Here is a 70,782-nt window from a genome sequence, read left to right on the forward strand (position 1 = left end):
TTTCTTTAAAGAGTTTTAACCCCTCCCCCCCCCCCACCAGCCTTATTACTCAGAAAAGTCCTTTGGAGTACAAAGGGCAGCATTAGTGCAGCCACTCCCCTGGGATCCAAGTCCTGACCCGAGGAGGATTTTCCTGAACTTCCAAGCTGGCTGCCTCCGTCATTGCTGTGTCCAGACAGGTGGGACGGGAGCCGAGGAACAGGAAACCCAGGGAGGTGGCCCGCCTACCCTGGCCAGGCCAGGTGCTCAGGAGCAGCAGCCAGCTCTCTTCGGTGGCCTCTTGGGGGCCACCTCCACCAGTGAGCCCTTCAGGCGGTCTTCTTGCATCTTGAGTGACCTGCGTGAAGATGCCTGGGCATCAGTCCTCTCTCTCACCTCCCAGGGGCAGCAGGGAGGGGCCCAGGAGTGCAGCTGGGGGGCTGCCCACCCCCCGAGCTTCCTCTCTCCCAGCTGCTCTGCCCCTGTCCTGCGTTCCACGTGGCACCAGAAAAATGGGGCCACGGAGACTTCGGCTTCCTGTCTCTTTTCTGGCATTCTCTGTAGCCTCCTGCGTGCCAGGCGCAAGGGACTCTGATTATGACAATGAAGCTATCATGTCCTTGCCTTGAGTAGTGGGAGAGACAGAGAGGGGAAGGGGCGATCAGGACCCAGGAATGGGGAGGCACACAGAGGGACTTCACACCAGGTCCTGGAGGGATTTAGGGAACAAGGAGGCAGAGATGGAGCTGAGACTGAGCGGTGGGCAAGGGTTCACCAGCAGAAAAGAGGGAGAGGTGTGTTCTAGGCAGAGGGCAAAAGCTCAGTGTCAAGAGACAGCTTGCGTGTTGGGGAAGCAAAGCCCCTTCGTTCATTCATTTATTCACAATATATTTACTGTGTGCCTGGCGCTGTCCTAAATCACAGAGCCTAAGGACTAAATGGCCAGAAAGAAGCCTTGGAGGCAGCAAGCAGGGATTCAGGGCTCTGCCGGCCAGGAAGCCACATTCAGGAACTTGGGCTTTTATCCTAAAGCAAAGGGAAGCCACTGAGCAGTTTCCTGTTGGAGGGATCTGGCGTGATCAGGTTTGCAGTTTAGCAAGCTCACTCTAGCTGCTTTGTCAGAGAACGGGCCCAGAGATCATCTGGTCTAATACTCCTCCCACCTCACTTACTTCATTCATTTATTGAACACCTAGTATGTGCCAGGTCCCAGGAGGAGGGGCTGAACAAAACAGGCATGACCCTGCCCTCCAGGAGCTACAGCCTGGTAGGGAAGGCAGGCAGCAAAAAGAAAACAGACAAATGCATGTGCAGCTACAGTTTGTCAAGAGGGGCTTTTTTGTTTTTTTTTCAAGAAGGGCTTTGAAGGACACAAACAGAGAAGGTAATCCAGAATAGCGGTGGGAGGGGGTGTGGTCAGGGAGGGTCCCTCTGAGCGGCTGAAGCTTGTGGGGGGGGGTGGGCGGGGAGATGGCACTGGAGCCAATACAGGCCACTGAGAGGCATTTGGATTTTACTCTAAATGCACTGCATTATTATTACTTTTTTTTTTTTGCCGTACCGCTTGGCTTGTGGGATTTTAGTTCCCCAACCAGGGATCAAACCCAGCCCCTCGGCCACTGCACCAAGGCTCAGAGAGGGGACGGGAGACTTCCCAGAGGTGACGCAGCTAGCAGGCCTGGTAGAATTGGAGTCAGGAGACTCCGTGCAGCGTTCTCTCTCCTTCCCCAGACTTCTGAGCCCTGTGCTTTCACAGGTGCTTCCTCGGAATGGGCCTTCCCCTCCCACATGAGTCAGCTGAAGGCTGTCCAGAAGATTCTGGGTGGGGAGCAGCGGGGCGGCACTCACCGGGCCAGGTTCACCACAGGCTCCAGGATGTTGTGACCCAGGGCAGCGCTGCACTCTCCAAAGGAGACCCCCAGCTCCTGCAGCCAGACAGATAGGGGTACAGGTGCCGTGGGGGAGACCACTGAGAGTCTAGGTGGCAGTGCCCACCACCAAAGACCTGATCATCAGACAGAGTCCCACCCAGTACACCCCCAGGCAACCCCAACAGGTAAGGCAGCCCATCTCCGTCTCCTGTGGCCCATAGTGCCCAGCCTTGGCCCTCTGCCCACTGTCTCTCCACCCTGGCTGGACAAGGTATCAAAGATGCCACCTAGAAAACTCCACAGCATTCAGAGTGACGGTGGGAAGCCTGTGTCCCAACTTGGAGAATTGTCCTTGGGGACATTTTTAAGTCATTAGTTATATGTATTTTTAATTTCAAAAATATTTAATTGGGGGAAATATTTGAAAATGTAGCATAAAAAAGTAGAAATACAAAATATAAAACACTCCTGTTAGTGTTTGAGTATATAGTTCCATTCTGTTGTATATAACCCTTTTATTGGGGGGTGAGCGTGGTGGGCTAAACGTCGTTATACTTTAGGTTAAACCATATGAAAGTGCTGTTTTGATAGACACCAAACAGTCAAATATCAGCAATCTCATATGATTCAACCTAACTTATACCCAGAGATGCAGCTGCTTTTCTGACTTCACATTATATTGTAAGCATTTCCTCCACACCCTTAAATATTTTTTAGAACAGGATTCTTAATGGCAAATGCTAGCCTCTCACATGAAGCTCCACAAATTAACCACCAACTGTTGCCAAAGGTTTGTTCTTATAAATAACACTGTAAAGAATATCCTCATACAAATGTTCAATTATACATAATACACGGGTATCCAGTACATCATTAAGAATTATTATTTCTGACTCTTTCCTTAGGATAAATTGCTAGAGGAGGAATTACTGTGTCAAGGAGATGAGCTACTACTTTTAAGAGGAAAAAGTTCCCACCAACCAGGAGTCACAATGATGACCTCATGATCAGGAGAAATGAGAGAAGAAACAGGAAGGAAATACGATATGGAAATGCCAAGAGGGGTGGTGTCAGAGGTAGGGCAGGGAGCGAGTCTTTGTTCCACCTTTATTATTCTCCAGATTTTCTGGAATGTAGTTCAGTTCTATTCGTAAATAAATAGTATCCACTGTCCCCTGTCTGGTGACAGGGATTTTGATGCAATCTTCCCAGGGAAGATTTTGGGTCTTAAGATAGAATAAATTAGAAGGAATGTTATGTTAATTAGAGACCAGAGATAAAATTAAGATTTGATTGGGAATTTTAAGTGAAGCTTAAAAAGATTTTGACTCTGAAGATATTTTTATGTAGGTCGGGACACTGTGGGGATTTGCTAATTCAACAGTGAGGTTCAATGTCACGCCCACTGTTACCGTCTGGTGTTTAGGTCTTAGGCCCGGGTGGGTGGGAGGCTGTCGGTCTTTGATTGGGCAAGGGCAGGAACGGATCCTTCTCTGTGGTCTCGGCCAGGGTGACCTATTCATTACCCTCAGGGAGGGGTCTGCCCAACCCAGGCTGGGGGAGGGGCTGATGCCCAGGTACTCACCTGGGCCAGTTGCTGCCCAGCGTCGGTGGACACTTGCCGATCCTCCTCACAGTCTGTCTTGTTTCCCAAGAGAAGGATGACCACACTGTCAGACACTGCATCCTGTACACAGAACATGTTCCCTCAGCAACACATGTTGAGCACCTGCTGTGTGCCAGGCCCTGGGTAGATTTGGCCATGCTCTCCAGGAAGCTGACTGTGTGCCACTTCCCTCCACACATGCCCACATTTCCATATCACACCCACTCCACACTCTTCCCACCTCTGACACTTTCCCTTCCATCTGCAGTGAACCTACCCCCCTCTCTGCCTGCAAACATGTCACCCACTTTCCAAGGCCAACCTCAAAGTCACCTCCCCCAGGAAGTCTTCCTAGATTGCTCCTGCCCATGCCCCTCTTTCCTGCCTGTGTTGAACAGCCCAGCATTTGATTACGCAGGCTGCCTTGGCTCATCTCCTAATTGTTTCATGGATAATAATAATAATACCTTCTGTTTACTGTATACCAGGTGCTGTGCTGAAAGCAGTTATATCAGTTAATCCTCACAACTGCTCTATGAGAAAAGTTGGGAAATTGAAGTTCAGAGAGTTGAAGTCACTTGTCCAAGGTCACAAAGTTGGGATGGGATAGCTGGGATACCAACCCAGGTCTTATCAGAACCCAGAACCCAGCTCCCCTCATGTATCACCTTATCCTGCTTCTCTTGCATCTCTTCAACTAGACTAGAAATTTCTAGAGAGAAGACAACATGTCTTTCTTCATACCCCTCTTCTGTGCTAGCACATACTGCAGAACTTCAGCATGTATACATACAGCAAGTAAGTACGTAGGGGAAAGAACTAGAGATGTGTGAACAGAGGAATGATCCCCTAGAGTGGCACTAGACTTGCATTATCCCCAGGTGTTAAGAAGACATCACAGAGCTGTTGTATATAGGAAAAAAATGGTCACAGGATAAAGGAAAGAGTTTGTTTTGGAGGCCGTACTATGTGGTTGTAGTTTCTTTGTACTACTATGTTCCCAGCCCATCCAGCCACATACCCTCAGTAGATTATGTCACCCATATGTCTGCTGTGTCATTTGTAATCCTGGGAGAAAAGAGGGAGTGGGAAGGATACAAGTTCCCTCTTGACTCCACACACGGGGGCCAACCCCAGCAGTCATCGGCTCACCTGGAGATAGTCCAGCCAGTAGCGCACATGGGCAAAGCTCTCCTGGGAGGTGACGTCGTACATGAGCACCACTCCATCAGCCTTGCGGAGCAGCTGCCGCGTCACGCTGTGGTACCTGCCCAGAGAGTCCGCATCAGGCCATGCCAGGCGGCCTGACCCCAAGCCCTGACCTCTCTAGGCCTCAGCCACTCCATCTGCTTCCAATTGCTTCCCAAAGAGAGCGTGCATGTATTTTCCTTCTTACAGTGTGCTTATTGTTGAATAGGTAACAGTCTTCATGGCTCAAATTTCAGAAGGTACCAAAGGGCACCCCGTGAAAAGTCTCTCCCAGCCAACCCCACCCTCATCCTGCAGCCACCCCCAGAGGCAGCCAGAGTTACCCATTTCTTAAATAGTTTCCCAGAGGTATTTTATATCTATACTGATACATAAATGTATATGTACACACACACACATATACCCATATACACACTGTTTAAACAAATACGGTGTAAAACACTGTACCTATTAATATTCAGTATTCTGTACTTTGTTTTATCCACATTATAAAATGTCTTGAAGATATTTCCCTATTGGTACATAAAGAGGGTCCTCCATCTTTTGTGTGGCTTCATAATATTCTATTGTGTGGAGAGACTCTAATATATTTAACTGGTCCATTACTGATGGTGTTTAGGTTGTTTCCAATGTTTCATAATATAAAGAGTGTTGCTATGAACAGTCTTGGTCCCTTTGATATTACAGGCATGTATGAGTTTATCAATAGAATGAATTTCTAGAAGTAGAACTTCTGGGTCACAGAAGATGTGCCTTTTCAGTTTTGATCACTACGGCTTAACCAGAAAGTGGAAAGCCAGCGTTTTCAGAAGGACAGGCGATTGGGTGGCTGTCCCCTGTTGGGACGGCCATCACAGGTGCCCCGCCATGCTGAGGGGAACTCTGGGTCTGCTGTCCTGTCTCCTGCACGGGGACTGGACTCATCTCTCCATCCCTGACCTCCTGAATCATCAGGGGTAGAAGCTGCATTTGCACTTGGTTGCCTCTTAGCCCATGTTGGACTCCTCAGGGTCAGGGCTGCCCTCCACTCCTCTGCAGTCCAGGCTCAGCCACTAATGCCGACAATGCCCGTTACCTCTCCTGGCCAGCTGTGTCCCAGAGCTGCAGCACAAAGCACTTGTTGTCCACCAGCAGGTTTGTGACCCGAAAATCCACTCCTAGGACACACAGAGGAGAGTCAAGCTTACTTTCAAGTTACCATCCCGGACTTGCAGCTGAGACCTGCCTGAATACATACCTGTCCCCAGTACCAGCCAGGGTGGGATGGGAACCTCCAGCTGCTGGGTTTCCCTTTTGCTCTCCAAATCCCATCCATACTTGAGGGCCCACATCCTCCAAGAAGCCTTCCCTGACTACGCAGCTCCCACTGCACTGCCGCCCTGAGAGTTGGCCAGCGTGAGGCACCTTGCATTGTTTTTACCTCTACAAAAAAAAAAATCTGTCTTCTCAACTGCACGGCAGTGTTTATTCCTCAGGCTACTCAGGAAGATCAGTTTTGTTAATTTATTTTTTATAATACTTCTTGTTTCATTCCTAATTATTGCATGCATCTTCCCCCTTTACCCAGACAGCAGCCTAGGAGGGTGGAAGGAATGTTGGCTTCAAGGATGACCAGTTGGGCCGTGAGTTGTCCACCTTCTGCTGCTATGCGGGCTGTGTGACCTCAGGCAAGTCACTTCACCTCTCTGAGCCTTCCTTCCTCATCTGCAAGGTGGCAATTTAAAAACACCCACATCACTGGGTGGTTGGGAGGATTAAATGACTTATGTCCAAGGTTCAGCCTAATTTCTAGGGGGTGCTTAGGAGGTGGTAATTTTTATTATCACTATGAATTCTCATCTCCCTGAGCCCCAACTCCTCAAATTTCACAGACCCACCCTTCCCTGTGTCATGGTTCTAGACACCTCCTATGCCTGGAAATATGGAAGTAATAGTGAAGTCCCAGGGAGGTTTGGAATCTTTGGGGAGCACCTTCCAGCCAACCTCTACTTCCCAGGGACACCAGGCGGGGTGGGGCTGATAGAGAGGGGCTGCTTTATCCATGCTGAGCCCACTGCAGGGCCCAGACCAGCTCAGGAAAGGGGCATCTCCTCATATTATCCCTGAGCTGGTAAGACCTTCCTCAAGGTCTAGGTCTCTCATGACAGCCCCCAGAAGCACCTGCTGCTGTCCCTGGTGGTGACTGAAGCCACAGACCACCCCCCACACCCATGCTCTCCACAGGAAGCTGGCAGAAGTGGCAGCTGGGAGTCCTGACCTCAGCAAAATGCTGAAGCAAAAGTCTGTCTGTAGCATCCACTTCTCTTTTTTTTGGCCGCACCATGTGGCATACGGGATGCGGGATCTTAGTTCCCGACTAGGGATCGAACCCGTGTCCCCTGCAGTGAAAGCGCAGAGTCTTAACCACTGGATCGCCAGGGAAGTCCCTCCGTTTCTCTTTACTGCCCTCTTTCCTCAAGGTCTAAGGAAGCCCAGGGTCTGCAGAAACTTCTGAGGTTATCCAGTCCCACCCCCCGAGATGATATCCAGCCTCTGCTTAAATACCCACTGTGTGATCTACTGAACAACCCTAACCCTAACTAAACCCTTGCATTTAGTAACTTAACTCCCACTTTCCACCTCCCTGCCCATCACCCTCCTCAATCCACCCATGTAACCCCACACCCTCCCCCAAACATGTTACAACTTAACCACATAAACTGTTAGAAATATAATGTTTTCAGCTTCCCAAGTAATCTGCTATTTTACATGAACAACCCCAGGGAGAGGGCAAGGCTGAACCCATAAGAGGGTAAAACTTCTGGAGTGGAGGCGCATGCTTTGAAGGCAGGTGGACCCGGGTTTGAACTTTGGGGCCCAGGTAGGGCAAGAAATTTAACTGGGTATTCAATTCTCTGTTCTCCTCATCTGTAAAATGGGGGTAGATACGGAGAAGCCTCAAAAAAATGCACAATCAGCTATAATTTGATTGGCTCTGGCTCTGGTCCTCCACCAGCCCTGTTCTCAAATGGAGGCAGGTGAGAAAGGGGGGTGGGAATGGAGCAGGGTGATGCTGAGTGGGGAAATGTTTATGGCTGAGGAAGCAGGAATCGTCCCCAGTGATAGTTAAACCAGATGGATGACAGCCACCAAGGGCACCAAACCACAGCTAGCAGTGGGACAGATTTGGATCACGCACCTGGATCTCCGGTCCTCCCAGCTGGCTAGCAGTGCATGCAGAGTTGCCTTGTCTTTTTACAGTTATGCAATCTGTATTTTTCTCTACTGAATTTTGTGGAAACTTCTTACCACATAATAATGGGAGAGGCTCAATCACAGGGAGGGCTGATGTAAGGAATAAGGCATGTATGCCTGGTGCATTGTAGGTGGTCAGTAACCAGTAGCTTAGGTGATTAAGGATGGTGGCCTTGCAGACCCTGTGACCCTGTTCAACATCAGACCAGGCCTCCTATGGGTCCCCTTTTCCTGACAACACTGCATTTTTTTTAAAAAAGTATTTGTTTATTTATTTATTTATGGCTGTGTTGGGTCTTCGTTTCTGTGCGAGGGCTTTCTCTAGTTGTGGCAAGCGGGGGCCACTCTTCATCGCGGTGCGCGGGCCTCTCACTATCGCGGCCTCTCTTGTTGCGGAGCACAGGCTCCAGACGCGCAGGCTCAGTAATTGTGGCTCACGGGCCCAGTTGCTCCACGGCATGTGGGATCTTCCCAGACCAGGGCTCGAACCCGGGTCCCCTGCATTGGTAGGCAGATTCTCAACCACTGCGCCACCAGGGAAGCCCAACGCTGCATTTTTAACTATCTCCCCAGGTGAGGATCCTCAGGCAGAGAAAGTTTCAAGAACTTGTCCTGGGGGGCCTCTCTTACATAACGTTTGAGAACTTTATCCACTGGTCTAGCACTGATCCCCATCAGCACGCACCCTGATGGACACAAAGACATGAATCCTTCCAACTTTGCCCCTAAGCTGGCTGTTCCCACGAGCTCTTTTCTGTGGCTCTATGCAATGTTCAAGTGGCCACATATCCCAATATTTTTAAAGAGAGGAGGCTTTGTGCTATGGGACATTTCATTTGCAAAAGCCACTGAATTAGACATTATCAGAAGTTTACTTATAATAATAACCATAAAAATAACTAATATTGAGCACTTAATACATGCCAGATATTATTCCGAGAACTTGATATGTATTAACTGAACTAATTCTCACAGCCCCTCGATGAGGTCAGCACTACCGTTGATCCCATTATGCTCAGAGGGGTTACATAATTTGTTCAAGTTCATACCACTAGTAAGAGGCAGAGCTGGATTTTGAACTCAGGCACCTGTGTTCCTAACTTACCCCACTCTACAAACACATTCTGCGTAAAATATTCAACTTGCCAAAGGCCACTTCCTGCCAGAGTCTGGCTGACTGGCCTAGGGTTGGTCCTGAGCAAATTCAAGCAGCAGGGACCCTGTGCCTGCAAATTCAAGCAGCAGGGACCCTGTGCCTGCGGTGGCCTGCCCAGGGGCCACATGGGTGGAGACCTGCTTGTTTTCACCATCAGCCAGTGCTGGCAGCTAAATTGCAGGGTGCTTTATTGATGTGGTACATTATTAGCTAATCAGATCAATGCAGAAAAAGCAAATTACCTGTAATTAGAGATGATTAGTAAAATAGCCAGATTATGCCCATATAAAATAATGTCTAATGCAGGGCCTGTGGTGAGGGCAGAACCTACAGCTTCCTCAGGGATGGCTTGCTCTGGGCCTGCTCCAGCTCTTCAGCCTGGTCCCCCGGGTCTCCCCTCCCTCCCCTGCCGCCCTCCCCAGGTGGCCCTTACCCACAGTAGCTGTCAGCCCAGTGGCGAAGGTGTTCTGGTGCAGCAGGTGCAGGAAGGATGTTTTGCCCACATTCGAGTCTCCCAGGAAGATGACGTGGAAGGCGTAATCAGGATTGGCCAAAGACTCACTGGCCGTGCGGTCCCGTGGGGATGGGGTCAGCCCAATGCCTCCGGAGTCCATTCCTGGATCTTCAGGCCTGTTTTCTGCCCTTGGCTCCCTGGATTGAGGGGGCCCTGGTTCTTCTTCTGCATGAGTGGTTGTAGGTTGGGGCCTGGGCTGGGCTTCCAGCTCAGCCCTGGTGGGGAGGGTTTGTGTGGGCTCCTGGGGCCCTGCTGCATCCCCAGGCTGAGCCCCTGTTGGGGGAGAGCCCCTTGAAGGTGATGGTTTTTCAGGAGCTGGGGCTTGTGCCTCAGCCTGAGCCTGTGCTGTGTCAGGTGGGAGAGGAGCAGGTGGGGAATCGTGCTGGGGGAGTTCCGAGTGCCCAGTTTTCAGGCCATGAGCCTCAACGGACAGCTCTGACCTGAAATCCTGCCCTCCTTGGTCCCCTGCTTTCCTTTCGTCAGCCCTGGGCTCCTCTTCCAGACTCTGGTGGGGTAGGGCAGGCAGCCCTTCAGGCCCAAGGACCTGGCTGTGAACTTCCTGTAGTCCCCCAGGACGGCCCTCCTGTGCATCTGGGCTCAGCTTGCCCTGCTCCAATCCCTCTGTGGGAGCCTGACCCACAGGCTCCAGGCCCTGGGAGGGCTCATCCATCCCTGCTGTGAGGGCTCCAGCTCCTGAGGACCCCATCCCTGACTCAGAGCCAGTGGCATGGGGGTCCTGAGGGAGGGCCTCTCTCTGCCTGGGTGGCTTGGCTGGGACAGGCCCAGGCCCGGGGCCCTCATCATCTGGGTATGAGGCCTGGAACTGTTCACTGGGCCCAGCTGGGGCCTGGGGAGGGGGAGAGGTCACATGAGGAGGGGCCCCATCCTCCAAAGGAATGAGCACTTTGAGCGCAGCTGCCACCAGGCCCCCTGACTCCCCGGCTGGAGCCCCTGGAAGCCCCCAGCGGAAGTGGACCCCAGGGCTAGGCCCTGACTCCTCCTTAGGTTCCAGGCTGGGGGGCTCTCCAGTCTGCTCTGGGCTGATGTCCTGCCCCTCTGGGTCCACTCCTTTCTCTTCCTTGGTCCAGGAAGGCACCCCAGGGGTGCTTCCTGGGGACCCATCTGGATCTGAAGGTGGCTCCTGACCAAAGAGAAAAGCACGCGGCTCCGACGTGGAGATCTGCCTGACGGCTCGGGGTGTCTGGGGGCCTGAGGAGGCTCTCGGAGCTGGGGGTGGGCTCCTGGAGAGCTGCAGGGCACTGTGGCGGGTGCCGCTGAAGCTGCTGCAGAGCTGGTCCCAGTCATCACTGTCCCCAGTCAGTCCGGGCAGGGGAGCCTCCTCAGAGGAGACTGAGGCCTTCTCCTCACCTGCTCTGGGGACACTAGAAAGGGTGTGGGAAGCTAAGGTCAGGGGAGGGGCGGGTAGAGGTCACACCAACCCTGTCGGCATCCATCACCACTGGGTGTGCACCTCACCGCTAGCCCTTCCTCCCAGTCTTCCCTTTGGCAGCGCTTCTGTCCCGGCACACACTCCCTACCCTTCCCCACCTCCAATCCTGCTCATCCTTCCAGGCCTATATGGAGCCTCACCTCCTCCAGGAAGCCCTCCCTACCATTCTGGCCCATCCCACTCCTCTGACCTGTAACGAGTAGAGTGGGTGCTGTACCCGCCAAGGATCCAGCACTGCACTAGCCTGTGTGTGTGTGTGTGTGTGTGTGTGTGTGTGTGTGTGTGTGAGAGTGAATCCCAGTTGTGTGACTCATATGTCACATGTGTCTGGGCACATGACTTTCCCCTGTCTGTCTCCTTGTCTGAGAAATGGGCATGATAATCCCAGCCTGGCAGGGTTGTTGAGAGGTTTAAGGAGGGAGTCTGTGTGCTCTGGGCACTGAGCAGAGCCTCGGAGAACTCAGAGCCACCCTCCCCTCTTCCAGGAAGCCCCTGGTCTCCAGCCCAGCCCAGGGGTGGCAGCTACTTGCCTCGGTTCCTCCTCCATCTGCCAGGACACATGGCCCTTGGTGGTGTTGAGGTGTCCCCTGGTCACCTGCAGCTGCCCCCGCACCTCTTCCAGCCTCCCAGCCAGGTCACGCTGGGCCTCCCGAAGCTGCTGGTTCTCCGAGCTGGCCTCCTGGTGTGTGCTGCTGAGGCGGTGGAGCTGGTCCTCCAGCTGCAGGAGGTGGAGGGTGAGGAGGAGGGAAGCCCAGGTGCCCTTCAGGGGAACAGAGAGCCTCCCAAGGCCGCTGTGGGGCACAGACTCCAGGCTCCTGGAGACCCAGCTTAAAACATAGGATAGGGGCAGGTGGGGGCGGTTGTTACCCCCTCACTGGCCTAATTAGCTCCATTACCTCCCACCCGGGAGAGACATTGGAATTTTGGGGATGGGGAAGAGAGAGGGAACTGTTTAAGAAACACAAACTGCCAGCACCACAAGGGCCTGAAGCATACATGGGATCACACCCTCCTCTGCTCAACGCTCTGCAATGGCTGCTCATCTCTGAGCGCATCTGGTCTGCAAGGAGCTCCTGATCCAACAGCAGGTCACAAGACTGGGAGATGGAGAGCTTCTTGACCATACCGAACGGAAGGCAAAGTCCTCACAATAGCCTCCAAGGCCCTGAACAGTCTCCCCCTCAACCCCACCTCTGTTACATCTCTGACGTCCTCTCCCACTACCACCCCCCAACCTGCTCCCGCAGTCTGTTCCAGCCCACAGGTCTCTTTGCTGGTCCTTGGACATTCACAGCACATCATACCCGCCTCAGGGCCTTTGCACTTGCTATTCCCTCTGCCTGGACTGCTCTTCCCCCAGATAACACATGGTCCACTCCTAACCTCCTTCAGGTCTTTCCTCCAAAGTCATCATCTTAGTGAGGCCTTCCTTGACTCCCCTATCAAAACCCTTCTGTCCCCCTGCCCTGCTTTACTTTATTCTCCTTAACACTTTCACTCTCTAATATGTTATAGATTTTACTTGCTTATTTAGTTTATCATCTCTCTCTCTGACTAGACAATAACTCCACGGACAGGAGTTAGTTGTGTCTATTATGTTCCTCAGAACCTAGAACAGTGCCTGGCACATAGTGGGTGCACCATAAATAGTTGTTGGGTGAAGGAATGAATAGCCTTGCGGGGAGAGGCTTCACACCCACAGGGGACAGGACAAAATGGTCCCATGTGGAAAGTCTAACCTCTTCCCTTGGTAGAAGGGGCCCGCCTCAGTTTCCAAGGAGCAGCTACTGCAGAGGCACCTGGGAAATCAACCCATGTCAGGAGGGTGAGACCAGGTAGCAGGACCAGCCAAGGCAACAGTGGGGAAGACTCTGGGAACCTGGTCCAGTGCTGAAGGAATGCAGGTTGTCCTGGTTACAACAGATGGTGGTTTTACTAAGGTCAGTGGTCTGGAAGTTGAGGAGGGAAGAGACAATGGGGCAGGGTCTCAGACCCAAAGGCTTAGCACAATGCCAACTGGAAGTGACTATAGGTTACGAGACCTGAGGTGTTGGGGTAGCAGGTATTCTGACCAGGAAGCTAGGTCAGGTTCAGCGACAGTAACAACTGTGATATGTAAAGCACCTACTACCAGCCAGGCACCGTCTTAGGCCCTCAAATATAGTATCTCTAATAATCACAGCAGCCTTCTAAGGCAAAAGTTCTGATCTCCATTTCTCTGGTAAGGAAACCAGGGGTCAGAGAGGTTAAAAACCTGCCCAAGGTGACTCAGCTGACAATGGAGATGAAAGTTGAACACCATCCTATCACCAAGCTTCTCCAACGCTGAGACTTTGTGTTTGCCCAGTGCTTTCCTGTTTCAAAATGCTTTCCCATTTATTACCTCATTTGACACAACTAGCTGGGGAGATGCAGTAGATGTGGCTATTCCCATTTTACAAATGGAGACACTAAGGCCAAGACAAGCAAAATTATTTCCTCAGATTTGCATGGTTTTTAATTGGAACAGCAGGAATTTGAACTTGGACCTTCTGACTCATGTCCCAGTACTTCCACTGCACTACCCGGCCTCATCTCAGAAAAAGGCCAGAGACATCGCTTTCCTAGGGGCCAGCTCTGATGCAGGAGCCCAGCGAGCCCAGGGAACCCTCAGGAGATGGGTGTCAGGGTCTGTGAATCCTCAGAAATTGGGCTCCCGGGGAAACCCGTCACTCACCTCCTTCTGGCCCTCAGTCAGGCGCTGCACCGCACGTTCCTTGGCCTCCAGGACCTCCTGCATCTGGGAGCTGAGGGCCAGGCCCCGGGAGTCGCTCTGGGGAGCAGAAAGGTCTCAGCCCCTGTATTGTCGAATCTAAGACCCAGCTGGACTGGGCTGGCCCTCCCCACACTTCACCTCCACCCAGGCCTAGGGTGCAGGGTCCAGGATGTCTCAACAAGGAGGGGTCTCGGACAGCTGCCCTGGCTCAGGCAATAGGAGACAGAAACCCAGAGAGCAGAAGGAGTGGCTCCGGGAGACACGCGAGACCTGGCAGAGGTGAGCAGGGGGCCCAGGCTCAGCACTCCCCACCCCGCCTCTCTGAGGAATACGAGCTCAGGGATGTGAGAAGATCTACTCCCAGCAGCTTCCTGCTGCCCACACTGGCCAGTGGCCGGCCTGCTGCTTGGCCAGCAGGGGAGTTCAGGGAGGGAGGAGAGGTTGGCTGTCGCGGAGAGCCTACCTCAGCCTGCAGCTGCTGCTTCTCCTGCCGGATTTGCTGCTCCATCTCCTCGTAGAGCTGCTGGACCGCGCGATGGTGGTCAGAGTCCCGCCTGGAAGGGGTGGGGGGCGGGGCCAGGCAGCCCATCAGCACCCTGGGATCTTGCTGCTGGCAGAGGTGGTCTGGGCCTGGGTTTGCCGTCTATGCTGCTGTCCACCTCACTCTGCCAGCGGTCACTGACCCCTGTCGCCCTGAGAACAGTCACCCCAGTAACAGCTCCTGACATATATGCCCTTGATATAGATCATCGGATCCCATCATGCCGACTCCCATAACCATCATCAAGATGTTGGTTCCTGTGGCCCTGTCTCATAGTCCCCAAAGCCCCATCACTCTGTCCCCACTTCCCGCTGTTGCTGTCCTCCTACCCCCATAACTCAGACTCCCTGGCAAGGCTGTGCCCATGCCAACCCCAGGATCACCACATGCATTGTAATCTATGTGAGTGCTGCCCTGGAGTTAGGTGCCACAGTGGCCCTGCACCAAGACACACTGACCTTTCCCTCTTTGGCTGAAGGCCTAACTCTGTCCTCCCCAGTAGGTCCCCTTAGTCACCCCTTCTTCCAGTTCAGCTCTGCCCGTCCAGCTCCCAGGCCCTGCAGTGGACACCTGGCCTCCATTCTTTGGAGCTGAGAGAATTCAATTAAGATTCAACTAAAATGTAACGAGCACCCACTGTGTGCCAACACCGGGCAAGGCACCCTGGCCCCAACTCACTTCCTCAGGGTCAGCTCCAGAACCTCCTTGTCGGTCCGTGCTTCCTGCAGGCGACTGTTCATCTTGGCCAGAAAGCCCTCCAGGTTGCCTGCCAGCTGGGGCTCCTCCTGCTGCAGCTTCCTCCATAGCTGCCAGATTTCCGCCTGCCTGGAGGGGAGGATAGCCAGAGATTAGACACGAGGTGGACCAGGAGGCAGGGGGAGCCCCACTCCTCGTTTTAACGGCAACGCTCCAAGAGACTTGGGCACCTGGGCCACGAAAATCTATTTACACCCTACAAGGTGAAGCTCAAATGCCACCTCCCCAGGAACCTTTCCCAGTTGTGCCCTTTCCCTTCGTGAATCCCCACAACACTTTGTCTCTCTATGGTTTGGTGATTAATTGTGGGGTGGGGGAACTTGTGAGTCCGATGGCCCAGGGCTTCCATCTGTCTTCTTTCTTCTCCCACTCTAGCTGTGTGACCTTTAGCAAGTCCCATGCCCTCTCTGAACTTATTTGTAAAATGGCCACTGGAGAATGAGACACACCCAGTGAAAGCACCGGCTTGGGGTCTGGCACCCAGTTGGCACTCAATAAATGCTGCTTTCACATGGATTTAACTAGGTCATGAAGACAGATGCCTGAGGGCTGAGCCCAGGCCAAAGCTGCCAAGTGGGTAAATCACTCCCCACCACACCTGTCCCGCCAGGCTGCACCCCAATCCCACCCTGCCTGCCCCACAACAGCTGCCCCACCCTCTGAGAGCTTGTCCTCACAGAGACCTGCGGGGTGGGAGAAACTGGGAGAACCTGGGCAGACAGGTGAGGGCGATTCCCTTGTTGGTTCTAACAGACCCAGTGGGACCTGGGGGGTGTGAGAGGGGCATTTCTAGGCAGGAGCCCCTTCTCTAAGCATGAGTGAATGCCAAAAGCCCAGAGCCTGAGGCAGTCTCCAAGCTCTCCTGTCTCCAGTCCTGCCCAACTCAAAGCATCACCATGCCTGAAAAGCATCCCCCATCATACCCCTGGGGGACCCTCTTTTTGGCACCCTTGGGGAGCTTTGCATTTTTAAGAATTGAGTCCCCTTAGGGAGCTGACCCTTCAACTCGTTAATCCTTCTGAGGAGTGACCATGTAGGGCAGGACAGGGAGGGAGAGGTTGAGTGGGATGGACTCCTAGTGGGTAGGCTTTCTCCACACGTGGCTTCATTTAATCCCACAGCAGCTCTTATGCTCACTCTGTGGCCGGGGAAACAGAGGTCGGAGGTTAGGCTACTTGCCCGCAGTCGCACAGCTAACAAGTGGCTAAACCAGGATTTCTGCCCAGCTCTACCTGGTGGCTCCCACTCGACCTTGTGTCCAGGAGAGTCCTCACCCCCACTGACCAGCAGTGGCTCTCCCTGCACCCACAACCATGCTGGCCTTACTCGGGAAGTGAGTGGCTGGCTGCCGGTTGCTCCATGAAGGCAAAGAACGCCTCCTTCTCCTCAGTGTCGGCCTCCTCCTGCACTGGGAAGCTGGTGGCTACAGATCCTCGCTTGGAGGACTGTGGCCTCCTTCTGTGGAGCCTGTGGGTGCTCGGGCTGGAGCCAAAGATGTTCTCTGTGAGACAGAGGGGTGCAGAAGGGAGCAGAGTGAGGTTCAGCTCAATCCCTTGACCTCCCACCTTGCCTTGCTCCAGTCACTGGGGAAATCATTATATCTGTGTCAGTCACATTTTACTGGGCCAGGGTCATACATTCCTCACATCAACCTTTGGCGTCTACTCAAGGTAGACACTGTGTCCCTTTTACAGATGAACATCTGAGGTCCAGAGAGGCCAAAAGACTTGCTGGAAGTCACACAGCAGCTCCACGGTGGCCAACACAGTCTTTTCACTCAGTCAAGGGATATTTATTGAGCATCTACTATGTGCTAGGGACAAAATTGGCCAAAATCCCTGCCCTGGTGGAGCTGACAGTCTATGAATGCTGAAAAGGACACTTTTTTTTTTTTTTTTTTAAAGTAGATTTGCCAAGTGAGCTAAAGGAATGAACAGGGTAATTTCCACTGAGAGACTAGACAGAGTCTACTTTAGAGGGGGTGGTTAGGAGTGTCCTGAGGAAGTGACACTGGAACTGAGATGTGACTAACAAGAAGGAACAAGCGATGTGGATTTCTAGGGAAGCATATTCCAGGCTGAGAGAACAGCACATGCGAAGGCCCTGAGGTAAGAGCCAGGTTGGCATGCTGGAGGAGGCGAGTGGTATTGAATGAGCCCAAGAGGTTGGAAGGGTCTGGATGGTGCTGGCCTGTAGGTCCTGGGAAGGGGGTTGAATTTTGTTCCATAGACCTTGGGAAGTCCCCAGTATAGTGGGCACAATGGACACAGATGTGAAGATGGCCTTTTGGGGCTACATGGACAAAATGTTCCCTCTGTCCCACTCCCGATTCCAGACCCTCATTTCCCCTCCCTACTCCCAGCTTCTCAATCACCAGAACTGGAGCAACCACCTCCAGGGGCAGCCCCAACCTATAAATGCAGATTCCTGGCCTCCCTTCCTGTTGTTCCCCAAACTCTTGGACACTCAGCAGACTGGAGAACTCCAGATGGCTTTGCAGACATTAAAAGCTGAACAGTGCTTTTCAGGATCTCTGCAAGGACACCACTCCTTCCATTCCCTGGGCCAGAAGGTCTTCCCCCATCAAGCTCAGCAGGAATATTGTGCATCTCCGGCTTTGGTGTCTTTAGGTCCTTCTGGGAATGTCTTGAGAAGCCGGTGTTGGAGTAACCTTGGCCAGTGAGGGCTAAGGAAGGGCTTGGGAAGCCCCCACCCACTAAACATCACCCTCTGCTGCTCCCTGGGGCCTCGATTTCCTTTAACCAAAGCCAGAATGTGACCTTCTTCAGGCAGAAACAAGGCCTGCGGTCTCAAGAACAGGTGGTGCTTAACCTCTTGCTCAAGGGAAACCTTTTACTGGGGAGAAGACAAGGGAGGCATCAGAAAGCAAGCTTGGAGGCCTCTCTGGAGGAGGGGGATGCTCAGGGGAGCCACCAGCCAATAAACTGCTCTCTCTGGTGGAAAGGAAGTCAAGTCTCCTGGGCGAGAGTCTTCAGGCTCAGCTCTGCCTCGAACCAACTGCCTTCCCACTCAGGCTTAGTGTTCTCATCTCCACAGAAATCTGTATCATCATCCATGCTCAGAACTGCCCTTGGGCATGTTATGAAGGTCCTGTGATTGGTAGGGAGTCCTGGGGTCTTTCCTGTCTGCCCAGCCTTGCCTCATGCTGGGCACACTCCCCAGAGGCCCCCCCAGGACAGACATACTGAGCCCAGAGCTGAATTCTTCAAGGGAGAGGCGTCCCTTCCGCTCCACATCCACCCAGTCAAAGATCATCCCCGGCTCCTCCTTGCTGCCCAGGAAGCTGAACGTGGCCACCTGCAAGGAAGAGGTAAGTTGGGCGCTGTTCCCACTGGGGAGGGCTCTGGGCCACCCTCAGAAAAGGAGAAGGTGTTTGTCTTCAGCCATCCCCACCTCCCCTCTCCCCAGTTTTGGAGTCCCACCGCCAACCTGACCTCAAGGCCGACCCTTGAGGCTCTTGGACCCTATCCAAGGCCACCCTCTCAGCAGTGCCTTGAACTTTGTCCACACCTTTTCCCTTCCTCCATCCAACATCAAAACCTACCTGTTCTGAGTCTCATCCCTTTAGGACTCTAATAAAGGACAGTAGCCAATCCTCCCCAGAATGTGTTTATCAGTCTTCAAAAATTATCTAAGGGGACTTCCCTGGTGGCGCAGTGGTTAAGAATCTGCCTGCCAATGCAGGGGACACGGGTTCGAGCCCTGGTCTGGGAGGATCCCACATGCCGCGGAGCAGTTAAGCCCGCGAGCCACAACTACTGAGCCTGCGCTCTAGAGTCCGTGCTCCTCAGCAAGAGAAGCCACCGCAATGAGAAGCCCATGCATCGCAACGAAGAGTAGCCCCGCTCGCTGCAACCAGAGAAAGTCTGCGCGCAGCAACGAAGACCCAACGCAGCCAAAAATAAGTAAATAAATAAATAAGAAAACAGAATAAGGAAAAAAAATTATCTAAAACTATTCAATGATGCAGTATAACAGACTATGTTCTGAATTAAAATATTAATATCTAGTTTAAAATTTTAATTAGAACTTGGAGGACTTCCCTGGTGGTACAGTGGTTAGGAATCCGCCTGCCAATGCAGGGGACACGGGTTTGAGCCCTGGTCCAGGAGGATCCCACACGCCGCGGAACAACTAAGCCCATGCGCCACAACTACTGAGCCTGCGCCCTAGAGCCCATGAGCCACAACTACTGAGCCCACGTGCCACAACTACTGAAGCCCATGCGCCTAGAGCCCGTGCTCCACAACAAGAGAAGCCACCGCAGTGAGAAGCCCGCGCACCGCAATGAAGAGTAGCCCCCGCTCGCTGCAACTAGAGAAAGCCCGCACACAGCAACGAAGACCCAATGCAGCCAAGAATAAAATAAATAAATAAATAAATTTATTTTTTAAAAAAAAACTTGGAATTGCTTGTTCATGTTAAATATAGAATGAATCCTAGATTTTTTTTTATTACATATGGGTTAGGATTAGGCTCAGATGTATTCAGCAAAAACAAACTAACAAACAATAACAGAAAAACTCAAATAGCTGAGGCTTAAATAATAAAGCTGAGATAAGTATCTGAAGTATTCGGGCCAGGGCTGCTGTGGCAGCTCCACTATGTCTGCAGGGCCTCAGGCTTCAAGCTCGAGGCTTAACTGTCCCTCAGTGCCACCCTCCACATGAAGGTGAAAGAAGCCTCCGGAACTCAGAAATCTCTATTCCAGACAACAGGATGGAAGAAGCAAGAAATAAAGGTGTCCTCCTTTCCTCATATGAAAATAATTCCATCCCACCTTTCCCAGATGCATATATTTTACATAGCTGCAATATTATGATGTATATAATGCTGTACCTTTTTCTTATCCATAATTTCTTCACATCCATAACTCTCATTGAAATTGCTCCTTCATACTCTTGAATGGGTGTTCCAAAATTACTTAACTTTTCCCCTATTCTTGGACATTTTTTGGCTCTGTTTTCACTTCTATAAATAAAATGCAATGAATACCGAAAAGAAAATTATCTAAAACTTGAAAATAGGTACAAAGAGTGGACAGCACATCCTTTCAGTATTCTACAGGGGGGTCAAGGCCACCCAAGCATCTTCTAGATTCTGTGAATGTACTTAATTCAACACATGGTACTGATTAGGGGTCCCAGACTAAATGAAGTCACATGTTAACTTGTAGATTTTGTCCAGGAGAGATGTAAATAACTTTTGTCTGACAGAACAGATAACCCCAAAGATTTATGGCCTGTTGTACATTAACCAGCTTTAAAAAAAATCTATCTCAGCAATCCGATTCTAACATTTCTTTGTTAAATTGTCCAGCTTTTAAAGTGTTCTTTCAACCATTCATAACATCTCTCATTAATAAATGAGTTAAATAAAACCTCTGGTATAGACTCATTTTATTTTTGTCTAAGGGTCATGATTTTACCTTTTTGGAAATTCTACTTTGACAGTTTTGGAGGTTCATGGAGATGCCCCAGTGGACTCAGCTGTCAGAACCCAGTAAACTGCATTGCTGGAAAAAGAGCCCCAGATGGACTCTGGGAACCCAGGAACTTTTTTTCTTGGCTCTTGAAGGGAATCCCAAGTGTGGCAGAACTTTAAGTTTGCTGACTGTTTCTCTAGTTTTTACGTTTTTGTTTTTACTGATTTTCTGCTTCTGGTTTTGGTGGTAGCCATGATGGGGAATTCCGTTTTATGGACTGACCATTTGGAGATCTCCATGGGATACATGAAGGAGACCTAGTGTCTGTTGGTTGAGAGACAACAGAAAATCTGGTTTGCTAATCCTTTGTTGTTGGTGGTGGTGTGTTTGTTTTTCTAGGTGTGACCTCAAATCGGTAAGAATTTTGTGCCCGCTGGGGAGGAGAACAGCTCTTTGAAATCTGAACTGGAGAGTTTTTGTTTCTGTGTTTACTTTTGACCTGTGGCTAGGGTTGGAGAAAAGAAGCCCTGTCTGTGTGTCTACATGTCTGTAATTCAGAACGGCCCTTAACTCTCATTGTGAGTGTGAATATTTTTCTGTATCTGGGTATTAATGACTTAGACTACTACATCTCTCACAGGGGTTCTGTGTGGATTGGTTTGTAGAGACAAATAAATGTTTATATAAATCTAATGGCCCCCAAAGTCACAGAAAAAAAAAGAAACTGAACTTCTAATGCTTTAAATGTGCTGGACTTAAAAAAAAAAATCCCTCTTACAAGAAATTGCTAACTCAGAAAACTTTTAAGGAGCCAGGTTCAGATAATTAAGGTGAATCTTTGATAAATTAAATTAAATTGGTTTAGGACTTCCCTGGTGGTGCAGTGGTTAAGAATCCACCTGCCAATGCAGGGGACACGGGTTCGAGCCCTGGTCTGGAAGATCCCACATGCCACGGAGCAACTAAGCCCATGTGCCACAACTACTGAGCCTGTGCTCTAGAGCCCACGAGCCACAACAACTGAGCCCGTGTGCCACAGCTACAGAAGCCCAGGTACCTAGAGCCCGTGCTCCACAACAAGAGAAGCCACCGCAATGAGAAGCCTGCGCACTGCAACGAAGAGTAGACCCTGCTCACCACAACTAGAGAAAGCCTGTGCACAGCAACGAAGACCCAACGCAGCCAAAAATAAATAAATAAAATAAATTTATTTTAAAAATTAATTAATTACTTAAATTGGTTTAATAATTTTGGTTTACAAAAGACAAATAATAGCTATCTCTGTTTTCTCCATCTTATATTAAATATAATACAAGTATACATTCTATTTTTCATAAGATCTGGATTTGTTTTTCGTGAAGAAACTAGTTAATCTGAATTTCCTACACTTCTCATTTTGTTTTACTTATCAAATAAGCCAACATTATCTTTACATGATGTTTGAGATTATAAAAATGTGAATCTGGGGACTTCCCTGGTGGTGCAGTGGTTAAGAATCTGCCTGCCAATGCAGGATTCGATCCCTGGTCCGGGAAGATCCCACATGCCCTGGAGCAACTAAGCCCGTGCATTACAACTACTGAGCCTGCGCTCTAGAGCCCACGAGCCACAACTACTGAAGCTCGCGTGCCTAGAGCCCGTGCTCTGCAGCAAGAGAAGCCACAGCAATAAGAAGCCCACGCACCGCAACGAAGAGTAGCCCCTGCTCACCGCAACTAGAGAAAGCCCGTGCACAGCAATGAAGACCCAACGCAGCCAAAAATCAATCAATCAATAAATTTGTTTTTTAAAAATGTGAATTTGTGTTCAACTCAGTTGATTCATTATTGTAACAAATTTTATATCAACAGTACTTATATTTTTTTAGTGTGTCACCTTACACACAATTTCCGAGAGCCTTAGGTAACTTGAAACTGAACTAATAATAATTAAGTTAATTGATAAATAATTTTTGGCTACCTGGAAAATTTCTAAGAAAAATTTAATACTGAAACATTGATAGCTAAGCATAATTTTAAATATATACCTTTTTACTTATTTTTACATGCTAAAGAGCAGCTCTTCTTTGGGTCATGTTAGTGAGCGAATTCATTTTTTCCACTTTAAATAGTTATGCAAGGGAAAGCAGGGATTCAAGTAGATATGTGTCTACCCATATTCATATCAGCTATGTTAACAATAGCTAAAAGATGGAAGCAACTCAAATGTCCATCAAGGGATGAATGGATAGGCGAAATGTGGTACATACAAACAATGGAATATTATTCAGCCTTAAAAAGGAAGGGAATTCTGACACATGCTACAACGTGGATGAACCTTGAGGACATTATGTTAAGTGAAACAAGCCAATCACAAAAAGACAAATACTATATGATTCCATTTATATGAGGGACCTAGAGTGGTCAAATTCAAAGTAGAGTCAGGGTTTCCAGGGGATAGGGAGCTGGGAGAATGGGAGTTAGTATTCAATGGGTACAGAGTCTTCTTTATGGAAGATGAAGAAAATCTAGAGTTGGATGGTGGTAATGGTGATGGTTGCACAGCATAATGTCACTGAGCTCTGCACATAAAAATGGCTAAAATGGCAAATTTTCAGTTATGTATATTTTATCACAATTTTTTTCAAGTTGTGCAAGGGCTATGTGTGACTGTAGAAAGTCATGTTGTGTACTTGTGAGCTTTGCTAGTTTACTAAAATGCTGTCTAAGACAGTTCTCAATTATTTACCCATTAGTTTTTTCTGGGAAATAGAGTTTAATTACTTTGTTAAAAGTTATAATCACTCCGATGTTTGAGATGATACTAGGAACAAGAATGACAGAGAAAAACAACTGTGTCTGCAAGGAAAATGGGATGTGCTTTTGCTTTCCAAGGGATAAGGGAAGTGGTTTTGTCTTAAAGTGCTTGGTTGTTCCAGAACATGAAAAAGCAAAATCTGAATGGATATAGAGAGTAGTAGAGGATTTGTTGAAAAGGAATCTTATTTGTCTTGATTTATAATACCTGAGTCTGAAAATAGACTATGAAGTATATGTTAAGATTTTGCTAAATTTGGCTCAGTTTTGATGGGTTTAAAACTCAATCAATAGGGGGCTTCCCTGGTGGCACAGTGGTTGAGAATCCACCTGCCAATGCAGGGGACACAGGTTCGATCCCTGGTCCGGGAAGATCCCACATTCCGTGGAGCTACTGAGTCTGTGCTCTAGAGCCCTTGAGGCACAACTACTGAGCCCGTGTGCCACAACTACTGAAGCCCACGCGCCTAGAACTGAGAAGCCCGTGCACTGCAACGAAGAGTAGCCCCCGCTCACCACAACTAGAGAAAGCCCGTGCGCAGCAGCGAAGACCCGACACAGCCAAAAAAATAAATAAATAAATTTATTTTTTTAAAAAATCAATCTTGTGAAAGTTTTACTGCCACATGTTATATTAATGCAAAACTAGAATTTGGCTCCATCTCTATTAAAATGATAAATTGGTCTTAGAGCTCTAGGCAAGGGTTAAAAAGGGGTTACTATTAATCTTCTGTGTAAGTTGCCTGGAAAACTGATTCCATGTCTCAGCAGAATAATATTCTCTGCTTTATTTTGGCTTTATCATGTTCTAATTTTCTTTAAAACAAAAAGCAGAGCCACTTCCCCTATAAAAGAGCTAAATATCCTTGCAATAGTGTTGCCTTCTATGTTTATTTCAAAATGTTTTATTTTATTGTCACTTTGATTAAATAGGAAACCAAGTACTATTTCTCAGGATCCCATGATTCTATCTTAATCTAGTGCTCTATCTTCTCTGATAGCTCCTTTGGTTTTGCCTTCCCAACATCAGATCCTAAATTAAAAAAAAAAATTAAATTAAAATGTCAGGATAAAAAAAAAATGTCAGGATATCTTTCTCTTTATTTATTAAATACCTCAACACTATTACAAGAGCATCATGGGAAGAACTGTCAGATCAGAAAAGATATTCAGCCTTTCCTAGGCTAAGTTTACAAAAGTAAAACACTCTTAATATAAATATTTCAGAAACTGCATGCTTTAGGGGAAGGCCCTAGAGATTTCTCAATGTCTTTACTATGCAAAATATGTTCTTGTCTTCAGGGGAAACACTGATCAAACTCTTATGAAATAGTTATATACCGTATCCCAATAGAACATTTTACTCTCTTCCATTCTGATATTATTAGTTACTGTAATAACTACAGGCTTTCAGTCTCATTACTAAACACATTTCTGCTTTCCTACCCTTGCCTGAAGGCTTGGTTACAAGCTGCAGGGCAGTTTGTGTCTTCCACAAAGCACAGACTCAAAGTCTTGTGGAAAAGGACTGTACCAGGTTCTATGGACTATTGATGCTTTACTTGGGTACAGGATTCCAAGCTGGCATTACCCGACTTTCAGACTGAGCCAGTGGATCACAATTTCTAGGTATCTTTTCAGTCCAGAAGCAGCCAGCTCACCCAAGATCCAGTAGATCAAGAATTAATCACATGGAACTGAATGAATGGTTGAAGGAAATCGAGTTGTAGTTATTTGCTGGGAATATAGTTGATATTATTTTTTTATTGTTTTGTTTTTATGGATGTATGAGGAAATCTTCTCTCTGTCTTCTTGAGCTGTATCTAACCTTCAGTTTAGGAAATTATGCTTTCATAAACTGAAATTTAACATTTTAAATGGTATCTGAATCTCACTGAACCTCTCCTGATTCAGAAACCAATATTTTTCCTGAATCTCTTTCCTTTCTCTGGCAATATAGTTATTTACACAGTTTCAGTAAGAATCTGTCCTCCTTTTTACTGGGATATAGTTGAATAGATCAGTTGTGTAACTGGATGTTGTATTAAAAGATGATTCTCATTTAATGAAGTGTGACAAGCCTACTGCAAGGAGCACTTGTGGAAGCAATGCCTGAAAAGCTCTCGCAGGAAGCTGGCCTGGAAACAGGTGATAAGGAATGTTACTTCTGGGCAGCAGAGGGACCTTAGAAAAATTGGGAACCTCAAGAAAAGAGGAAGTCCCTCACATTTATAGGTGCTGCAGGTGAAAGATGCTAGAGAGAGTCTTATGCTTGGTTTCCATATTAGTAGGGAGGCCAGCTTGTTCCAGTTTGCCCAAGACTTTCCCAGTTTCAACACTGAAAGTCCCACATCCCAGGTACCCCTCCAGACCAGGCAAACTGGGACAGATGGTCACTCTAGGTAGAAGAGCGAATAACAGAGGTTTTAAAAGTCCAACTTAAGATTCCATATGAAAATTTCTGGAGAGAAGCTAAAATGGCTCAATACTTCAAAATTCTAGATTTGCAGAGCCCAGTCAAGGAGACCCACATGCTTTATTTGCACCCTCGCTGCATCTAAGGAAATGATCGAGCCAAACCAAATAAGATCAGACTTTTTTATGTCAAAAATAAAAAACTTTGGAGATTATTTATGATCACAGGAAATTATCTGAAACTTGGAAATAAGGCAAAAAGGTAGACAGCACATCCTTTCAATATTATATGGGGGTAAAGACTACTCAAGTGTTGTCTAGACGAGAGGAATGCACTTAGTTCATCTCATTGTTTACCTTTCATTAGAAGTCCCAGACTTATCGAAGTTACTTGTTAACTTGTAGATTTTGTCCAGGAGAGGTGAAAATAATTTTTGTCTAGTAGTACAGATAACCTCAAAGATTTATGGCCTGTTGGACATTAGCCATTTTTAAAACTGAACTCAGCAAACTTATCCTAACACTCCTCTGTCAAATTGCCTATAAATATTCCAGCTTCTCAAATGCTCCTTGAACCTGTCATAACATCTTACTGGTTCCCTCACTGATTGATAATAATAATGAATTAGATAGATCTTTGATAAGTATTGATTTTATATTTACTCAAAAGTCTTTTTTTTAAACCATTTTGAAAATTATATTTTAACATCAGCCATTTGTACTTTTCTGTGGCCCTGAGGGTGGAATATAGGCAGGGTCAGTTTTAATGGGGGAAGAACAAAGTCTGGAGCATAGAGCAGTATCAGGAGGAGACAGCAGGTCCAGTGAGACTCCAGTAACCCACGTAGGACCCATTGTAGAAAATGAAGAGAAACCAAAAAAAAAAAAAAAAATCCAGCCAATCTTGGTCTAGGTCACAGCCTAAGATTACTTCTTGGCATGTACAACCTTGGCTGATCTTCTGTTTCATTGAAGTTTGCAGTCATTGACATTGTTTGATTTCCAGGGCCCTGACTGCTCCCAAGATAAACTTCCCTGCTCAGTGGGCCTGAAATTATACCATTTGCAAGTTACTTCTTTGACCTAAAACCTTTCCTTTGTTAATATGCAAATGCTTCTGGAAGAGGGTAACACAAAAGGCCTTATCAATCATTTACACATTAGTATAAACAAATTCCTAGCCTTTCCTAAGAGCAAATTTGAGATGAGAGAAAGGGAAAACAGCAGACAAGCTCTACTTTCCTGGGATGGGAGAGTCTCAGAAGGCTGTGGAAAAGGGATTCAGGGGGATGGGGCCTTGGACTCACCGCCAGGTCCTCTCGCGTGACAAAGCCCCTCTCCTTGGCACCACAGTCCTGGAAGAAGCCCTGCAGTTCTGCAGCTGACTCGGAGGACCAGGACTCTGGCTCGGGGGCCACAGAGGTATCCTGGCCATCAGCTGGCTCTCGCATCTGCTGCCGGCGGCTGGAGCCTAGCTTCCGGCCCTTTCGGGGCACTCTCTGTCCACTCTCCATGGTGCTTTGGCCTGGGGACAGAGAGGTGAGGGGACACTGGGCTGCTGAACACAGTCACTCCCTGCTCAAAACTCTCCCATGACTCCCCATCACCCCTGGAGAAAACCCACGGTGGCTGACGAAGCCCTGCCTGATCTGACCTGCGCTGGCCTCTCTGACTCATCACCCACCCTCAGCTGACGGCCTCCCACACATCCCGCTCAGGGCCTTTGCCCTTTCTGTTCCCTCGCCTGGAATGCTCTTCCCTGAGGTATCCACATGCCCTCATCTCCTTCAATTCTCTGTTCAACTATCAAAAGTCTTCTCCGGGACTTCCCTGGTGGCGCAGTGGTTAAGAATCCACCTGCCAATGCAAGGGACACAGGTTTGATCCCTGGCCCTGGAAGATCCCACATGCCGTGGAGCAACTAAGCCCGTGCGCCACAACTGCTGAGCCTGCGATCTAGAGCCCACGAGCCACAACTACCGAGCCCACACACCACAACTACTGAAGCCTGCACGCTCTAGGGCCTGCATGCCGTAACTACTGAGTCCACGTGCTGCAACTAGTGAAGCCTGTGCACCTAGATGCCCATGCTCCACAACAAGAGAAGCCACCACAATGAGAAGCCCGCGTACCGCAACGAAGAGTAGCCCCAGCTTGTGGCAACTAGAGAAAGCCCACGGGCAGCAACGAAGACCCAACGCGGCCAAAAAAAAAAAATCTTCTCGAGACATCATAGGTTCTATTGCCTTACTTGGGGGTGGTTACACAGGATGGTCCAGGATCTCACTGTCTGAAAGACCAGAAAGAAGCAACTTGCTGCTCTACCAGCTTATCTCCTCACATCACAGCTTCCAGAAGGGGCTCTCTCCATCCTCCCTTCCTCCCTCTCTCAGCCTCACCTGGCCTCCAACCTCTTTTTCCTCCTCAACAACATTTCTCTACTCCTTCCACATATGCACCAGGGAATCCGTAGCTCCCCCACATGGCTTTTATGGCCTTTCAAGACGTGCGCATCCTTCACCCCCTCACCTCTGCATCCCATCATGGTCCATGTCAACCTTTCTGAACCACTCGCCATTCCTGGAATGCCAGATTCCCTCCCACACTTGCTCCCTTTGCCCCAAACCTCCCTGATTCTCTCACCCCCTTGCCTAGCTGATACCTCTTCCTCCCTCACCTTAGAGTCTAAATTCCTCCCTGAAGCTCCCCCATGCTTCAAGCAGGGTTCATGCCCCTTTATCTGTGACCCCATGATGTTTTGGGCTCCCCCTATAGGAATATTACTCTGTGCCTCGGTCCACACTGCTCCCAGCTCCCTAGCACATAGTAGGTGCTCAAGTAAGGGTTGTCAAATTCATTAATTGGGGTACTTTCATCTGTCACTCAAGGTCAGTTAGTCAATTGATAAGGATTTTGATGGATAAGGATTTGTCCAGGTGAGGCCTCAAGGTAGGAGAGAAGGAGGCTGGAGTCTGGAAGGAGTAGAGTCTGGTCCTAGTGGGGGGTGGCGAGGGGGAGGTGAGAATAAGTCTGGGGCACATAAAACTGTATAGGGTGGGAGGGGTTTGATGTGCACATAGGCAGCTTCCTGCAGGTGCTGAGACTTCAGCCAAGCTCTAAAGGAAGCGGGTAAGATTTAGAAGCAGCGAACAGCATGTATGAAGGGACTGATGAAGCAGGAGCACTGCACCCACCCTGGACTTTTCCTGTTGGGGGTCAAAGGTCACAGACAGGCTGAGTGGAGGGATGTGGGCTCTGCCTCAGGGGTAACGGGCTCATTGCAGGGGTCTGGAGCCACTGGTCTAGCCTCCCCTTGGGCAAGTTCCTTCACACAGGTTGCATAGAACCTGAATGAAGCAATTCCTCACCCTTGGGGAGGCCCCAAACTTTAAAGTGAAGTAGAGTCTCTGACTCCTCATCAGTTATTGCCTCTTTCTCTTCCCTTTCTGCTTTTTCTCTCTACCTGTTACTCTCCATATCTCTTTCTGTCTCTCTCTTGGGGCCTTCAAAGTCTGCTTCAGATGCAGTTTTAAGATTATAGATGTAAAACTGCAGTGGTGTGCTGGAGCCACATATTAGAGGCTTGCAAGAGCCAATTGTGTACCTCTCTTCCCAACTCAGCCACCTGCAATCAGCCGCTGTGGGAGTATTTACACCATGGGAATCAGCATATGCTACAGATCAGGGGTTTTTTCCCCCAAAGAACAGTTACCAGAACATCTCTTCTGCCTAAACCCTTCCCAAGATCTAGCATGCATTTAAGCAACAACTGTTCACTGAGCACCGACTGAATGCCGGCACAGTGGAAAACGAGCCTGCTGTGATGTGTGAGGCTCCATTAGGCAAATTAGGAAAAGTGCCCCTTCCTCTGGGCAGATGCAGCCCAGTGCCAGGGCCCACGGGTTGGCAAGTGGACTGTGGGCTGGATTCCAGTCCCCACTCACCCCCTTGGCCAGGTACCCTTGTACAGGACACAACATACATACCCAAGTGGAGCGCCTGGCCCTGTAGTTATAGGGGTGGACTAACTCCTGGTCTCCCCTAGAGGCACTCACATAGCCTCATGCAGGAGAAGACACAAAATTAATTACAGCACAGTGTGGAAGGGGCAGTAAACCTGTGTGCCAAGTGCTGTGAGAGCACTGCAAAAAGAACAACTCGCCAGTGCCTATCAGGGAGGACTTCCTGGGGGAGGTGACATAATTTAGCAGTGAGTTCCAGGGCAGGAGAGATCAGATTTAACCCTGGATCCCCTCATGATGCCCAGCCTTGCTCTGGGCATGTGTTGGACACTCAGTTACTCACTGTTTCCTCCGCTGACATACACTGTCCTTCGGAATGTGGGTTGTTCTACTAGATAACTGAGTAGACTCAAAAAATATTAGTGTCGTAAAAGATAAAATAAAGCAGGGGGACTGTTCTATATTCAAGAGAATAAAGATAAATGGCACCTGAATATAGCATGCAATCATTAATTGGATTTCCCTTCAAAAAACAAAACAGTAGGGGGCTTCCCTGGTGGCGCAGTGGTTGGGAATCCGCCTGCCAATGCAGGGGACACAGGTTCGAGCCGTGGTCCAGGAAGATCCCACATGCCGCGGAGCAACTGAGCCCGTGCGCCACAACTACTGAGCCCACGTGCCACAACTACTAAAGCCCGCGCACCTAGAGCCCGTGCTCCGCAACAAGAGAAGCCACCGCAATGAGAAGCCTGCACATCGGAACGAAAGAGTAGCCCCCGCTCGCCACAACTAGAGAAAGCCTGCGCACAGCAATGAAGATCCAATGCAGCCAAAAATAAATTAATTAATTAATTAAAAAAAAAAACACAGTAGGAATAAGGGACATTTTGGGGGCAACCAGGGAAATTTGAATATGGACTTTATATTAGATGATATTCACTGAGCAATGTGAAATTTCTTAGGTGTGGTACAAGTGTTGTGATCATGTAGAAGAATCTCTTTGTCTTTAAGGGATCCGTGCTGAAGTGTATAATGTCTGCATCTCACTTTCAAATGGTTCTGAGTAAATACATAAGCAAATGAACAGGAAATAAGTGTGGGTGGGAGGGGGAGAGTAAATGGGGCAAATTGTTAGCCATCTGTCCAATAGCATTCATTGAACTATTTGCTCAACTCCTTTGTAGATTTGAAAGATTTCTTAATAAAAAGCAGGGGAGATAGGAATTCGCTGGCGGTCCAGTAGTTAGGACTTCATGCTCTCACTGCCGGGGCCCAGGTTCAATCCCTGGTCGGGGAACTGAAATCCCGCAAGCCATGGTTCGGCCAAAAAAACAAAAACAAAAACAAAACACCGGGGTGGGGGTGGGAGCCAAGAATGAGATTCCAGGGGTTAGAATAGAGAATTTCCTCCACGAATCTAACTGTCTTTCCGCTAGTATCTCCCACTCCCCCATCACCCTCCATGTTGCCTCTGGAAACAATGATGAGATACACACCCCTCCTTGGGGTGCATCTGTCCACACCCAGAGGTCAACATCCATCTTCACTCACCATCCCCCTAAGAGGGGAGCTCCCTCCCTCCATGACCCCACGACCCTCCAATGGGCTGGGCCTTGGGCCTTGTGTATTGTAATCAAAGAAACACTCACTGAGCGTCAGTACCAGAAGAGAGTCCAACCCACCCTCTTGACCCATAAATGTGGAAAAAGTGGCCAAGAGAGGCAGTGACTTCCAGTCCCAGTGCTTTAGAGTCAGACAGACTGCCTCCTGAGCCTTGCTGCTCACTGGCTGTGTGACCTTGGGCAAGTCACATAACATCCCTGTGCCTTAGTCTCCTCACTGGAACATGAGACTAATATCTACCACACGGGGTTGTTGTGAAGATGAGAGGAGACAACTGAAGTGGAAACACCACTTCCCATTCCCAGCAGAGCCCACCTCCCTTCTGGCTTTACTTACTTTCTTTTTTTTTTAAATTAATTTACTTATTTATTTTTGATTGGGGATCTTAGTTCCCCGACCAAGGATTGAACCCATGCCCCCTACAGTGGAAACACAAATTCTTAACCACTGGACCACCAGGGAAGTCCCCTGGCCTTATTTTCTCTTAGCACTTGTCATCTTCCCAGAATATTTTTATTCATTTATTTGGTAAAATTTGTGTCTCCTCTTACTGAAACAGAAGCCTCATGTGAGTAAGGAATTTACTCTTTTGTTCACTGCTCTATCCCAAATGCCTAGGACAGTGCCTCGGATACAGTCGGCGCTTAGCAAATATTTGTTGAATATATAATCCATGTAAAACACTCACAGCTATGCCCCGAAAACAGCAACCACTATGTAAAGTTAACCATGACAATTGTGGTGACAACATGGATGAGGGTGAAATTCCACTTGAGTCTCATAAAAGTTGGGTGCTGTACAGATATGATTTATCCCCACTCAGCAGATGAGGAAACTGAGGGAGGTAAGCTCCGAAAGGCAGAGACCTGCCCAAGCCATGATGTCAGAAGCTAATCTGGCACCAGATCCACTCTCCTGGTTTGTCATGGGACAGACTTGCCCCAGGACCACTTCTTGGAGAGGCACCTCCTTGACGGACAGGAGGCCCCTCTGTGGATCACAGACGCCCGACAGAGCAGCCATGATGGGACAGGACTTTGGAACAGGGCAGAGTGGGTAGGCTTTGCTCGGGCTATGAGACTTGGGAACTCAAGTTCCACGTGTACTTCTGTTGATGGAGATAACACACACATGAAGCAGCAAGATAAGATTCCCAGTGCGGAAGCTTCTAGAACTGAAGTGCTGGGGGAAGAGTCTACTGTGATGTGGGTACCACATCACTGAGTCTGTCAGGCTCCCACAAGTGAAGGGAGTTAGAATCCTGAAATAGATCCCCTGTGACCACATCGCAGGACATGGGATGCTCTTGACATCGCTGTCCGGGAGTTCCTAGTCGAGCTGCACCCCGTTTCCATCAGTCCCCTGGCACTTTGTAAGAAAGCAGCACTTCCTGGACACCTCACCAGTCCCCGCTATGCCGAAGGCCTCAGCATCAGCCCTCTGAGTCCGTCAATCCTTCTATCCCTGCAGGGTACTGGGTGGCCCCCTCCTTGCCTGTCAGGAGCCCTAGGGCAGAAAGGCAGCAGGTGACCTACTGCCAGTTCTGTCTCAACACACCTGTCCACCATCAGTCAGGGACAGTGGACTGCCCCCTCACGGCTTTGCAACGTGCGCCGAAAAACAGTCTATGCCCCCATCACGGCCAGGTATGGCCACTCAGAGACAATGGGGACGTCCTTCAGTCAGTCCTCACGTGTGTACATGTGTGTGCACGCATATATGTGCACACGCACACACACACACACACCTCCCTCACGGTCAACTCTCACAGTCAGACAGGACACCCCTCACGGCTGCTGGCGTCTACGAAGGTCCCTGCCCTCTCAGAATCACTCAGAACAACACCCTCAGAGTCAGCCAGCAGGGGCAGCCCTCCGTCAGAGGCCCCTCCTCTGCCATATTCCCCTTATTTTTTTTTTTTTTTTGGCCGAGTGCTGTGTCTTGTGGGATCTTAGTTCCCCAACCAGTGATCGAACCCAGACTCCCAGCAGCGGAAGCGCGGAGTCCTAATCACTGGACCACCAGGGAAGTCCCCACATTCCCCTTATTGATCATCACTACCTCATACCTGTAACAGTGGGAAACCTCATCCTGGCCAGGAGCACACATACACACACGCACCCACAGCACTACTACCTCTCCCCACTTCCTCGCCCAAGAAATCATATAAAGTTTGAGGCCAGACTTGAGGGCAAATGAATCCTGCTCCCAGGCATCCCAGAAATCAGCTCCCCACTATAGGATTCGGTTCAGCAAGCAGGCACCACAGGCTTTCCCTCAGGAAGTGGAGAGGCTTGTAAGAAGGATGCTGTGGGGGACAGGGACAGAATCACAGCATCTGCGATTGCCTTAGGGCCTCTCCCAGTTCCATCATTCTCTCTCCAAAGGGCCGAGGAACTGGGTCTGTGCTTCACTCCAACTACTTCAATAACTACAAGTAATAGCGATAGTCACAGAACCCAAATTGTCCATGTCAGTGGGTCTGAGAGACCTCCTAGTATATTTATCCTCTCCCTTCCCCCAACTAACCTGATAGAGAAACCGAGGCTCTGAGAAGCCAGGTGACTTGCCCAGGGTCACATGGCCATTTAAGGGTAGGTAATCTATCCAAGTCTCCTGCCCAAGTGCCTTCCGCTAGATGCAGAGAGCTCCAAATTCATGAAAAAAGGGCTTAGCCCTTTGCACCTCGTCCCAGGAGCTGGGTGGGGACCACAGCTCCCTCCCCCATCCTCACCCCGCCAAGGAAAAGAAGCATTGCAACTCCAGGGTAGCTCCCACCTCTCAGATGCTCCCAATCGTGCATGCAGCCCTGTGCCTCCTGGACCCGGTAATGAGGCAACCACTGCCCCCAGGAGCCCACGAGCTCTGGAACTGTTAACAGTCTTGCCTCTTGCTTAATCACTCTTTCCGTTCCCCGGGGAGCCAATCTCCTGTGTTAATCTATGGGACTTCCTGTTGAAGTGACCACTGGTTACACTTTCACCATCTTGCCTGGTACTCCCGAGGAGCCCTAGCCTTACAATCTTGGAACTGGAGAAAGCTAGAGCTGGTGGGGAGGCCACAGAAGCTCTTCAGGGTAAGGTCATCCAGTTCTCAGTGGCAAAGCCAGAACTTGGACCCGAGTCTCTGGTTGCCAGAATGATGCCTGCCTCACCTTATCCCAGCCAAAGTGTTGAAGGGCGCAGTTATGGCTAAAGCTGAGTGTATACGCCATGCCTTACCTCAGATCCTCACTCTCAGACCACGTCTTCAAAATCCAGCGGAGGCCCACACCCAAAGCATCTTCTAGGGAATGTCTAACCTAACACCAAAATATATTGTAGAGCTACATCCATCAGAACTGCATGGTACTGGAGCATAAATATAAATGGATGAACTGATGGGACAAAATAAAGAATAGAAAGGGGGACTTCCCTGGTGGCGCAGTGGTTAAGAATCCGCCTGCCAATTCAGGGGACACGGGTTCAAGCCCTGGTCTGGGAAGATCTCACATGCCACAGAGCAACTAAGCCCATGCACCACACCTACTGAGTCTGTGCTCTAGAGCCCGTGAGCACAACTACTGAGTCCACGTGCCACAACTACTGAAGCCCGCGAGCCTAGAGCCTGTGCTCCGCAACAAGAGAAGCCACCGCAATGAGAAGCCTGCGCACCACAACAAAGAGTAGCCGCCACTCACTGCAACTATGGAAAGCCCGCGAGCAGCAATGAAGACCCAATGCAGCCACAAATAAATAAATAAGAATAGAAAGGAACAGACTCACTATATATGGGAATTTATTGTATGATAAAGGTGGCATTTCAAATCAGTGGAGAGGGACTTCCCTGGTGGTCCAGTGGGTGAGACTCCGTGCTCCCAATGCAGGGGGCCTGGGTTCAATCCCTGATTGGGGAACTAGATCCTGCATGCATGCAGTGACTAAGAGTTCGCATACCACAACTAAAGATCCCGCATGCCACAACAAAGATCCTGCGCACTGCCGCTGAGACCCAGTGCAGCCAAAATAAATATAAACAAACAAACAAATAAATATGTTAAAAAAATAAACTTTAAAAAAAAAACAAATCAGTGGAGAAACAATGGTTTATTCAGTAAACTGTGGGAAGAATGGGCTAGGTATCTGCAGAAAACAAAGTTGGAGCTCTAACTCTAAAATAATTCCAGATCAAAAGTTTCAGCATTTAAAAAAATCATACAATTATATGTTGTTTGCAATTTGCTTCAAAATAGTCAAGGGGTGGGGGAATGTGTGGGACATAGGTGAAATGAGACTGGCCCTGCCCTATTCTGACTGCTGTTGAAGTTGATGAGAGTAACTCTGGCTCCTTCTATTCTTCTCTCTACTTTTGTGTATGTTTGAACAAATGCCAAAAGAAATTATTGGATAATTTAAAAAATAATCTTGGAATATTTAAGGCTTTTCCAGGCATATCAAAAAGCATAAGAAACCGTAAAAGAGAAGACTGAGGCAATCCACCAGATAGAAATTTTTAAAGAAAAAAATAAAACAAATGAATGGTAAAAACAAAAAAAAAAATTACCATTGACAAAAAGGCAAACAAACTATGAAAAAATATGCACATAGCACAGAAAGTAAGCTAATTTCCTTTTTATATCATGAGTTCTTACAGATCAATGTAAAACCAATAATGCATTAGAGAAATTGTTATCATATATGAATAGATAACTCATGGGAAAAAATATGGCTTTTAGACACATGAAAAAATGTTTACCTTCACTCATAATAAAATAAATAAAAAATAAATCTACGAAATAGCATTGTAAGTTATCCAGTTGGTAAAACAAAACAAAACAAAATAACATGCCATGTTGTAAAGGATGTAGAAAAACATTTTCACAGATCGTTTGTAAGCACATAAACTGGTACACCTTTCATGAAAAGTAATGTGATAATATCTGTCAACATTTAAAATGCAAAAAGCTTTTTACTCAGCAATTTCAGTTCTAGTCATTTGTCCTACGGGTGATGTACAAAATGACGATATAAAAGGATATTCATTACAACATTGTCTGTCGTAGCAGAGGATTGGAAACAACCTAAATTTCCACCAACAGGAAACTAGTTAAATAAGTTCTGATACATGCATATGATGGAAAATGAGAAAGATCCGGGTAGACTGATATGGAATGACCTTCAAAAGATATTGTGTTTTTTTTTAAGTTGGGGTATAGTTGCTTTACAATGTTGTGTTAGTTTCTTCTATACAAAGAAGTGAAACATCTATATGTGTACATATATCCCCTCCCTCTTGGACCTCCCTCCCCACCCCCATCCCACCCATCTAGGTCACCACAGAGCACCGAGCTGAGCTCCCTGTGCTATACAGCAGGTTCCCACTAGCTATCTATTTTACACATGGTAGTGTATATATGTCAATCCCAATCTCCCAATTCATCTCACCCCCTCCCCCCTCCCCCCCATGACCACAAGTCCATTCTCTATGTCTGTGTCTCCATTCCTGCCCTGCAGTTAGGTTCATCTGTATCATTTTTCTAGATTCCACATATATGCCTTAATATACGATATTTGTTTTTCCCTTTCTGATTTACTTCACTCTGTATGACAGACTCTAGGTCCATCCACGTCTCTACAAATGACCCAATTTCATTCCTTTTTATGACGTTTTATTCCATGGTATATATGTACCACATCTTCTTTATCCATTCATCTGTCGATGGACATTTAGGTTGCTTCCATGACCTGGCTATTGTAAATAGTGCTGCAATGAACATGGTGGTACACATTTCTTTTTGAATTATGGTTTTCCCAGGGTATATGTCCAGTAGTGGGATTGCTGGGTCATATGGTAGTTCTATTTTTAGTTTTTTAAGGAATCTCCATACTGTTTTCCATAGTGGCTGTACCAATTTACATTCCCACCAACAGTGCAAGAGGGTTCCATTTTCTCCACACCCTCTAAAAGATATTGTTGAGTATAGTTTTGCATGAAGAAAAAAGTGTTTGTTTGTGGATGAAATTTATGCCATATAAATGCACATGCCGTCATATATGTTTGTAAATGCATGGGATATTTTTGACAGAATAGACAAGAAACTGGTAGCAGTGAGGGACAAGTATCGGAATGGACAAGGAGGGAGATTTATATTTCACTGTTTATTTTGTACCATCGTTAGACATTACCCATTCAAAAATGAATTTAATACAACTATAAAAAATAAAATAAAATAAATTTAAGAATAATTTGTACATTATTTTAAGAATAATTTTTGTACATTTGTACATTCTCTCCTTCAAGAGAGAATGATGAAGGAGATGTGGTAAAATGTTAACATTTAGGGACTGTTGGTGAAGGGTCTATGGAAATGATTTTACTATTTTTGCAACTTTTTTGTATGTCTGAAACGATTTCAAAAAAAAAGATTTCAAAATTAATAAATTGAATCCTAAATAAATAGATATTCTCACAACCAACAATCCTTTTCACCCCCTTCTTACCACTGAGAAATTGATACTCAGAGTTTCCGTGGCCTTATTGAGCTAAATAAAACACTGATTTTTTTTATTCAACAAATTTTTATTGAGTGTCTAATATGAGCCAGCACTGAGGATACAAAAGTGAAAAAAATAGGAAAAAAACCATATGTAATATAATGTCTGGTAGCAATAAGTGTTATGAAGAAAAGTAAAGCAGAGTGAAGGGATAGAATGGTGGATGGTATGTTTCAGATAGGGGAGTGGTGGTCAGAGGAAGGTTGTCTGAGGAGGTGATATTGGAATAGAGTATGTGAGGAAGAAGTTTTGGGAGAATTCCCTGGCCGTCTGGTGGTTAGGACTCCGCGCTTCCACTGCAGGGGGCCCGGGTTCGATATCTGGTCGGGAGAACTAAGATCCCGCAAGCCGCGTGGCCAAAAAGAAAAAAAAAAAAGTTTTGGAAGAAGAATGTTCAGAGAGAGGAAACAGTGAGTGCAAAGGCCCTGAGGCAAGAGCTCTCTTTGTGTACATGAGGAGCAGTGAGGAGACCAGTATGGCTGGAGCAGGTAGTGGAGGGTAGAGTAAAATGAGGCCAGAGATGACAGACAGTGTGACCTGTAGGCCATGTAAGGACATGAATTTTTGTTATAAGTGAGATGGAAGCCATTTGGAGGATGACATGATCCTATGTAAGTTTGAAAATGATCCTTGTGGCTGCTTTCATTGTGGAGAATAAACTGTACTAGGCAAAGTCAGAAAGAAGCAGGAGACCAGGCAGAAAGAAGGGGAGGCTGTTACAATAATCCAGACAAGTGATGGCTCGGACCAGGAGGGCAGCCGTGAGGTGACGATGAGATGCGACTGGACTCTGGGTATATTCCGGAAGGAGGGCCAGCAGTGTTTGCTTCTGCATTTGGGCAATTGCGACAAATCCCGGACCTTTTTATCTACAGCGAGGGACTCTCCACTTCTCTGAGAATAGAGTGAGTTTGGATTTTTAAGACCAAGTCCCCAGCATCTCAAGAAATCCCCAGTTCACTTTCCCCTACCCCCCACCACCCCACCTCCCAACGATGGAAATAAAGGGGCACAGAGATGGCCGGGGGAGGTCACAGCCCTCTCTGATGGAACCGGAGTGTCACAGAGTTGAGTCTGTAGGTGGTGAGAGCTCAGGCTGGCCTCGCCCTCCACACCGGGCAGAGGAAAAACCTGCCCATGAGCCAGCTGACAGGAGGACATAGCCTGGTGCTAGGAAAAAAGTTAGATCCAGGCCTTTTTGGAAACAGTTGAACTAATTTTAAAATACAGTGTCACTGGACTGAGCTCAGAAACTAAATTTTACAAAAACCGAATGAATGAACAAGGATCAAAGATAGTGAGACCGTTTTGTGAATGGGAAAGTTTCGCGCTCACTAATTTTCAATTCCCTAAAGATATTCGAATTCACTTCACAATTTAGTAAACCTTGAAGCAAGATACTCTCTGTTCTGGGGTGCAGTGGTGAGATCTGGGGCTCAAACTGGGAGACCTGGGTCCCCCTGCCTCCAGCTGCCGGCTCCAAACTATCTTTAGAGCCAGCTTAGGCGGGGTGGTGATCTCAGGGAAAAGCAAGGCCAGGGAACCAGTTTCGAAGTTGCATTTACATAGCATGCTTTACCTAAGACTGAGAAAACCTAAGTTACATCAAAGACTGAGGAGGGACGCAGAAGGAGACAGGTGCCCTAAAGCCTCCTCTGAAGAGCTGTCATGGCAGCAGTGGCCCTGGGCGAGGCACTTCCCCTTTCTGGGTTATTGAGCAGGCAATATGACCTGGGTCATTGGCGTGAATATCCTGGTGCCCCACCACTTCGTAGGGGTGTGACCTCAGGCAAGTGACGTAAAGGTTTGTTGCCTCAATTTCTTATCTGTAAAACAGAAGCCATAACTGTGCCCACCTTGGTTGTGTATTGTAAGGATTCAGTGCTCTAAACCATATAATGCATTTGGAATGGTGTTAGGCAGATGATAATCAATGTCAGCTGTTGTTACTTTTGTGATTGTTAAAAGGAGACTGAGAGAACCTCCAACTTCTCCACCCTAGCAATTCGCAGGTGGCCTTGTTCACACGCCAGACTGGTTGTCGAGTGATGAGGGGCAGTGACGTGAGAGCTGGGATGGGGGTGGGGGGTAGGGTTGAGGATTGGGGCTGGGGTGGAGCTTGGGAGACGAATGCTCAGGTCAAGACGGAAATTCAAGCCACAGTGAATCATTCAACAAATATTTATTGAGCACCTATGATGTGCTGGGAACTTTCTAGGTGCTGGGATACAGCAGTGAATACAAGAGGCAAAGACCAACCCTCATGGTGCTCGTGTTTCTGTAGGCTGGGTGGGAGGGGGTAAAGCTGCAGTGATTTTTGCCAGCTTGCTCACCTGGGCACTAGGCTGGCTGAAGCGTAGTTACAGCAGCCACTGCTGATGCCCCACCTGCATCCCCAGGCCCATGTCTTGGTAAATAGTTTTGGTTAATAGTTCCTGGCAGGGATATAGCTTCTCACCTCAAATGCTTGCATCCTTCTGGTTTTCTCTGGCATCACAGGAACTAGATCCACCCAAGGAGCAACCTGAACTTGCCCCTGGAGGCTGCCCTCAGTCAGCCATGGCTGGCGTCAGTGGTTAAGTACCCCAGAGATACCCAGGTCAGTACTCCCAGGGACAATCCTAGGGCGCATTCCACACGGTCTCCTCAGACCTCCCAGGTGCACACAGCAGAACTTGCTCACCAACACCTCCATCGGCTTTCTCCTTTCCTTTCCCACACTCTCTGCTCTCCCGCTTGTGCTTCCAGGACCACCTCCCAAGTAAACCACCTACACACACGTCCTTGTCTCAGGTTGCTTTTGAGGGAAAAAAGTCCAAGAAAGTTGGTAGCAGAAATGGCAGGTGGGCTTCTGAAAATGGATCCCTCACCAGTGAGATGACAATGGAGGCCCGATGTCAGCAGTGAGTGGGGCGGTGATAACCCCCAACCCCACATAGGCTGCAGCCTCATGGTGACAGAGACCCAGCTGTGGGAGGCGGACCGGGGAGAGGTACACAAAGATATGGGGCCATGGTAATTATGAGGATTGCAGGGTTGGCTGGCTTCTGTTGACTGCCCTAGAAGTCTTGAAGAAGGAGAATCACAGACTCAACTCAGGGCAGGCTGTGTGGGACAGGAGACCCCCATCAGAGCATTCTGAATGGCCCTCATCTCCTGTGGCCCAAGAGCAGTCTGTGCTGATAATCAGCCCCAGGATCTGGTATAAAGGTGGTGGAGCTACAAGAGAGACCGAATGCACAGCCACAGCTGGCAAAGAAAGAGTGGGGTGCTTAGTCCTGGAATGGAGATGTTTGTATGGATGAACCTTATACTCCCAGCTTCCCCTGAGCCCTCCAGGCCTGCAGAATGCCCCCTCCCTCTCTAGAGGACCACACTCTCCCGTCACATGAAGATTCACCCCACCTCCCCTCTCTGCCTCTAGACAAGAGTCAGCAAAACACCTTAAGGACAAGAGAGTAAATATTTTAGGTTTGTGGGCCAAGTGGTCTCTGTCGCAACTACTCATTTCTGCTTTTGTACTACTTAAAGTGCAAAAACAGCCATAGGCAACAAGCAAATGGGTGTGTCTATATTGAAGTAAAACTTTATACCAAAATGGTCAGCTGGTCCACAGAGTAGGGGTTTGCCAGCCACTTCTCTCAGACCAATAATTGGGTCAGGTCTCAGCATTGCTCAAGCAGGAAAGTACAGTCCCTGTTACTGGAGGAAGCAACTTAGCAAAAAGCTACAGGTCTGGCTGGTATGTATTGGTAGGAACAGGGAAACACATGGAGGAGATCTCAGGGGTATGGGACTGGGGCTGGGGGAGATGAGGAATACAAGGTGCCTAAAGAGAGTGTTTATTGAAGCCTCTCTCTTGATTCAAGATTAAACATCCTGGGGAATTCCCTGGCAGTCCAGTGGTTAGGGCTCTGTGCTCTCACTGCCGAGGGCCCAGGTTCAATTCCTGGTCGGGGAACTAAGGTCCCACAAGCCATGCAGCGCGGCTCCCTCTCGGAGTCTGATGGGTCCAATGAGTCTGTGGCTATTTCCTAGCCCCTGAATGCAAATTGGTGTGGATGTACTTAGCAGCTAACAGAACCCTCACATTGGTTCCCTAATCTGTGGAATAAGAGCCATTAGGGAAAGGACTGAGTAGAAGTCTCTTAAGTTATCCCACTGGTCAAGATAGTAAATCAGAAGCAATACCACATCCCTGGTGGAATTACAAAGGTTAGTCCTACCTTCAAAAACTTAAAGGACACAGAGTGTTTCCCAATCTACCCCCCATCTTGCTCTTACAGAAACCAAATGTGACATGGTGATTGATGATTATCCATGAGGCAGCCCTAATTGCAGCCATTATATCGGATATGGTATCTTTACTAGAATAGTCTCCACGGCCTCTGACTGTAAGAAGCTAATAATATGGCCAATGCATTCTTTCCAATCCATATCAGAAAAGCGGATCAAAAGTGTGTCATGAGGACTTCCCTGGTGGCGTAGTGGTTAAGAATCCGCCTGCTAATGCAGGGGACACAGGTTCGAGCCCTGGTCCGGGAAGATCCCACATGCCGCGGAGCAACTAAGCCCATGTGCCACAACTACTAAGCCTGCGCACCACAACTACTGAAGTCTGCACGCCTAGAGCCCGTGCTCTGCAACAAGAGAAGCCACCACGATGAGAAGCCCGTGCACCGCAACAAAGAGTAGCTCCCGCTCACCACAGCTAGAGAAAGCCCACGCGCAGCAACGAAGACAAAGCCCAACACAGACAAAAAAAAAAAAAGTGGGTCATGACCACGTTCCCCACAAAAATTCAGAAACCTATCACATTAGTTAAGTATTTTTTTAAAATAAATTTATTTATCTGTTTGTTTTTATTTTTGGCTGCGTTGGGTCTTCGTTGTTGTGCGCAAGCTTTCTCTAGTTGCGGTGAGCGGGGGCCACTCTTTGTTGCCGTGCGCGGGCTTCTCATCGCTGTGGCTTCTCTTGTTGCAGAGTGCAGAGTCTAGGCGCGCAGGCTTCAGTCGTTGTGGCACGTGGGCTCAGTAGTTGTGGCGTGCGGGCTCTTGAACGCAGGCTCAGTAGTTGTGGCACCCAGGCTTAGTTGCTCCACGGCATATGGGATCTTCCCGGGCCAGGGCTCGAGCCTGTGTCCCTTGCATTGGCAGACAGATTCTTAACCACTGCGCCACCGGGGAAGCCCCGTTAGTTAAGTTTTAAATGGTCAAATGAGTTGGGGCATGCTGGGACATTCCCTCTATGGTAAAGGACAAGTTATTATACTGTGGACATCCTACCACTAAAAAGAGGCATAGCGCTGGTGGCCAATAAGGATTTTGGAGGCAGAATACTAAATACTGCTCCAGCCCATATATTGGATGACTTGTTTAACTGGAGTCCAGAGCAAAAGAGGCTCTGCAATAGGTCCTTGATATGGGGCAAGCACTTGGGATGTATGACCCAGCATATCCCACGATACTAGAAATATCCATGGGTGATAAGTAAACAGTGTGAAGTCTCCAAAAGCCCCAAAGGCAGAGCCTCATCCCAGACCCCCAGGATTCTGGAGCAAAGCCACGCCCTGCACAGCAGAGAATTATTCAGCATTTGAAAAGTAGTTCTTGGCCAAATTGCACAATCCAGAGCAAATAGATCATTATTGTTTTAAGCTACTAAGTCTTAGGGTTGTTAACTATGAATAGGTAATCAGAAGATGCATGTAGGAATACTTTGTTCTTTTTAATGTCATATAGTATTCCACTATATACAGATACCACAATTTATGTATCTTTTCTTATGTTATGGACATTTAGGTTGTTTCTGGTTTGGCTCTGTTATGAATAATGCTGCTATGAACATGTCTTTTGCCAGAAATGTGTACTCATTTCTCTTGAGAACAAACCTAAGAATAGAATTCCTGGTCATGGGGCAGGCATGAGGGGAGGCATCTTTAGGAGATATTGCCAAAGAGTTTTCCAAAGTAGTTAAAATAGTTTATACTTCCATCAGAAGGTATAAGAGTTCCAGTTGCTCCATATCCTTGCCAACATTTGGCATTGTCAGTCTTTTTCATCTTAGTCATTCTGGTAGGTGTGTATCTTATTGTGGTTTTAATTTGCATTTCCCTGATAAGTAACAATATATTCTTTACTAAAAAAACCACACACACAAGAAACCAAAATATTGACAGTGGCAATCTGCAGAGGTGTGATGATTTATTATTTTGTTTTGTTATTGTTGTCTGCTTTTTGTTTTATAGTCTTGGTCTTTCTATTTGCTAAGCTTTCTGCATTTTTAAAATTTAAGTGCTTAATTTTTTTAATTATAAAAACAATCCAAAAAACCTCTACCTACTTGTTCTTATAAATAACAAGGTGTATTGACGACAACAGTAATATTACAAGTGAAGTCACCAGAAATATTTATTGAGCACCTATTGTATACCCAGCACTGTGGGAAGGGCTTTGAAGGACACAGGGCAGTACAGGACTTATTCCCTGCCCTTGAGAGGTTTACAGTCTAGGTGGAGACAGAAGAACCAGGACATATGGGAGCCAGGAGAAAACAGTCCAGGCCAGGATGTTACAGGAGCTGGAAGGTGTCTGGGGTCAGAGCCACCAAGTGGTTCAGTGCCAGGAAAGACAACAACTCACAGCTCCCCAGGCCCATATCCACCCACTTAGTGTGCCCTATCCATAGCCTCTACTCCCGCCATCATAAAACACCTAACTCCTTGTTCAGTTGCTATTCAAAGTGCAATGAAATGGAGGAGGGGTGGGGCAAATGGAAAACGTCCTTGGATGAGTTCCAGGGGCTGGCGTCACAATCTCCCTCCTGCTCCTCACCCACATACCCCTCACATAGAGAGGTCCCCATTCAAGGAGGCCTGTCTGACCATCCAGGACCACCATCCCAAGAGCTAAGAGGAGGGGGTGGTCACTGCTTGAGCTGCCTGAGGTAGAACTGGGGAACCCTACTTCTAGCATGCCCCTTCCCCTTCCAGTCCACTGAGTTGGGGGGACAGGCACCCCGGAGCTGCCACCCAGGGCTGAGAAGGTACAAAAGGGAAAGGACATGGAGGAAGGGAGAGGAGCAGAGAGGGACTGAGAGCCCAGCTGGGAAAGAGGGGCCTCTGGGGCTCCTAGAAAAGTGCAGGGGAAGGCGAAGCCAAACACTGAGGCCGGCTCCCCTGCGGGTGGAGGGGAGGTGGGGTGGTCTGCTACGGGACCCGACCTTCCCCACGCCTTCACGGGACCGAGGGGGTTATCAAGGGCCACGAGGGTATCAAATCCCCAGCCTTGTTCCAGGCTGTGCCCACTTCAAGGTCACCCTGCCCAACCTTAGAGGGGAGTGAGGGGACCTCAAAGTTTCGATGATGCCCCCCACTCTGTTGGGTCCCCTTCAAAGTGCTATCTGTTTACTTTTCAAATTACAAGGAATTCAGGTCTGAGAATGCGGGAAAGGGGCAGAATTTTGTAACACCCATCAGACGGTGAGGGGAGGGGCCAGGTACCTCCAGAGAGTACCAGCCAGCGGGTGAGGGTTGTGCCAGCCTCACCGTACCTCAGGGAGAGAGGAAATGGACAGCAAAGGATGAGGAGGGCTTAAATAATAGTTCACATAATAAAAATACCTAGCACTCTAATAAGCCTATTTTTCTGCTATCTAATTTTTTTTTAAATAATTCTAATGCCAGAGGCTGGGGGTATGGGGAGGGAGGGGGCAAGCAGGGTATATACATGAGGAGGAGTTTAAATTAAAACACAAATAATAATTAAGACACACAAACTGAAGGAATCAGGCAAAAGATGTAGAAGAGGCCTGCAGTGGCCCCCTTGTTTCCAGGAGGACCTAGCTTCCAGCGGCTGGGTTAGGGCTTCCTCTTGGAGCTGATCAGCCGGCGTTTAGAGTGATAGAAATCTGAGGAGAGAGAACAGCAGTCAGCCAGGCCAGGAGGAAGAGGGCACAGCAGAACCACCCATCCAACGCAAACTGCAGAGGGGCCAGAACCCCTCCCCAGGGCCAGAGGGACACACTGCCAAGTACAGGGAAGATCTCTGGCAACTTCTGACCCATCTCCCAGAGGAGCATTTCCAGAGCATCCCACCATGCATCACAGATGTGATTAATAATAGGACCTACGCCCATGGGCCGGCTTTAAGCCAAGCTGCCCTATACAGTAGCCACTAATCCTATGTGGTTATTTAAATTAACTAACATTAAACAAAATGAAAAATTCAATTCCTCGGTCACACTAGCCAGATGTCAAGTACTTGGCGGCCATATGTGGCCAGCGGCACTGGACATTTGCATCTTTACAGAGTTCTATCGGATAGCACTGCTCTGGGGATTCCATTAGATAATCCATGAAAAGTGTTCTGCACGATGCCTGGGCCATATAAAGTTAGCTATTATTATTATCATCATTATCATTATTGTTAGTTCCGACCCAGCTGCAAATTAGCTGTGGGATTCTTGGCTGCATCTCTCCAAACCTCAGTTTCCTCACCTATAAAATGAGGATAACACTGGTATGGTGCTCTGAGGATTAAATGAAATGCTCTCTAAAAGACTTTGGTTGATGGGGAATTCCCTGGCGGTCCAGTGGTTAGGACTCCATGCTTTCACTTCCAAGGTCCCAGGTCCAATCCCTGGTCAGTGAACTAAGATCCTGCAAGCCGTGCATGGTGCAGCCAAAAAAAAAAAAAAAAAAAAAAACAGTAATAATAATAAAATTTTAAAGTAAAAAATAAAAAAAATAAAAAGACTTTGGTCGAAGGCCTGGCATACTTAGTATTCAAATGTAAGCATCATTCATTCAGTTTTCCTCAAGCACCTGCTATGTGTCAGACACCATCCTAGGTGCTGAGGATTCAGCAATGAACAACAGAGATACAGATTCCTTTCTTGTGGAGATAATATCCTAGTTGGGGAGATGGACAATATCAAGATAAGGAAGTAGCTGTTGATAGTTTAAAAAGTGCCAAAAAGAGAAAAATAGGCAGGGAAGGGGGGTTGGAGGTGTGTATGTGTGATGGGGAAGGGGAGTTAAGTTTGAATAGGACAGCCAGGAAATTCTCATTAGCTTTCTCTCCACTGCAAATTCATTGCGGGACCTTAGGCAAATCATTCTACCTCTCTGAGCCTTGTTTCTTTGCCTACAGAAGGATGGCAAGAATGTCTTATGGTATAGGATTGCTATAAGGACTGAAAGAAATCTAGAAACTTAGCAAAGGGCCTGGCATATAATCAACGTTCCAAATAAATGTTAGCTGGTTGGTCTTGGCAGCAGGCTAGCTGTGTGACCTCAGGCAGGTCACTTCCCCTCTCTGGGCCTGTTTCCCCCTCTGAGGTATGAGGAAGCTGGGCCAGATAGTTCAGCCCTTGCACCATGAATTCTGGGAGTCTTGATCCCTTGCAGTATCCTTCTCTGCACTTGTCCTCACCTGTCATGCTGGTCTGTCGCCGTTTTCGTCCCTGGGAGGTGCCCGGCCCTCCCGGGGACCCCTCAGGCCGCTCAGGGGAGCGAGGCACGAGGGTGCAGGACAGCGACAGGTCCACGTGGTCCTCCTGAGATGTCCCCTGCAGCAGGGCAGATGAGGTGCTCGGCCACTTGCCCCCTCCCAGGTCGTCCCGGGTCCCCCGGGGCCCTGCAGGCAGGTAGAGCTTGGGCAGGCCAAGGCCCCTCATGCGCTCCCAGGCGAAGTCACCCTCCAGTGGTGTCTCGGTGACAAAGTCGAAGTTCCATCGCTCTCGGGCCTCCTGCACGCAGCTGGCCATCAGGGCGTCGCAGTCCTGGCGCAGCTGCTCGCTGTCCACCGGGCCAAAGAGGCGGCGGCACGCCTTGCTGCTGCGCGGGATCTGACGGGCATCCCTGCATGGCTCTGACATGGTGCCTGCAGCTGGAACACAAGTAAGACCCTGGTCACGGGAGAAATCGGACCCTCCCTTACCCGGCCGTGCTTCACTCTGTAACCTCAGGCGAGGTCTTCTTACTAGAACGTGAGGTGAGAGGATCACTCTGGTCCCTTCCGGCTGATTTTCCCCCACTTCCCTCCCACAGGCTCTCCCAACCCCCCAGCAACACACACAGGGCTGGGGCAGAGCTCAGCCAGCCTGGCACCCCAAGGTCACTGGGGAAGTGGGCAGCTGAAGGGCAAGTTTATGTATGTCAACAAAGGCAGGTTTATTGCAATAGCAGGGATCAGGGTCCTGTTTACCACCAGGTATTATCAGGTAAAATCAATTTGTTTTCCCCCCTGAGGTGTCCCTCATGGGTGTGAATGCCCCAAGCATGTGTGAATGGCCAGAGTCCAGCAGTTTCCTAACCCCAGACCTGGCCAGGAGGTCAATTCCCAAATAAATGGACAGCTCCTCGAGCCTCCTGAAACCCTCCATCTAGATGCTCATGTGGAGTAATCCTGCTCAGCTACTTAAAACTACCCTGGACTTCGGGGTAAAAAAACACCTGGGTTCTACTCCTAGCTCTGCCACTTACTATCTCAACTTTTAAAAAGTCACTTAATGTCTCTAGGCCTCAATTTCCTCATCTGTAAAATGGGACTGCATGCAAGTCTAAAGAGCAGGGCTGTAGAAGCACGCTCAAGCAGTTGATCAGTGGGTCCCTCCAGGCAAGGCAGATGGAACAGAGTGGGGAGGCTGTATCTTGGTGGTTAAAAGTGAGGGCTCTGGAACCAGGCCACCTGGGTTGGAATCCAGGCTCTGCTGGGTGAACCTGGACAAGTGGCTTAACTTCTCTGGGCTCTATTTTCCTCATCTATAAAATGGAGACAGCAATAGTGAATGTCTCAGAGGACATATGTGAGGATTAACTGAGTTAATGTAGATAACGTGCTTAGAGAAGTACCTAGTATATAGAAGCGCTTGGAAAATATTATTATTATTTCTCTCTGCCTTTAGTTCTGCCTGAGCTCCTCCCCATCACTCCACCTGGGCCACTGCCTCCTTCAGACAGCAGCTGACAGGTGTTGTGCGCTGAGGGCCTTTCCCAAGGATGTCATCATGCAGGCAGCCTGGGGGTGAGGAGGAGCTAGGCAGGGCAGGGCAGGGAGATGACTTCTCCCAGGCTGAGCCACATCCTGCCAGGCACATCAGGTGACCTGAAGTCTAGACAACCTGGAAGCCCCTGCCCCATTTTGCCTGCATCCAAGGAACCCATTTTTCAGGCAAAGAAAATTAAAGGCACCGGTCTACCTGGTTCCTCTCCTCCCACTTCAGGAGAGGGAAAACTAAGGATGAGTTTGCCCATGAGGGAGTGCTGGCACCTACCTGCCCTGCTCTGGCCTGACTCCAGGATGAGCTCCTGCACGACCTTGACAGGGACTGGGTTTTCCGGGGACAAGTCCTGCTTTGCAGGCTCTGAGGGTGAAAGCTCTGCTGAGTGACCTTCTAGGACAGGAAGCCCTGAACCCACACCACACCTACCCCTTCCCACTCCACCTCTCACAGTGAGTGGAGCTCACAACACGACGTCTCAGCTGATAGGGGAGGGGAGGCACTAGGTGACCTCAGATCAAGTTAAAAGGGCAGGAGTTATGAGACTTGCCCCAAAACCACACAGTTAAAAGGATCAAGGGCCACTGCCACATAGAGAGGGGTTACATAGTGCAGTGGGCAAAGCCCACAAATAACCTTTGCTCGCTCTCTTCAGGGCAAGGATTGAGATTTATTTATATATTTTATGTGCCAAGGCCTGTTCTAAGAAGTTTACAAATATTAATTTTCTGAAAAAGTGGGTACATTAGCTCTTTTACCGAAGAGGTAACCAAGGCTCAGAGAAGTTAAGTAACTTTTCCAAGGTCACACAGCTCACAAGTGGCACAGCCAGGATTTGAACCCAGGCCTGAATGCCCTGGGTTCTGTGCTCTGGTGTTGAACCCTACTCCCTCTCTAATTTTGAGGTTTCTTAACCAGAGAGACCCATCAGAGACACTTGAGCTTTTTCAAAATGTAGACTGACAGGCCCCTCCTTCCCCAGACCAATTAAATTCAAGTGTTTGACAGTTCTCCAGATGGACATGCTTGGGGTGCCAGCCAAGAGGGGACACACAGAATGTCCTGCATAGACACTATGGATCTCAGTGCTTCATTGGTACATGGAGAAGCCCACCTAGGGCTTTATCAGGGAGCTAGATATTCCCTAGTTTCTAGGAGCTGAAGATGGGACCAGAATCCAGGCAGGCACCATCTCTACTTCTGCCACCCCTTCCCTTTCGGCTCTCATAGGCTCCCCACCAAAATCTGCTCTCATGCCCATTATTATAACTCCCACCTCAGAGAAAACAAACACAAACCCTTGTTTTACAAACAAGTAACTGAGAATAGCTTCCTTTGTTGGCCTTCGTGCCTTAGACTTCAACCATATTTTCATACGCAAATAAATGGTAAGCTCTCAATAAACACTGCTGAACCAATAGGGTACTCCTTTTAAGAGGCGGGGGAGCGACCTCAGATCAGCACTGGAATAGCGGCGGGAAGCAAAGGCGGGTGAAGCCTCCTTCCGCGGGAAGGCGTGTTTGCTATTAGCGCTGGGGCCAGAAGGGGGCGCTGGCCTACAGGAAATCACGCGCGGGGTGGGAGGTGCGTGGGCAGAGCCTGGGACAGCGGCAGGGAGTTGTGATGAGTCAGTTTCCTGCACAGAGCTCCCAGCCCGCCAAAACTTCGCTTCCACTCCGGCTGCACGTCACCCCCGGGTGGGGAGGGGGAGCGGGAGGGGGATCGGGAGCCGCGAACACGTCACGCTGAGCCAGCTAGGCTTCCAAAACCCCCGCCACTGTTGGGAAACCGCGCGCTCTCGCGCCGCCTCTTGTGACACACGCGCGCGCGCGCACACACACACACACCGCAAGCACAGGCGCGCCGAGATCTGGTCCCTCCACCTTATCTCCACGCCCAAAGCAGGGGATGAGTCAGATCCCTGGAAAATAAAAATAGACGGGAGCAACGAAAACAAAACCGCTCTTAAGTCCTCTCCGAAACGCAACGTGGAGGAAGGGAAGGAAGGAGGGAGCTGCCTGGGCGCCCTAAATTACCAAACCAGTTCCAAGATTCTTGTCCCCACGGGGAAGGCGCGTGTCCCCCGGGGGCCCCTGACAAGGCAGACAAGGCGGACGCACCGTGGTCCGCGCTGGGCGGCGGCGCCCGAAGGGCGACTCGCCCTCCTGCTCAGCCGTGTCGCCCTCGGAGAGGGAATTCTGGACTAGGTTGGGGGCGCCCGGAGCCCCCGAATGCAGGCGACGGAGGTCCGGAGCGGCGTCGCACCCCGAAGCCCCATCCCTCAAAGACACGACCCCTCACCCCCTTCCTCCCTTGGCGGGGACTGTGTGCCCCGCCGCCCCGCAGAGCAGGGCTCGGCCCCCGCCCCTGAATCCGTCCGTCCGACCCAAGGGCAGGCTGGGCCGGGGTTCTCCCGGCAGCGGTGGGAGAGAGGTAGGTCCAGTTTCTGCGCTTCCCTAACTGACTGGCTGGCGCAAGCCCACTCAGCGCCGGGCCGCGGCTCCGGGTCCTCGAGGGCGCGCCGCGGGGCGGGGACCGGACACCCGGTCCTGGACCTCCCGGTGTCCCGGCTTTCCTGGGAACACTCTGTGCCAGCCAAATAGGTCACTGTGCTGACGGGGGGACAGAGACCGTGGAGAGGCAGGGAAGGGGACTTCTGGGGGAGCCGCCGTCTCCCAGCACTGGCGGGGTTCTGACCTCACCCGGCCCCGTTCCCTGGGGTCTTCTTGTCACCGTGAGTCACCTCCTCGCTAGCCCTTAAGGGACGTGTCCCGACACGTTCCCAAAGGCCGGAGACACAGCCCGCGCTGACCTCAGCGCCCAGCCTATTGGCGGACACGGCAGCGTTGGGGACCCAGACCTCGCTTCTGGGCCGGGATGGCACCGATTGGATCCGAGAGCCTCCCGGGAGCGGATCCCAGATGAACCTGCTCGGCTCGGCTTTCCCCACCCCTCCCGGACCCCTCTGCGGACAGGGCTTCATCCCCACGCCGCGAGCGCACCAAGCCTGGGACCCCGGGCTCACCCTCCGCCCGGTCCACGCCGTCCCTCGCCCCAGCTGAGCTTCAAGCGGAGGGAGCGTGGCGGAGATCTCTGGTATTCGTGCTCCCTCTCCCCTCCCGGAATCTCCGACACATCCCGGCCCCTGTCCCACGCGCACATATAGACTACGGTGTGCGCAAAACCGAGCCCCAAGCACGGACCCACGCACGCCATTCACCTGTGAACACAGTACACACACGCCGCTGCGGACATACACCCACGGAGGTGCGCGGACACACACGCGGACACGCTCGGCTCAGCTCAGAGCCGCAGCCCGGGATTCGCTCTTGCCTGCCCTGGCTCCCTCACCTCCTCTGAGGGTCTCGCTGTCTCAGTGGATCCGCGCCCAGCTCCTGGTCGCCCAGCTCCTGGTCGCCCAGCTACCGACTCGGGCAGCTGCTCACACCTAAGCTGGCGCCGCCTGCGCTCCCCTTATAAAAGGGCTGGAGGCGGGACCGGCCGCTCCGCCCACGGCGCGCCGGGGACCGGCCTCGGGGGGACAACTGCCGCTCCCCTGCGCTCGCAACAGCGCTCTGGAAACCTCTGCGGCCAACCTCGCGTGCTGCAGGAGGGCGCTTCCCTCCTCCCCACTACCCGCGCCTGGGTTTGTACACATGACACATTTCCCCACGAACTGAGCCCCAAATCTGTTTTTTTCAGGTGGGGAGTGAGTTGCCGCCCCCCCGGAGGGGTCGACATTGTTAGGACAGGACCGAGGAGCCCCCTCTCTGGCCCACCACCAACTGACTCTGGGCAAGGGTTTACCCAAAGCAGCTGAATAGACCATGAGGAGTGTCATTAATAAATAAAAATCCTTAAATAATTTTTTTAAAAAAAAACGAAAAACCTCACTTTGCAATTCCCAGAAAAGCCCCACTACACCACCTCTATTCCCATGGATCCCTCACTGCACCACCTCTGCCCATTACCTGAGGCACCCAGAGACCCCAACGAAGCATTCTTGGAGGCCAGAAAGGATTCAATTCCCTTTATTTCGCAGATAAGGAAACCGAGGCCCACAGAACTAAAGGGATGAGAAGTTATTTGTCAAATGCTCCAGGGAAGAGAGAACTGGGCACACTGCTAAGAAAGGGCCAACCTGGTCTCCAGGGGAAATGGGACACTGAACTAACTTTCCCACCCTCTCCTCCTCACTCCCTACACCCACCTCCCTCTCACCTCAGCAGAAGAAAGCTCTGTGATTGAAGCAGATTTGATGGCTAGGAAGGGGAGAAAGATTTGGTGGGTGAGTTAGCTCCTGGGTAGTCCCCACACAGCCCACATACGCTGCTGGGAAACCGAGGCTCAGAGTTCAGTGGCCTGACTCATAACACAGCAAATAAATGGCGATGGTTGGAACATAGGCCTTTTGCCTCTCATCCAGAGCTCTCTGCTTGTTGCCTTCTCTGTTTCAGTGGCTCTAGAATGAGGGAAATGCCCTGCACCCCTCATTTCGAGGCAGTATACTGAGGCAGTATACTGATGAAAGACAATTCTGGAAACGTCCACCGGTGCTTCTGACAGATACAAAAGCAAGTGAGGTGCCCCGCTGCTCCACACCCCTAGCCCCACTTGCACCCCACCTTTGCTTCCTTCCTTCACCTAAAACATTTGCAGTTTCTCCTTTTAAAAAATTGCAGAGAACAGAGTGTTAATCTGAACAGAAATCTAAGAAATAGAATCCAGGCTTGGAACAGCTACAATTACTGACATCTAGGGCTGTTCAGTGTCTGGAAATCTCTGCCCAGACATGCCCAGTCTATTTCCTCTAATGCAGCTGACCTCAGGGAAGACAGGCCTCCTTCTCCTCTACTGCTGAGACAGGAGCCTGGGTAGGGGTGGGAGGGCACATTACCAGACCCCCTTGCCTACCTAATTTTGGAATCAGGCCAGGACTTCAGAAGGGCCTCAAAAAGGCCAAGACCCCAGGACCAGCCCCCTCCTCCCCCAGTTCCACCCTCCCCACCTCCAACACACCCATACCCACACCACCCAAAGGCTGGATTGTCAAATGTCCAGCAGAAGATGGGCATATCCTCCTACTGCCTCGAATCCCCTTGGCCTTCAGACATTTCAAATAGACTTGACATTGTCTGTCTGTTTACTTTGGGAAAAAAATTTAATGAAGGCTTGTATTGAATTATTTAAAGTTTTGTGGTCCTGAGCTTCACAATGAAATAATTCTTTTTGTTGTTTTTGTTGGGAAGTGAATTTTTTTTTTATAACTTCTAGCTCACCACCACCACCACAACAGAATTCAACAAATATTTATTAAGCGCCTACTGAGTGTCTAGTACTGTTCAGCACTTAAAAAAAAAAGTTTCCAACCATACACTTGAATGTGTAGCCAGGTATGCTCTTAAAGGAGGACTTCTGCCCTGAAGAAGCAAAGAAGCAGGTTGTTAGAAGCCACACGCAAGATCTAACTCCCAAAACACACACACACACACACACACACACACACACACGATCCCAGGCCAGTCCCAAGGAATCTGCTGCAAATCACATATTCTGTTCAGAGGAACTCAGACCACGGTCTCCCTAGGGTCTCTGGGGGTCTCCTGTCTCCTACCACCCCCCTCTTCTCTGACAGCAGGCAGCCCCAAGGACAAAACAGCCACCAGCTTCTTCTATGCCAGGGCTCAACATGTTAGGACATGTTCCTGAGGGCCTGAATGCTAGTCAGGACCACAGCCTGCTGCCCGGGCCTGCTCCCAAGGAAGCAGGCAGCTTAGGGATGTAGGGAGACTCAGCCTGAGAGAGCAGAGGATCCAGGTCAGTCCTCATCCAGGAGAGACGTGATGACGGAAAGGAAAGGTAGAAGCCCTACCCTGAAGAAGGAGGATGTGAGGAAAGCTCAATGGTGGCCACAGGAGCTGCCCAGGAAGCAGGGGGAAGTGCTGGGAACAATGTCACTGTTTTCTCAGAAAAGACCTGGGGAGTCCCTAACAGGGGCAGTCAGCTTTCAGTGGAATTCACCTCCACACAGGATCCCAAGAAGTGAGACCCCCAGAGAAGAGGCAGAACAGAGACATTATTATATTATTGAGCAGAAGTCCCACTTGCTTTTTTTAAAAGGAAGAATGAGATTGGGAGCTCCCCCAATTCCACCCCCCGACCTTCTGGGGGTTTTACCCAGCCAGTACAAAGATCAGGATTGACCATACAGTGAGGTAGAGGAATTTGTGACAGAATTTGTGCCAAATACTTCCAGCTTCCCTGAGCTAGCAATTTCACCTTGTCTAAGCCTGAAATTTCACCATTAGAAATTCATTTCTATAGTATTAAGTTCTGTTCTTCATAAAATAAGATCATATAGGCAAAATGCTTAGCATAGTGACTGGCACATAGAAATCAGTGGGTCAAATGAGTGCCTGAATCCTGCAGAGGGTTCTGGGTGGCACAGCACAGTGTGAATGCGTTGATCATATCATTTAGGTACTAGAGGGTGGTGAGGGAATGTTGTGAACACAGGCCACCTGAGGAGTGAAGGGCTCTCTGTGCCTTTGCACATATTGTTCCCTCTTCTTGGAATGAGTGTTCCTGACCAATATGCCCCACCTCCACTCCTTTCTCCACCCATTGAACTCCTACTGATCCTTCATAACCTGACATATATGACCCCTTGAGGCAAGGCTTTCTCCGGGCTTCTTCTGGCTACCAGAGCCCCTGGTAAGCAGTATACTCCACTGTGCTTTACTGGCTTGCCTGGTTCATGTGCCTACTGCATCCTCTGAGATGGGAACCTAGAGAGGATGAGCCCATATTTTATTCATCTTTGTACCTTCAAGGCCTAGCAGCCTCAGCCTAATCTCAGTGAATATTTATGGAAGAGCCATTTTTGGCCTGCACTCTGAGGTTAGGCTTCAGTGCCACTGCTTCTCAGCCCTCTCTTTTATTTATTCATTCATCTATTTACTCATTTATTCATTAAAAAATAATATAATTAACACTCACTGCTCAACCCAAGAATTAGAACATTACAAATCATTGACACCTTCCTATGATTTCCTCTCCTATGCTGACCCTTCCTCCCCTACCCCAAAATAAACACTATCTTGCAGTGTACACTATTTTACGTTGAACTTTCCTTTGTTTTCAATAGTTTTATCACATGTGACCAAGACAGTAATGCTCTTCCATTTTTCTATGTGCTCTCCTACATTTCCCAGCCCCTCCTGTAGTTTAGACTGGGTAATGTGACTGGTTCTAGCCAATGAAATGTGAACATAAGTGACATTTTCCTCCTTAGAGCTGAGGTCAAGTGAAATTCTCCAGCCTTTCTGTCCTCCCTGGCTGTGGCAAAAGTGAGGTCTCATGTCCCAGATGGTGCCACCTCACTATGGCAGATCCTCCCTCAGCCTAAGTTCCTGAGTGGCTGTGTGGAGCCAAGCACCCCACCGACTTGTGTAAGACATGTATGTGAGAAAGAAATAATCTTTTGTTATATGAAGTCAGTGAAATGTGAAGCTTATTTATTCCTGCAGCATAGCCTACCTAAGATTTATCCATATGGCTATGGGTGATTGTGGTTTGTGCAAGTCTGTGGCACCCAATGAAGTACAGCTCTGGGTATTTGCACTCTTTTGACGTTGCCTCCCCTTGAATCTGTCTGGCTTACGACTCTTTTAGCCAATAGAATGGGTAATTCTGTGCCTGTTCTAGGCCTAAGCCTTAAGAAGGTCTAGCAACTTCTGCTTTTGCATTCTTGAGGAACTTGAGACACCACGTGAGCAGTTTGATTACTCTGAGACCACCATGCTGAGAGAAGTCATGTGGAGGCCACATGCAAGATAACCAAGACTACTCCCCCACACACAATAGCTCCAGGTGATCTCCTAGCTGACCGCCAGCATCAACATGCCAACCACATGAGTAGGACCATTTTAAAAGTTGATCTTCCACCCTCAGTTAATCCTCCCCAGTTGAAGCCACATGGAGTAGAGACAAGCCATCCCCAATGAGCCTCTGCCTAAACTGTAGAATTGTGAGCAAATAAATGATCGTGGTTGCCACTATGGTTTTTTTTTTTTTAAGTCTTTATTGAATTTTGTTACAATATTGCTTCTGTTTTACGTTTTTTGGTTTTTTGGCTGCAAGACATGTGGGATCCCAGCTCCCCGACCAGGGATCGAACCCGCACCCCCTGCACTGGAAGGCGAAGTCTTAACCACCGGACCGCCAGGGAAGTCCCACCACTATGTTTTAACATGGCCTGTTATGCAGCAATACATAATTAAAACAGGGCTCAATCATTTTCACTGTTATTTAACATCCAGTGATTCCCTTCTCCTGTAAATGGGCACTTTGGTTATTTCCAGTTTTCTGTTATTATGCATAGGGCTGCTATAATTATTTTTTTTAAGATTTTTTTGATGTGGACCATTTTTTTTTAAACATCTTTATTGGAGTATAATTGCTTTACAATGGTGTGTTAGTTTCTGCTTTTGGACCATTTTTTTTTTAAAGTATTTATTGAATTTGTTACTACACTGCTTCTGTTTTATGTTTTGGTTTTTTGGCCACAAGGCATGTGGGATCCCAGCTCCCCAACCAGGGATCGAACCCACACCCCCTGCATTGGAAGGCGAAGTCTTAACCACTGGACTGCCAGGGAAGTCCTAATTATTCTTATCCATGTCTTTGGGTCACACATGCAAGAGTTTCTCTTGGACATACACCTAGTAGTAGAATTGCCCCCACAATCTTCCTGTCAGAAGAAAAATGATTGGTGAAGCACCTGCAGTTGGTGTTTGGACCTGTCTGTGTCTTTCAGGATTACTGGGAAAAGTCTAAAGCACTGCACACATGTTTGGGATTATCATTGCTTGCATTTTTGTGGAAGAATAAAAAGGAATCCAAAGGAATGAAGCACTAATGGTGGAATTTCAGATATACTGGACACCTGTGGGTAGACATTTGGTTACTGGACACCTGTGGGTAGACATTTGGTGAAAAGAGGAACTGCCCACAGACACTGAGTTCAGTCCTCTGAGCCAGCCTTCAAAGCGCCCAAGACATCCCTCTCCCAGGATCTTTAGCTCAGACAGCCTTCTGAATGATTCCCAAAAAGTAGGAATTATGCATTCTTTCACTTTTTTCTTTCCTAACAAATTATTTTTAAGCCCCTCCCAAGAAAAAGCCCCATCAAAGTTCTGAGGGTCTGAGGGTCTTGGGTTTGGATCCTCCACATAGCAGTGTGGAGTCTTAGAAAGTCATTTCAGGATTTCAGATCCATTATCTGACTCCTCACCATCCCCACCCCCCTCCCTCCCTCTCCATCCTGGATGGGTGCTTTAGACCCATGTTACAGATGGTGGAATGGAGGCCCCAAGAGGTGCTGGCTTTGGCTGAGATGACACAGGCAGAGAGTCAGGGCAGAGTCAGGGGGCAGCCCTCTCTGCTCCCCCTCCTATCAGCTGCTTGTCCTTATTTTTGCTCCCCTAGGATGGCACTGAGTGTCACACATAGTCAAGATGCCACCAGAGCCACTGTGGAATGCAACAGCTGCAAACCCAATCCCCAAATGCTGGTGGCCCGAAGTTCAGAGCTAAAGGGAGATTATGCCTCCCTCTCCTCACCCTCAGTGGTTCTTAACAACCCCGCACCTGCTGTGAGGAATGTCTCCTTTTGGGTACATGCGAGCAGCTCAGTGCTGGACTTAGGAAGAAAAGTGGGAGTGTGTGTTAGGATGACTCTAGCCATTGTAATAAATAAACTCTCAAATTACAGTGACAACCCAATAGAAGTTTATTTCTGACTCACATATGAATACAATTGAGGTGTTCTGGTTGGCAAGTAGCTGATCTCCATGTGATAATTCAGGGACTCAGGCCCTTTCCATCCTGTGGCTCCACCATGCCCTAGGGCATCAGGATCTCTGCTTCCAGCTGGAGAAAGAGAAAGAACATCAAGAAGGTATATGCATTTCTTCACACCTGGTTCAGAAGTAACACGCATCATTTCCCACCCACATTCCATTGGTAAGAACTTGTCATGCGGTCCCACTTAGATCAAGGGTCTGTGTAGTCCCTGGAGGGGGGCACAGATGTCTGATGAGCTGCTAGCCATCTCTGCCACAGCAGAAGAGCGAGGCAGATGAGAACCCCTTCCTCTTCCCCCTCTTCCCACAAGAGAGTTTTTTCCTGCCAAGTTTCCGGACCTGGCCACAAGAAGAACAGTGCATGACCTCTGAGCTGCATGACCTTGGACCTCAATATCTTCATCTATAAAACGGGTACTTTCATATCCATGATGCTACAACCTTTGCTGAGAGGTTGAAAAAAAAACGAGGTAGACATGATGCTCCCCAGTTCCCAGAGGAGGAAACCAGGACACAAAGAGACAGTGTGACTTGTCTAAAGTCACACAGCAGGACCCAATTTCCCCCTTCTTGTACATAGGTTTGTTTTGTTTTGACTAGTCAACATCAAAGTCTGCTGAGAAGTCACTGGACTGAAATGCAGGAAAATCCCCTACTCAGCAAATCCATCTGAAAACCTCCTGGGGGCCTAGGAGGATTACTAAGAAAAAGCTTTTTATTGTCTGAAATGCAGGTATAGAGACCCTGACAGGTTCTTGGTGGGCTGTGTGGGACCCAGCCTGGACCTGGTTGGGGGGAGGGAGCCTGCTGTGGTGAGACTTTGTGTGATCACTTTGCAGATGCCTGAACTCCATCCTTTAAACCATTTTCCCTCCAGCTCAGGCATTCTCAACACAGGGAATGGGAGAAAAGGGAACCCCCTTTTGAAAAATGTTCAAGTCCTACAAATACACAGACTCTCTCTAGAAGAAGACACAAGAAACAATGACAGTGGTTGCCTCTGAGGAGGGAAGCAGGTCCCCTGTGTCACCTGCCTCCATGGGCACCATTAGCACCATCTGAGTCTGTGTGGACAGCGCCCCCTGGAGTTGTGCTATGTACAACTCTGGGTGCAAGGTAGGCTTATTCCTCATAATATATATTAATAGTTAGCTCCATTTAAAATAATAATTAACACAATTAAGAACCTATTCCAATTTCTGGCCCCATCTGGACCTACTGAATTAAAATTGTGTGAGAGTCAACCAGCTGCACAAGTATACAGGTATTTTGAAAAATCTCCCCAATAACTGAAACCTCTCCACCCTCCAGCCTCACGGCTTTGGGAACCCTGATTTAGTCTGTCCATGCACAGGGCCCCCTTTCTTACCTCTAGAAGTTCTCAGCAGACCCTTCCATCTGGTTGAGAATAAGAGAACCAGGAATAGATTCTGTCACTAAATGGGAATGGGGGAAGGGAGAAGGGGCAGGTGGGGTGGGAGCTCCAGGCTTAGTGCGCAAGCCAGCTTTACCTTCTGGGCAGTTGGGTCGCCCACACCCCTGCAGCTCTGAACCACCCCTCCTAGTCCAACGCCCCCCACCTCCACCCCGCCCCAGTGTATCACATCAGCATCTTTGGCCGGCACAGCTCAGGCTCGGCCTTGCCCGGGCTTGCCTTTTGTTGCATCATCCTCTGGCCTTGCCCGGTGCAAGCCGCCCACTCACCGCTGGATAAAACCAGCTAATTATATCACGGGAGACCCAAGGCGGGAGCATGTGGGCATTTTCAGCTGACCCAGCCTGTTTCTACTTGCTTTGCATGATTGTTCTTGGTTTTTCAAAATAATAATAACAACTACCAACCAGGGAAAAACTGGCCTGGGGCTGTGGAGCATGCTGCTGAAGCAAGAGCAAGGGTCCACCTGCTGCTCCAGGAAAAACCTACCCAGCACTCAGCTCAGAAAATGAAAAACAAGTCTCTTGACTCCCAAATCAGGGCTCAACAGACAAACAGCTCTGAGAACAGGATACACTGGAATAAGCAGAATCAGAAATGCAAATATTGCTTTGACAGCATCAATAACAGCAGCAAGGTAATTTATTTTTTCAAAATTTTTAAAAATTCTATTTGTAGTTTAGTCAAAAGTAGAGAGTTTTGTTTTCCCATAATTTCCTATATTTATTTTTGGAGGAGATAATACAGTCAAAAGATACAAAATGATATGCAGTGAAAACTCCCTCCTATCCCTGCCCTCCAGCCTTCCATTTCCTTCCCAGAGGCTGTGGCTGGCTGCTTGTGCCTCCTTCCAGAGATAGTCTATGAACAACCAGATCCACAGTCCTTCATCCAAAACATCTGGGGACAAATGGGTTTCAGAATGCAGAACTTTTCAAATTTTAGACAAGTAATGAGGTGCATGTACCATGTATTTTGCAACATCTTCCCTCCATCTAGGCTCTGTATAGGATGACCCTTGGTCTGAGTTTTAACATTTTAAGTTCCACATCCAAGGAACCTCTCAACTGCAGGCAAACAGGATGATGGGTCACCCTAAGTCTGGAGTGTAAGGTATTTACACTAACGGGGGTGGGGGGTTAGCAGAGGAGGAGTCAGATCTTCATTCCTAATGCTTATTTGTGACTGCAAGTTTAAGTCCAAGCCTGCTCAGAAGTTGAGGGAGAGACAAGAAGACCTGATGAGGTCTCCCAGACCTCCTGCACCTGTCCAACCACTTAGATCATGCAAAGTCATTCACATTAAGAATGGTTTACCAAACAAGAAAACAACTTACATTCAGACCTACTGTATTAGGGTTCTCCAGAGAAATAGAACCAATCTCTCTCTCTCTCTCTCTCTCTCTCTCCCTCTCTCTCTAATATATATATGTATATATGTAGAGAGACAGAGACAGAGACAGAGGGACAGAAATTTATTGTAGGGAATTGGCTCACGTGATCGTGCAGGCTGGCAAGTCCATAATCTGTAAGGCAGGCTGGCTGAATGGCAATTTCAGCAGGAACTGATGTTGCAGTCTTGAGTCTGAAGGCAGTCTAGAGGCAGAATCCTTCTTCCTGGTGGTGGTAGGAGGGAGAAGATGGACCTCAGTCTTTTCTCTTAGGCCTTCAACTGATTGGATGAGGCTCAACCGCATTATGCTAATCAAACCAAATTATGTTAATCAGCTTTACTCAGTGTCTATTGATGTAAATGTTAATCACATCTAAAAAATACCTTCACAGCAACATCTAGACTGGTGTTTGACCAAACAACTGGGCACCAAGTTGACACAAAACCTTCACACCTGTTTAACATCCCAACTCTTCAGCTGTGAGTGTTTGTCAGGGATGGGATATGGAAGTCCCCACCTTCCCAGAGCTAACAGTCACAGAGATAAAGCTGGGGTACACAAAACAATCACGAAGAGTATGAAGAAGTGTCTTGTGTGGGATACATTGAGAGGTTCTGAGTACAGCCTGGAAAAGTCCCCTCAAATATAGTCCAGAAGGCCAGAAAGATACTGGGAGTTCATGCCCAACATCAAGCCCAAGGCTTCCTCTCTTGTCAATTTCACTCATTTTTTAATACAAACAAAAATCTTTAATAAAGTGGGCCAGCAGAGCAGTATTAGTAAATCCTAAATGTAAGAACACAAGCTCTCAATAAAGAACACAGGTACGTCCTTGTCTTGTTCCTGATCTTAGAGGAAATGCTTTCAGTTTTTCACCATTGAGAATGATGTTTGCTGTGGGTTTGTCATATATGGCCTTTATTATGTTGAGGTAGGTTCCCTCTATGCCCACTTTCTGGAGAGTTTTTATCAGAAATTGGTGTTGAATTTTGTCAAAAGCTTTTTCTGCATCTATTGAGATGATCATATGGTTTTTATTCTTCAATTTGTTAATATGGTGTATCACATTGATTGATTTGCGTATATTGAAGAATCCTTGCATCCCTGTGATAAATCCCACTTGATCGTGGTGTATGATCCTTTTAATGTGTTGTTGGATTCTGTTTGCTAGTATTTTGTTGAGGATTTTTGCATCTATATTCATCAGTGATATTGGTCTGTAATTTTCTGTTTTTGTAGTGTCTTTGTCTGGTTTTGGTATCAGGGTGATGGTGGCCTCATAGAATGAGTTTGGGAGTGTTCCTTCCTCTGCAATTTTTTGGAAGAGTTTGAGAAGGATGGGTGTTAGCTCTTCTCTAAATGTTTGATAGAATTCACCTGTGAAGCCATCTGGTCCTGGACTTTTGTTTGTTGGAAGATTTTTAATCACAGTTTCAATTTCATTACTTGTGATTGGTCTGTTCATATTTTCTGTTTCTTCCTGGTTCAGTCTTGGAAGGTTATACCTTTCTAAGAATTTGTCCATTTCTTCCAGGTTGTCCATTTTATTGGCTCTCAATAAAGAACACAGGTACGATAGGACTCCTTTCTCCCTGACCTGTTACCATTCATCAATTTCAGCTTCTGGTTAAGTCTCCAGATTTAAAACATTTTCCCGACTAGACTTGTAATCATGTTCCTAAGCTGCCAACCACCCTGAGATTTCAGAGGCTTCTCGTTCCACATAGATTCAAAAGGCCTTCCAGCTTGTCCTGTCTGCCAAGGTCTTTGCTCCACCCCAGGACTAAGCCATTTTTCTGCTGGTTTTCCTTGAGAACAAAATAGAACCAGAGTATATTCATTCACTCACTCACTTGTTTGTTCGTTCATCCATTCATTCATGATATTACCAGTCCAAATGGTGATGCGTAGAGGCTATGCCTGCAAAAGGAGATACAAAATACTATGCACCAATAACAAAGGAAAACAGGCTCACATAGGTAAAAATCCTACCCAGATAGGTCTCTGTGACCAGGCCCAGTTAAAGAAAGGGGTTAGATGTCAGCAGATGGGGACTTGGAAGTCTGAGTTAGGAACCCCCTTCCTAAAACCAAGGGAGGATCCAGGTGGCGCTTAAGTTTATGCGATGATAGAAGTCCTCTATAAGAAAAAGAAGACACAATTATAAATATAGTATTGCCAGAACACTTCCCATGCAAATGAAAGTCCTGGAAGCCTGCCTTCATTAGCTCACCATAAATCCACGCTGTGTGTAGCTAAACAAGGATCAGGGAGGTGGTAGTGTATGTGCAAGGAGTGGCACCTGGGGCTACAGTTTTAAAACTTAAAGGACCAGAATAACCTGGGCTAGAGGACAACACAGGAGAGCCAAGAGAGAGTGGATGAAACCATCTTGCAGGGCCCGGATTGGCCTGTCTCATGCGTGCTGGGGCCCCACCCCCACCCCACTGGCTGTACAGAGGGTGCTCTGGTTGATGGTGCTCTAATCCCTGCCTCCCCCAGTATTAATAATAATGGTAATAATAGTAATAGTAATAATTAGTACTAAGGAGGCTCACACTTATTGAGCGCTTCCTATGTGCCAGGTTCTGTTCTAAGTACTTTGTCCATAGTCACTTGGTGAGTATTCATAACAGCTCTATGAATGAGACACCATTACTTTCATCCCCATTTTAAAGATTAGGAAACTGAAGTAGAGATAGAGATTAAATCATTTGCCCAAGCCAGACAGGGACAGAACAAGGATTTGAACCCAGACAGGCTGGCTCCAGAGGTAAATCTTTTAACCACTAATAACAACAACAGCTAACACTTAGGTCATGATTACCCTGTGCCAGCTGCTCCTCTAAGTGGTCACATGTATCAGCTCAACTAATCCTTATAGGTGCTATTATTATCCCCATTTTACAGATGAGGCAACCAAAACACAGAAAGGTCAAGCCACTTGCCTAGGTCACACAGCTAGGAGGCTGCAAAAGAGGGACTTGAACCCAGGCAGCCTGGCTCCAGTGGCCACATTCTTGTGCACTGAACTGTACCCCTGCGCCATGACTGGCTTTAAGGGTAATCTGAGAGCAATGGCCGTGGCTTACTTTTCTCTGCATCATGTGTGGTGCCAGCACTGCAGAATTTAATAAGAACTCAATAAATAGTCAATGAACCTTTCTCTAAAATAACCCTTCCTGATAACGTACAAAAATCACATTTCAAGTTTATTGTAGAAAATCTGGAAAATACAGAAAGGCTCCAAGAAGAAATGCAAGTCATTCTCACTACAGCAGAGATAACTAGAGCTAACGTTTTGGTGTCTTTCCAGCCAGTGTTACAAAATAGGGATCCCACTGTATGTCCTGTCTTGTAACCTCCTTTTTTCTCACTTATCAATACATCACAAACATTTTCCCACGTCTTTACACTTTCTTCTGCAACTTCCACAGAGGAATAATTTGTGAATGCTCAAGTGACCTGCTCAGGGTGCCACCAGCAATGAACCAGAATGTCGCCCACAAACAGCCCCCTCCCCAGGGGGCTCCTCATAAACAGCCCTCTCCCACCAATCTCTCTACCCCCATATATGCCCACCCTATACACTCGGCCCTCTTCTACTTCCTGTCATCTCTAGAAAGCTCATGGCATTCCCTTTGCCTTCCTTCTTAGACTCAGGGTCTCCTCCTCCACTCCTGCCAAGGGTGTGTCCCCATCCTTTTTAACATCCCGTACATCTATTATCCTGTTTTCCCCTCTCCAGGTCACTCTGCACACTTCTCATACCCTCCCTCAGCCACGATCAAACTTTTGTCATCCTGTGCCCCATTCCCACAGGACTTGCTAGAGACAATCCAGTTCCATCGGCAAGCCGGCATTAGGCAATGTCTGTTGCAACACACTGAGTGACAGAGGAGACAATGCCAGCTAAGGTGCTGAGGCTGTAGCGTGGAAGTCTCCCCCAGGGATACAGATGCATTTTGAGCAAGGGCTATCAAGGTACAATGCCTTTACCTAAAAGGGGTCTCTCCTGGTGTGATTTCCAGCTACCAGACAGGGCCTATGAGAGCTATTTTGATGCAAGGACCTCTTTTGATGTAGAGGCCTAATCCACCCTGAGGGTGGGGCAGCCTGGGCACCTTGCCCTAATGGGACGCAATGAAAGACTTTTGAAGGCAGTGGTTCAAGACAGGTGGCTTCTTGATTCTAGCCGCTGTGTCTCAGCCAGGATGGGGGGAGGGAGGACTGCGCAGACAGCCCGCAGGAAGGGGGAAGCCTGGGTGGGGTGAACAGGGAGATGGGACTTCTTCCAAACTTGCTCTGCCTGACCTGTACTGTGTGACCTCAAGCAGGTGCCTGTGCTTTTCAGCATCATTGTCATAATAGCACCTACGCTACCTACCTCACAGGTTTTTGTAAGGATCTAATGAGATAAGGTCAGTAAAAGTGCTTTGCCAAGGGTAAAACCCCAAAGTTAGGTGTGGTTAGGACTCTCTGCCTCTTTCCTTTTTTCGGAAGGTGCTGATAGTAACTTTGTTTTTAGGGCATTTCCTCCCTAGCTGCACTCTTTCTATAGACAAAGGGTGGTGGTGGATGTGGATGGGAGCCACTCCTGAGAGTCTCCTTAGCTCTGGGCCACTCTGGCCCCCTATCTCTTTGCCCCCAGAGTAGCTTGCTTTTATCACTGGTATTAACTGAGGGTCCAGGCCTGATTCATTTGAACAGTGTGTGGGGTGACTACCATTCTGGATTCCCCCAAATGGAAGCGTTTCCTGGGACTTAGGACTTTCAGTGTTAAAATCAGACAAGTCCCAAGTACACAGAGATGGCTGGGCACCATAGGTGTACCTGGGGGTTCAGTGGGTCAGGTGTGGGTGTGATTTTTGTCTGGTGTGGCATATACACATGTCCAGCGCGCTGAGGTGTGAGTACATGTGATTATTCATGTTTGTGCACAGCGGGTGTAGCATGGGTCTGTTGATACATTGGGTTTTCTTGTGTTGGGAATATGTTGCTGAGTGTGTAATGATGTGATATATGCATGTGTCTGTAAGATGCGCAGGGCTTCTACAGCATGCCATATTTAGTGTGGTATGGGTAATATAAGCATGTGTGCAGTGAATGCGTGTTCTTTCCAGCGGGGGTTTAAGTGTATATTTTGTGTCTGGTGTAGTGTGGAATGTATGCATGTCACGTTGGGGGGGGGGCAGTGCGTTGTGGTGTGTGTGTGTGTGAAGTCGACCTCCATGTGGGGGTGTGTACGACTCAAAATACATGGTGTTTGTAGTCTGCGCATGTGTTAAGTGGTACGCTGTGTGTTGTGTGTACTATGTTTTTGGTGTGTCATGGGATGCACGCATGTCTTTGGTAAGCAGAGCAAAGGGTGGGTGTATGTTGGGAGTTCTGCACTCGGTGTAGGGGGTGAGACGTGCCGTCTGTGTGCAGATGCACTGCGTTGTGTTCTGCATATGCTCCCAGCACCGTGCCGCGTGGGCTCTGCTCCGCTAGGGAGGCGTGCGTCCTGTGTGGGCCAAAAGCATAGGGTGTGGTCGTGTGCGGAGGTGTGGGCTAGTGTATGCGTGCCGGCTGTGCGGTGCCCACGTGTACATGCTGCTCCTGTGGGATGGGCTGTAGGAGGTGGCAGGAGGGCACAGGCACTGCGTGCTCCTCTGCGATGGGGTACGGACTAGGGCACCGCCGCCACAATGCGCCGGCGCCGGAGCTCTTGTCCCGTGACCCGCCTGCGGGCCATTCTGGGAAGCGGGGCCACGCCCACCGCGGAGGCTGCCGGGAAGCGGCTGAGGCAGCTGTGTGGGGAGTGGTGGTGTCTTTCTCCTGACTTGCTGCGCTCTGTAAGAGCCGCTCCGTGTTTAAATTGTCCTACTTAATGGCTCCTGTCCAGTGCCGTGCCCCGCACGTGTATTTTCTCGTTTAATCCTCACGGCCAGCCCCTGAGGGGCCTTCTTATCCCCCCCCCCCGCCCGCACAGGTGAGTTATCTCAGGATCCGAGAGGTGAAGGAGCCCGCCCGGCTGGGGCCCCTAACTCCCCAGCTTGCTGCGAGTGAATTTATGAGGAGGGAAAAGGCCACGGGAAATGGAACTCCCCAAATAGCGTGACCGAGTTTCCCCCAAAACCTGTCGAAAGGTGCTTACCAAAAATCTCTCCTCAGACCTTTCTGAGTTTCTCGCCCTTGATGGAAAGGGAGGGAATCACGGTTTAGTGCTATGAAAACAAGGTTGAAAGAATGAAGATGTTAGATAAGCTTGTATGGTATAATATGATACTTCCCAGAGGGTGTGTAATCGAATAATGAAGAAGCTGGTTGTCCAAAATTATATTTAATACCCGTCGTGGAGTGAAGGATTAACATCTCTTTTTAAACTCCACATGGTCATTCTTCAGATTTGCTTCTGGTGACATCTAACTCCTCCTCCTCTCCCTCCTCCTTCTCCTTCCATCTTGCTTCATTCCTTCCTCTTTCTTTCTTCTGCCATATTCTCCTGTGTATTTGATCCCTTAGGCTGAATCATATGAAATTGCCTCCTATGTAGATAAAAACTAATGTTGGCAATTTCATATCTTCAACCTAATACACTTTGGAAAGCTCTTTTATATTTTGCAAAATTCAGGGGAATTGTTTATGTTTGATTGGAGTTGCAGATGTCCTGAGATTCTCACTGATTGGGGGAGCTTGGGCTTATGTATTATGGCTAGAGGGGTGGCATATGGTGTGCTGGAGCCGGCTTGTACTGGCTTTCCACGTGACTGTTAAATATTCCAGAATTTTTGCAAGTCAGTTGTTAAACCATTGGTAGCTTGAAATTGGCCACGGAGGGAGTATTTACACCATGAAAATTGGCTTCCCTCCTTGCCCTCCTGGGATCCAGTTTACCAGGACACTATTAGTTGTTTGATTTATCTTAGGCCAAGTGAAGTCACAGTGAAATCAGTTCAGAACCACATAGATCCCCAAACAGAAATTGAGACTGAGGGAAGAGTGGAATGGATGCTGGGGAGGCAACCAACAAGCTCAGCGGTTGTGGGAGAAAACACTGAAAACTGGGGGATGTGCTATCATGGTTCATAGTAATAGTTCACTTTAGTTAATATTAATCAAGCATTTATCAGTACTGTTTGAAGTACTTTATATGTGTTAACTCATTTAATCCCCACAACAACCTTATGAGGTAGATGTCATTGCTATCTCCATTTTACAAATGGAGGAAGTGAGGCTTGGAGAGGCTGAATAAGTTGGCCGAGGTTATACAGATAGTAAGTGGTAGGGTTTGGCTTTGACCTCAGTTTGGCTTTAACTCAAGGACACATGCTCTTAACTGCATTGCCTGTATTACATACGTTAGGTTATACTGCAGTAATAACCCCCAAATTTCAGTGTCTTACAATAATAAAAGTTTATTCTTTCTCACATTACGTGTTAGCTATGCATCAAACGTGGTTGTGCTTCACACGTCTTATTCTGGAACCCAGGCTGAAGGAGCAGCTCCTATCTTGGCCTTTCCCCCAGAGAAAAAAAAAATTCTAGTACCATGTGATGATTCTTAAGATTCAAGTAATGTGTGACATACTTCTCATCACATTCCATTGGTCGAAGCACATCACGTGGCCAAGCTTGACTCAAGGAGAGCTGAGAAATAGATTCCCCCCCTCCCCAGGCACTGCAAGTCACATGGCAACCTGCTGGGTAGTGAATAACAGGGAACTGTTTTAGGTTATGTTCCCAGAAGCAGACCCTGAGTCAAGGATTTGTGGGTTAAGTGATCTATTAAGGAAGTGTTCTGGGAGAATCCGGAAAAGGAGTGGAGGAGCAGGACAGGAAAGGAGACAAAGCTAAGTAAGGGTATAATTTCAGGCCAAGTCCTGGGCTGAACCTTATCCAGAGGGGGTTCTGGGTACAAATTATATACCTCAGAGTTTATCCCAACTCAAGGCAAGGGAGCTGGGCTTTCATATTTCCACAGCTGTCAGTCATCGGTTAAGGACTGCTCTAAGGATACTTTTGGCTTTCTGAATATGGGTGAAGCAGTTCCAGCAGCCCTGGACCAACCCTTCAAAAAGAATCACAGGGGGGCTTCCCTAGTGGTGCAGTGGTTGAGAATCTGCCTGCCAATGCAGGGGACACGGGTTCAAGCCCTGGTCTGGGAAGATCCCACATGCCACGGAGCAACTAGGCCCGTGAGCCACAACTACTGAGCCTGCGCGTCTGGAGCTTGTGCTCCGCAACAAGAGAGGCCGCGACAGTGAGAGGTCCGTGCACCGTGATGAAGAGTGGCCCCGGCTTGCCGCGACTAGAGAAAGCCCTCGCACAGAAACGAAGACCCAAGATAGCCAAAAATAAATAAATAAATAAATAAAAATTAAAAAAAAAAAAAAAGAATCACAGGTGCGTGGCTCTCGGAAACAAAATCACCCAGAAATCAGGAGAGGGAACAGAACCTGAAAAGAGATCTGAGAATTGACCTGAGAAATTTGGACCGAGCACCAGTAGTGTACACTAAAGGAACAGTAATGCCATCTACCACACTGCCTCTTAGTTTATACTGTTTTACTTCTGTATCAAAGGTATGACATTATTTCTCCTATAGTTAATGACATGTCTTTGATGTCAGGAAGAGGAACCACAGTTTGCTCCTCTTGGAACAACAGGTAATGGGGAGTCATTACAGGTTTTTCAATAACCCAGTGTAGTATTTGCTGAGCACATGTGTCTAACACTGAAATCTTTCCAGAGTGAAGAAAGATGTGTGCAATACTGCAGTGCAATTCTGGCAGTAACCCAGAGTTAGTGCAGCCTCCACAGGTTAAGGGCACAGTCCCCAGTAAGAGTGCCCTACTCTACCTACACCAGCTGCAAGTTCAGGGGTCCCCAGGCCATGCTCACTTCTGACCAATCGGCTGCAAATTCAGGGTTCCCATGACCCCCTCAGGTTCCATAATTTGCTAGGATTATTTATAGAACTTAGGAAAGTGCTATACTTTATGATTATGGTTTTATTATAAAGGATACAACTCAGAGTCAGCCAAATAAAGAGACATATAGGATGAGGTCTGGGAGGATACCAAACATGGACCTTCCCTGCCCTTTCTCTGTGGAATCTGGATGTATCATCTTCCCAGGACACTGATACATTCACCAACCAGGAGGCTCACCCAAGCTTCCAGTGTCCAGAGTTTTTATTGGGATTTCATTATATATGCATGATTGACTGAACTCAATCTCCAGCCCACCTTCTCT

General features: G+C 48.5%; 2 protein-coding genes across 5 annotated transcripts; both read right to left on the minus strand.

Moving 5' to 3' along the window:
- Positions 1-246: 246 nt before the first annotated feature.
- Positions 247-34,135, minus strand: RAB44 (RAB44, member RAS oncogene family). Its single transcript, XM_036870630.1, has 14 exons — positions 34,091-34,135; positions 27,035-27,252; positions 18,278-18,389; positions 16,398-16,572; positions 14,994-15,140; positions 14,238-14,328; positions 13,736-13,831; positions 11,550-11,737; positions 9,489-10,951; positions 5,741-5,822; positions 4,609-4,723; positions 3,436-3,537; positions 1,828-1,904; positions 247-337 (listed from the first exon to the last, which is right to left on the minus strand). Exons 1-14 carry the CDS (start codon positions 34,113-34,115, stop codon positions 247-249), a joined length of 2,982 nt encoding a protein of 993 aa, XP_036726525.1. The 5' UTR covers positions 34,116-34,135.
- Positions 34,136-44,237: 10,102 nt separating this feature from the next.
- CDKN1A (cyclin dependent kinase inhibitor 1A) lies at positions 44,238-52,349 on the minus strand. 4 transcript variants are annotated; one of them, XM_036868581.1, is made up of 4 exons: positions 52,201-52,291; positions 50,697-50,770; positions 47,280-47,735; positions 44,238-45,753 (listed from the first exon to the last, which is right to left on the minus strand). In XM_036868581.1, exons 3-4 carry the CDS (start codon positions 47,722-47,724, stop codon positions 45,704-45,706), a joined length of 495 nt encoding a protein of 164 aa, XP_036724476.1. In that variant the 5' UTR covers positions 47,725-47,735; positions 50,697-50,770; positions 52,201-52,291; the 3' UTR covers positions 44,238-45,703. The 4 variants fall into 4 exon arrangements, with proteins under 4 accessions (XP_036724476.1, XP_036724473.1, XP_036724477.1 ...); XM_036868578.1 differs by lacking the exon at positions 50,697-50,770 and having other exon boundaries at positions 52,201-52,349; XM_036868582.1 differs by lacking the exon at positions 50,697-50,770 and having other exon boundaries at positions 52,183-52,300.
- Positions 52,350-70,782: the final 18,433 nt, after the last annotated feature.

The sequence above is a fragment of the Balaenoptera musculus genome, chromosome 11 (genome assembly GCF_009873245.2).
Source record: "Balaenoptera musculus isolate JJ_BM4_2016_0621 chromosome 11, mBalMus1.pri.v3, whole genome shotgun sequence".
Lineage (NCBI taxonomy): Eukaryota > Metazoa > Chordata > Mammalia > Artiodactyla > Balaenopteridae > Balaenoptera > Balaenoptera musculus.

Coding starts and splice junctions, on each gene's coding strand:
- RAB44 (XM_036870630.1), bottom strand. CDS start 34,115: ATGCACGATTGGGAGCATCTGAGAG. Junction 13,832..14,237: donor AGCAGCAGCTGCAGGCTGAG/GTAGGCTCTCCG, acceptor TCTGCTCCCCAG/AGCGACTCCCGGGGCCTGGC. Junction 4,724..5,740: donor GACACAGCTGGCCAGGAGAG/GTAACGGGCATT, acceptor CTCTCTGGGCAG/GTACCACAGCGTGACGCGGC.
- CDKN1A (XM_036868578.1), bottom strand. CDS start 47,724: ATGTCAGAGCCATGCAGGGATGCCCGTCAGATCCCGCGCAGCAGCAAG. Junction 45,754..47,279: donor GCGACAGACCAGCATGACAG/GTGAGGACAAGT, acceptor CTCTCTCCTCAG/ATTTCTATCACTCTAAACGC.